Source organism: Amphiura filiformis, chromosome 5, assembly GCF_039555335.1.
Source record: "Amphiura filiformis chromosome 5, Afil_fr2py, whole genome shotgun sequence".
NCBI classification, from domain to species: domain Eukaryota; kingdom Metazoa; phylum Echinodermata; class Ophiuroidea; order Amphilepidida; family Amphiuridae; genus Amphiura; species Amphiura filiformis.
In genome coordinates, this window is record NC_092632.1 from 72374051 (window position 1) to 72446139 (window position 72089).

Sequence of the window (72089 nt, forward strand, 5' to 3'; positions counted from 1 at the left end):
CGACCACTACATTTGCTCTAGCACTTACATGCTTGTACCGATTTTGACCTAACTTGGTCACAACCATCATTGACCATGCCCCTACATGTCATATGAAACTCGTGGGGTCAAAGGTCAAGCAGGGGTCATAGGGTCAAAAACGTGATTTCAACTCAAAATGCTTCTTCTCTCACAGATTACGTAGGAGAGTGACACCACTTGCACACATGCATTGTTATTATCCAGTGTCTATGGGGTCCTCACAGATTTGGGGTCAAAGGTCATTAAGGGGTCACTTCCGGTATAAAACGAAAAACCTTCAAAATTTTTTATTTGCTAAGAAAAACATAGGACAGTAACGGTATGTTCACAAATAAATTGTAGTTACTCTGTGTATATGTGGTATTTTTTAATTTAGGGTCAAAGGTCATTAAGGGGCTACTTCCGGTATAAAACGAAATTCCTTTAAAATGCTTCTTCTCCCACAAATTACGTATGACAGTGACTCCACTTGCACACATGCATTGTTATTACCCAGTGTCTATGGGGTCCTCACAAATTTGGAATCAAAGGTCATTAAGGGGTCACTTCCGGTATAAAACGAAAAACCTTCAAAATGTTTTATTTGCTAAGAAAAACATTGGACAGTAACGGTATGTTCACAAATAAATTGTAGTTACTCTGTGCATATGTGGTATTTTTTAATTTAGGGTCAAAGGTCATTAAGGGCTACTTCCGGTATAAAACGAAATTCCTTTAAAATGCTTCTTCTCCCACAAATTACGTATGACAGTGACGCCACTTGCACACATGCATTGTTATTACCCAGTGTCTATGGGGTCCTCACAAATTTGGAATCAAAGGTCATTAAGGGGTCACTTCCGGTATAAAACGAAAAACCTTCAAAATTTTTTATTTGCTAAGAAAAACATTGGAGGGTGATGGCATATTCACACGTGAATTGTGTTTACCTATTGTACATGTGGTATTTTTTCATTTGGGATCAAAGGTCATTAAGGGGTCACTTCCGGTCTGAGACGAAAAACCTTCAAAATGCCCCCTTTCTGCCACAAATAACATAGCAAAGTGGTGCCACTTGCACCCATACATTGACATTAGCCAATGTCTATGGGCGTTTTATATATTTTGAGGTCAAAGGTCATTAAGGCGTCAAAACACGGCTGTGTTCGTGGTCTTAGACCACAGCTAATTCTTCTTTCTTCTTCTTCTTCTTCTTCTGGCAACAAATTTCAAAATGCTTCTTCTCCTACATGTTACATCCTACAATGACGTCACTTGCACATATGCATCGGCTATATCCAGTGTCTATATGATGTTCACAAATTTGGGGTCAAAGGTCATTAAGGGGTCATTTCCGGTATAAAACCAAATATCTTCAAAATGCTTCTTCTGCCACAAATTACATAGTACGATGATGTCACTTACACATATGCATCGGCTATATCCAGTGCCTAATAATTGTTCACAGAATTTGGGTCAAAGGTCATTAAGATGGTCATTTCCGGTCTGAAAGCTAAAATATTCAAAAATCACTGTTTTACAAATTACATAGCAGAGTGTTGTCATTAGCACACATGTATTGTTACCAACCAGGGTCTTTGGGGTGTCTACAGTTTTGGGGTCAAAAGGTCATTAAGGGTCGCTTCCGGTCAAAAACCAAAAATCATCAAATATGTTCATTTTTTAAATCTCAAAACGTAACCAGACCAGAGTGACATAAACTTCATATATGCATTAGTAATACCCGATGTATGCACGGTATTTTTATTTTTTGGTCAAAGGTCATTTAGACGTCATTTCCGGTTTTAAGCTAAATAACTTCAAGAATTTTTATCTGCATAACTAAGCATAGTAGATTTTTTTAATTTAAACTGTAACAATGCATTTTCTGGGTGTATATGCGGTTTTTTTTATATTGGGGTCAAAGGTCATTAAGGAGGTCAAAACGTCAAATTTGCAAAAAAATGTTTAAAATTATGGAAAAGTAGCTGTATCTCAGCCTATGGGAGACGGATAAAGCCCTTATTCTCTAATTCGCGAGCTTAACCGCGAATAAATCATTTTCTATCCTGCCATCCTGAAGAAGCTGAAACAAAAACATGCAATAAATGAGAACACTAATACCTGAGAGGGGCCGTACTGCACTGCGAGGCAACAACGCTACGAAGATCAAGGCGTAGAAACTTTGGAGCTGGATTGAAACAAGGAAACGCATTTCTTACCTTCTGCCGTCCTGTGAACTTATATTTTCGTGACAAGCCGTTATACCTGAGACTATGTCTCGGGCTATACTCACGTCACGTTTTGACACATAATAAAGTTTCACCTGACTCCTTTATCGCCTTTTGTCGCCTTGAACCAATTCTTTCCGAACCAAATTCATCTTTGCGAACTGTCTACTCCTGTTTCTCCGTATCTTATGTCCGCTCCTGTAGAAATCCTTCACAAGCGATTTCCAATCTCCAAACCATTCCACATGTTGCACACATTGATTTAGGAATTGGTGATACTTGTGTGATTCCTGCATCGTTATCGATCTGAAATTAACTCTCAAAAAGTTTTATCCACTTAAACTTGTCGTGTTGCCGCGTCGAGTGCAAACAGCTCAGTGTTCGCTCTAGCGAACCTCCCGCCTATGGATCTATTTAATCCATCCATGTATTACCTAATATTACGACACCTTCTTCTTCTGACAATGTATAGAAAATTTATTTATTCTCTAATTCGCGAGCTTAACCGCGAATAAATCATTTTCTATCCTGCCATCCTGAAGAAGCTGAAACAAAAACATGCAATAAATGAGAACACTAATACCTGAGAGGGGCCGTACTGCACTGCGAGGCAACAACGCCTCCTCTCCTATCAGACAATAAAGAACGGGCACCGAAGAAGTGATATTGAATTATTTACCAATTACTAGCTATTTATTCATCTATACTATTTGTAAACAAAATTATTTAAATCCAAAGCAAGTTTATTGCCATATTGAGCAGCTAATCCGAAGCAAACAACAAAACAGTATACAACTACTGCATAGGCCTACTTAAATTAATGACTGGATAATCGCTGCGCTATAATTATTACAATTTTTATAATTTAAATGCCTAACCTCTGCGATACCGAAAGTCTGCTTTCTATAGAGTCATCAACATAGCCGTCTTTGGCCGTTTCGGATCGCCATCTGCCGTGACGTTTGAACAATCTATCGCTCACACCCGCATTCGCTGCTGACGTCGCGCCTCCCGCTCTAAGACTGTGTAATCCATAGGGCTTTGGATCAACCTTTATCTCCTTCAATGCCGCTTCAAAAATCTCTCTACACCTAGTGTAAGATAGACTCAATTTACCGTGATTACGCAGTCTATGAATTCCCTTCTTTGAATAAAATTGCAATGGAGAGATTAAGAAAGCCTGATCTGTTGTATCATGCAACCCTGCTAACGTAAGGTATCTTACCAGCATAGCCATAGGACAGGTGGGTGTACCTGTTGCTGAAATGATCACCCATTGACCTTGTCTATAAACATCGGTTTTACTCTCTGTGACTAGAATTTTAAAATAAGTAGAATCACAAAACACGATGTCGCGTCTCCTGATGTTTACCAACTCAGCATGCCTAAAAAACCCTGCATACGATAATAAAAACATCACGCACACCCTTAGATCCTGTAACCCAGCATCAGGTCCCCCAAAACGGGCAACTATCGAGCAAAGAATGCCCGGCGAGATCGGAAGCTTTTTCAACACCGGTTTGGCCAAACGCCGTTTTAGGCCTTGCAAGATTAAGTGAATGAACTTAGAGTCACAGGGATTACTGATATTGGGCTGACGATCATGAAACCAGTTAATACCGTAAAAATTGACTCAATTTGAGAATACGGGACTCCGCTCTGATATAATTGTGAAAAGAAACGCGCAATGTCAATAGCTGAGCCAGGTAAAGGATTAACCTTATTGTTGTGACACCATTCCGACCATTTTCTGAACCCTGCACTGTATTTGTCTGCTGTAGATTTAGCTCTCGAATCTTGTAAAATGCCTTGAATCAAGTCGTCTTCCTGTAGGCCTATATCGAGAACATCATGATCATATTGGGTTCTGTAATAAATAATTGATAGGATATTTGTGAATAATTTTATAATTAAATTATTCTGTATATCTCATACTGGAGAATCGCATTAAGGCCTTACTCATTAAATCCTGTCTTCCAACCGTCATATGGTTGACGAAGCAAGTGCTCCAAACATCATTTTTGTGTGTCTTATAACTGAGCCAGTGCTCATGCCTTTATACTCCACCTCGAGCTCAGTCAGTGCTCCATACACCGATATATCTAACAACTTTCCTCCCGAAACCATATGAGAAATACTAAGCCAGTGCTCGTATTACTCGAATTTAAACAACCAAGCCAGTGCTCGATTATTCCATTATTTCTACTCATCGTTTGCTTTATTGCAACAAACATGAAACTAATCCAGCGGCCCCCAAGAATTATAAGCCGTGACTGACGGGAGAATATTGAGCCAGCGCTCCTTAACCTACTCGATCAACCTTGCAGTCTAATACACATGACTTTACTAGTGAAAACTTCGAACCAAACGTGGAATTCATATTTCTTCCTTGCACAAAAATGTTCGAAGTATCTGTAAACTGTATGCAAAATTTAACCAAGTCTTTGAAATCACTCTGCTGTGAAAACAACAACGGCCAAAAGGGGGAAGAAGGCCACATTGGAACAACTAATGTTCCTTGTGCTTTGCACACTTTGATATGCCTAAGAACTGCAGGAATGGCGCTGATGGGTGGCACTAGCCAGTTGTTATCTGAGCTCCAATCTAACGAGAAAGCGTCCACTTGTGCTGTGCCTGGACACCAGAATTTAGAGTTGAATTTACCCATTTTGGCATTGATGTGATCCGCAAATCTATCGACTGAATATGGCCCCATAGACTATTCATAAAATCAAAGAAAGGTCGGGAAACGCCCCAGTCATCAAAATCTATATGAGTCTACTCAAAGAATCTGCTTCCTGATTCTCTGTTCTAGGAATCCATTGAACTTCTAGAGAAATGGAGAACATCTTGCACACATTGAATATATCTACGGCTATGTTCTGTAACTCCAAATTCATACTACCTTTCGCTGATATCGCAACTACTCCCTGATTATCTGTGTGTAATTTCACCGTTTTGCCTTTGATAACTGGCGCGAAAGACAACAAAGCTGTGTGTACTGCCTTTAATTCTCTCCAAGTGGAGCTTTTTAACTTCTCACCTTCATTCCATGAATGAACGCATGATTTTGTACTTGAATTACCATCTGAAGCAATAATTGCCCCCAAGCCAGTGCTGCTCGCATCAGTGAATACCAATACCTGTGGAATTGATAAAACAGGAAGCGTACGAATGTTAAGCCTGTCTACATTGTTTTTCCAGAAAAACACTTCTTCAATAGCTAATTGAAATTTTCTCATGTCCAACTTCGCATCCCAGTGGTTCTCGACAAAATAGCGGTATGCATGAATCTCGTTTTTAAGAGTGCAATATTACCTACTACTGGTTTGATGGAAATAATTTTACCAGTGAGCGACGCCAGCATCCTGGCAGATATACTTGGCAACGCATAAATAAATGCATCTATAGATGAATGAATATCGCTAATCCGCTTGTTGGTGATAGCAAGGGACCCTGAACACCCATCCCATTGCATACCTAACCACTCAATTAACTGAGATGGACTCCATTTGGACTTTTCCACATTTGGAACAAATCCTGCTAATAATAGATCACTCTTTACCTTCTCAGCCTGAGCTGCGCAAACTGCTTCTGACTGCGAAACACACCATCCGTCATCTAGGAAAACGACAATAAACATACCTAGCTCTCGCCATCTTCTGACTAAAGGTCTGAGACATTTCGTAAAAATGAATCCTGACGAGGTTAACCTGAAGGGCAAAACGAGGAAACAATAATACTTAGTTTCCCTTTTTCTGTCCAAGAGAAAATCCTAGAAACTTACAGTGATCTTCAAACATCTCCACGTGATGATAACCCGACTTTAAGTCGAAGGAAAACATAAAGGAGTCATTCTTGAAATAATTAAGAGCTACCTTCCAATCGTCAAACTTGACGCTTTGTTTCCAAACATGGTCATTAACATGGCGCAAATCTAAAATTAGCCTCTTTTTGCCGGAGTTTTGAACGGAAACTGAAAGAGGGTTTACGATATATGGTTGAGAATTACATTGAACAATGAGACCTTTATTAAAAAGTTCTTGAATTGCTTCTGACACAAAGGAACTGTTCTCAAGTGCAGATTTATTGTACTTGAGATAAATCGGAGGTGGTGTAGAAACGAAGGGAATTTTGTACCCATGCTCGACCGTATCCACTATGAAACTACTAGCCCCAATTTCTCTCCAAAAAGAAACGGATGCTTTGAGCCTCCCTTTAACATTAGGTTCTGCGCTACCCTGCTCGTACTCAAAATAGTTCTGAATCAAATCGCAATCGTACCGAGTATCATTGTTATCTGTCTCTCGCAAATCTTCGTTTCCCGCATAGAAAGTGTCTTTATTCGTATCTCCGTCTGTCTTCCAATCCGATTCCACTGACTCTGTATTGACTAAAAATACAAAACATGTCTCATATTAACGTGGAGCTAGTGCGGATGAATGACCTCCTCATACCTGTTACACGCAAGACCCGCTGATTCAATTAATAGAACCATTATCGTTTTATTAATCGAATTCAATAAATTGATCCGAATCATTCAAAATCATTCATGCATTCAATTGAATAATCTCGGGGCTACAACCTCGGAATTTAAAAAATATATATATTACCGCATTATGTCTAGCGACCCTCAAAACCTATCAACCGTATCGGACTATGAACTCATCACAAAATATCCTTGAAAAAAGGCGAGGCGCCCATTATATTTTGTGTGATGCACTGCTAATTCACAATAATGTTATAAACCGTATTGGTTTACGAACTCTTGCACAAAAGTTATTTATAAAAAAGGAAATAAGGCGCCCATTGAATTTCGTGTGATACGCTACTGGGTAACAAAAAGAATCTTTAAATACATAGCCGAATCGCTCGCTAACACTTCTTATTTATTTTTATTTCATTCATTCGTATCAATAACACTATCTGCCTTTATAATAATTCTGCTCACCTGCTTTAAAAGAAGCATGTACCGCCTGAACATTATAATGTTCCCTGTTTAGTGCTGATCTCTCTGAGATACCCCGGTCTGGCTGTGGATGGACAATTTCTGCGCCAGTGCCCCGGTTTGCCACACGCGAAACATATGTCGCCTGGCTTGAAGGAATTGGCCGTGTTGGCATATTGAGAGAATCGGTAGCTGTTACGAGGGCCTCGAAAAAACTGATTGTGACCAGAATAAGAACTATCCGGATTAGGATAGGTTGCCACAGCCCTGCCTGTGCCTCTTTTGTTAAACTTCTTGGGTTGCTGCTTGGTCGCTTTACGTTTGCGTAAGGCGCGAAGTGACGCTGCCCGCATTTTCTTTTCGTCATCGCTGTCATCAGCGAGATCATCCGATTCATATTCATCTACGGCACCCCAACCGGCCGCCGACTTGTCGGCGAACCGAATCAGCTTATTACGGTGATTAATCTTGTCTACTACCTCCCCTAACAGCTTGTCACTATCACTAGGAAGCTCGGAGATCTCTCTAGCTTCTACAACTTTTCCAAGATTTCGCTATTAAAGCTGTATTGAAGCTTGTTACCTCTATAGTTAAAGTTCAGGTCTGCCCCTCGTTTTAGCTTATTCACCTCTTGACTGGTCTTGGCAAACTTACTCACGGTATCTTCTTTGAACTGGAGGATAGTCTTATCAAAGTATTTTTGGAAGTCCCCCAAAGCTTTAACGAATGTTGCCGGTGTAGAACTGGCGCCGCCGGACCCGACTGAAGGATTGGGCGTAGCCCTTTGTCCGTCAGCTCTCGAATTTCCCGGGTTTGTTCGGCTCCGCTGTACTCACCCCGTACACTACCCGTATTTGCCTCTTCTGCCTGAAAACTCTCCTGCTCTGACATATTATTCCTCTAGAGATGATATCTTATTTTGAAAACAGCAAATGATTTAACGGTAAAATATTGAAGCCTAAGAAAAAATTCCGGGAGATTTAAACTTGTCGTGTTGCCGCGTCGAGTGCAAACAGCTCAGTGTTCGCTCTAGCGAACCTCCCGCCTATGGATCTATTTAATCCATCCATGTATTACCTAATATTACGACACCTTCTTCTTCTGACAATGTATAGAAAATTTATCTACATGCTACAGTGATGCACCATTGTGATTGTACCTTTCTGTCTCAAGTTATATGTAAATAGGATCAAAGGTCAAAGATTAGCATTTCCGGCCCAAAACGCCCGGCTAGGTTCAGATCTGTTCCCAGATCTAGTTCTTTCTTCTTTCTGGCAACACGTCCAATGCTCCTTTATGCTGAGGCCGATTTTGACCAAACTTTGTCACAAGAACCACTGTCCAAGATGTAACATGATATGTGACCAGATCCGGGTCAAAGGTCACGCAAGGGTCACAGGGGTCAAAAAGGTGATTTCAGCTTAAAATGCTACTCTTTCCACAAATTTCATGGCTCAGAGTTGGGACTTGCACACATGCATTGACCTTCGATGGTACACAAAAGTTGCTCTCCAATTTGGGATCAAAGGTCATTTAGGGGTCACTTCCGGTCATTTCTGAAATACCTTCAAAATGCTACTTCTCGCACAAATTAAGTAGTACAGAGTTGGTACTTACACACATGTATTGACCTTAACAGGTACACAAAATTTATTCTCCGATTTTGGGTCAAAGGTCATTAAGGGGTCATTTCCGGTTAAAATCTAAAAATCTTCAAAAATTCATATCTGCTACATGTAACATAGTATGCTGATGCCACTTGCACAGAAATTATCCTTATGACATCCTGAACATATTACAAATATTTCTGACCCCAAAGGTCAAAGTTGAAGGGTCAAAGGTCAAATTTTAAAATTAGTCCAATCGAGCTCAAATTTAACATGTATGGTCCTTACGACATTCCTAACATGTTAATAATATTTATGACCCCAAAGGTTAACGTTTAGGGGTCAACGGTCAAATGTTAAAATTGGTCTGATCGAGCTCAAATTCAACAGGAATGATCCTTACAACATTCTAAGCATGTTAAAAATATTTATGACCCTAAAGGCCAAAGTTTAGAGGTCATTTCGTCAAAGGTCATTTAGGGGTCAATGCTGCTTAACGGCTACGGCTAGGTTTAGATCTATGCCTAGATCTAGTTTTCATTTTGTTTTCATTACTGGAGTAGAGAGAGCAGGAAGCAAGACACGAATGCCTTGTATTTCATCATAACAAAGAAAATGGCCATGTTTTAGTTTGGCGAATTGATCCACAACATTGGAATAATACATCGGATATTGCTTCTGAAAACTGCATCAAAATCGGCATTTCCCTGCTCTAGTTATGCACTTTATATGCTAAAATGTCACTTAAACTTAAAAGATTACACGCAACAAATTGAACAATTATATACATTTATTTGGTAGCGAAATGGTATATATTATGGGAAGGCGATCATCAACAGCTATTTAACTGCGCATTTCACCCAACATATCATATTATTTGAAGATACGAGTTGACACCATCATTGATCATGCTTTCGAGTCAAGCTCTGTCTGCCTACACATTGACGCCCTCTAGCAAGATCATGGGTTAATTTTGATAACAATACGCTATTCAAATAACAATTGGGCACATGCTCATTTCCCAGTACCACGTCCGTTTTATCGTCCTTGCTTCAAACGTTGATTAAATTTCAAAGAATATGCAAAAAGACGTGGATCATAATTATATGGAAATTTCACATTAAGTCAATGTACGTTTCATTCTCACCTGTCCGATTAGTGTCTTCGAAAAGAGCACTATTGTACTCTTGTATTCAATCTCACGGTTGTTTGATGTGACAATTTATTAGTTTTTCAAACAAAACATCATGTACAACCCAATTTTAGGAGCTTTTAGGCTTAAACAGCTTAAAGCGGTATCATGCTAATGTATACAGATGCTTTTGAGTCATTTTCAACTTCAATTTCCCCTTATTTACAACATTACTCATTTTCACGGCATTTTGAAAGCTTTTTCGGGTATAAAATGTATCTATTTATGACAAAATTGATGGCGCTATTTAGATACTTGAAATTACTCTTTCGGCCTTTTAATACAAATAATTCCTTTTATTTGTTGATGAAATATGTTTATAAAATTTCGTTGTTGCTTGTTTCACCTATTCCACCTATTTTGATGGCAGTATTGATTATTTACCCTTGCAAATTAAGAAACATGATTTATGATAAATAGCGGCACCTATAGTTTGCATTTACTTAATAATGAAGCCAATTCTATATACATCAAACAACCGTGATATCTACGATTGTACACATACACACACATGACAGGTGATGAGGGTAGCCTACTAATAGTGCAGGGCAATACATTCCAAAACTGTTTTCACCTATCGCTATTGTAATTAATCTTGTTACATCACTACTTCTACCGCGAATTGATCAATTCTGTATTGATTTGATAAATCTGGCTTCTGAGGTGCTAGTGTTTTTTACTCAAGATATTAAAGTTTGGCATTACATTTTTTGAACTATTATATTTAGATATGTTTGTGCAAACAATTAAATTTTGTTCACCATGTATGTAAGATAAACGGTTCAAACCAGACCATCACCAGAAATAATGGGAGTGTTGTTCAGGACTGGCTCAATATTAGTTGGATTGAGGTCGGAACCTCAAACCAACTAACGTCTCACCAGTCCTGAACGCCCCTTATCGTCTGATAATCCCTTTATCTAATACAGAAAAGTGATCATGAATGACAATGGCAGTGACCGTTACTCAATATACTTAAAAATATCGTTTATCTGTCAGAGAATTCTCGTGTTTCACAATACGATGCGCCTCCAGCGGTCATTGGGTCGAGGCCAAAATACGCAGTGCATCATGGGAAAAGGAGTCGACATCCAAAGCCCGCGTAATACGAATACAATACAGGAGCATGCATAATTGTGGGTTTGAATGTCATTATAATGATGTTACATGCAAATGCACACTAAAACAACAATTTACAACTATAGTAGATCCATTTTGTATCTATTGATCAAAGGGAATCCTTCGTGGAGCTGTTTTCAACATATTTATTATTGCACTCGCGTGAAAATTCAATAGCAGCTAGTACGGCGATGTCGACTCTGGAGTCAAAAATTTGATTGCCAAAAGCAACCGCTGGCGGCGCATCGTATTGTGAAACGTGAGAATTGATTTCCTGGATATGTACTACCAACGTTAAATACCAAACAAGAGGATACCAGATTTAGTCGCGCTTAGTGACTCTCAGTTTGTACGGTTCTGGACGTAGGGCCATCCCATCGATTGGTTTCAAGGTAGGCATCGGTGTGTTCTCAGATGTTTTCTCAAATTTGAACTGATGTAGAAGATGGGTAAAGAAGATGAAGAGTTCTTGTCTCGCGAGAGCTTCACCAAGACAAACACGGTGCCCTACAACAGAAAGGATAAAAAGATGATGCCGCAATGAGCATGTTTCAAAGAAAGCGAGAAAGCGCTTTCAAGGATCAAATAACCTATTTTGTTACCTTTATTTTGAATTGATTAATTGAATATTATGACGAGGTATTTAAATGCACATGTCATAATAGGCATATCCATGTGTGGCATTTGAACGCAGGAAAATAAAATGGCGACCATTCTTTTTAAACGGTCAAACTACAATGAATAAATTTCACAGAAGGCGGAAAAGCGCATCTTCCTCAAATTAAGTCGTATTTAATTATGATGAGACAATGCGCATACAATTTTTCATACGTGTCATTTTCTTTGATATCTTAATTTTAATTTCTTCGCGATATTACCTCTTAGAGGTTTCGATCGACATTTTTTTCCACATTGTCATACCCGGTCCCTGCACTCCGTGTATCCGCGGGTAATCATGCTTGTTGGCAAAGTTTAAAAAGTTAGATATCACCACGCTAGATATCACCACGCTATTCGTCGGGAAGGTGTAGCAACGGAAAGTTGTCTTGGCCGCTGCTACATGAAATACCGACAGCGGTACCCCACTCCGTGTATCCGCGGGTAATCATGCTTGTGGGCAAAGTTTAAAAACACCCCGTTTTGCATCTATTAATTTCGCAAACTTTTTAGAGGAAAACACGCCTTTTTAGCAATATCGCGAACTTGTTGCCCTTCAATAATACCTCTTTTTCGGTTAAAATGCAAACGATATTTCAAAGATGCCCTTTTTTGACAGAAACTCATACAACAAATCCCGAAATTTAGTTTGCGTTAAGGTACACCTTTTATAAATTTCGCAAATGTGTGTTGATTAATTCAACCTTTTTTGTGTTTCGCAAATCGCATTTCTTCAGCAGAAATCATCCCATATTTCTCAAAATTTCCAACAGCACGATTACCCCGTGGATACATGAAGTTCGGGGACCGGATGGTCACAAGGGATTGAACATTTTAAATGCTTTAATAAAGTTCAGAAATATCTTCATCTAGTTCTTCGTCTAGTCCCAAGGAATATAAAAGTAAATGTTCAGAATATTTTATTTCTAAAATTCTATTAACATGATTAATGAGGTATGTCAAAATATGTCAAAGGGTAAAAACAAAATTGTACAAAAAATAATGTTCAAAACATCCTAGAGCGACCTTAACGCTTATACTGAGTTTTCAAAGGTATTTTAAGTGTATTACGTACAAGATCTAAATGCATGGCTTTTCTTGGCATTGGTCTGGTTAGTTACATACCTATTCCAAATGGAATCACTTCGCTCGGCTCATGAAAATTACCGTCATCGTCCAAAAAGCGTTCCGGTCTAAACTCTTCTGGTTCTCCCCACAACTCAGGGCTGTGCATCACTGCGTACAAGTTGGAAATCACCACGCTATTCTTCGGGATGGTGTAGGAACGGAAAGTTGTTTTGGCTGCTGCTACATGAAACACAGACAGCGGTGCCAGTGAAACGATTCGATGAAGCTCCGTGATAAAGGCTTGTGTATAAGGAAGTTTCGGTTTATCGGCCAACTTTGGTAACCGGTTACGACCGACTACCGTATCGATTTCGTGATGTATGCGATCCTGCACCTTGGGGTATCGGACAAGGTATTGACTGCCCCATCGAAGTGTATTTGATGTCGTGTCTGTCCCCGCTTGGAAAAGAGCTAATATTTGTCCGGTCATATTATCTGGATTTCGGAAAGAACTAGGCTCGTCGGATTTGTGAAGTCGTATCTCATTTAACCACAAATCGATCACGTCATTCAAGTTATTGTGGTCAAAGTTTTTACGATGACTTTCAATCATGCCGTTTATGAATTCATGCAGCTCATCAACATTTTTGTTCATTTCTTGCTTCGCTTTACTTGGGATGTTGATCGGGATAAACATTTCCAAGCCACCTGCCCCCGACAATTCCCCCTGACGATTCAAAAGATTCGTAAGCCGATGAATGCGCTCATCAGAAAGTTCAAATCGAGTTCCAAAAACGACTTTACAGATAATGTTTGATACCGAATTATTGAAATGCCAACTAAGATCGACAGATTGGCCTTGAAGGTTAGACAACTCCTCGATCAGATACGTGCTTTCTTTACTGATAGGCTCCTCAAAACGAGATGTACCGATTCCAAATTGACGGAAGCAGGCTAGGGCAAAAATGCGGTATGGTGCCATGTCATCCAATTTGTTATCTATAAGAAAATTATAAAACATAGAACGAATTAAATGAATTATTATAATTCACATCTCTATTTTTCAGTTTGTGTGAATAATAAAACATTAATTAGAGCCACTTAACCATGGCGAATAATAATGATGACGAGAATAACGATGTCGACGACGACATTACGTTGATGTCGAACAATGTTGAAGAGATGGTGAAGTAGATGTTGATAATGATGATGACGATATTGATAACAACAATAATCACAATGTCCATGGATGTGGTGGTTGTGGTGGTGGTAGTGACGGTGGTTGTAGTTGTGGTGGTGCTGAAGATGCAGATGGTGGGGTGGTGTTAGTGATTGTTGGCGCCGTCGTCGTACTGCTGGAACTGCTATATTTGCTATTTGTGATACAATGGGTAATAAATTTCACATTTTACATTATTCATGTTCATTACTTACAAGATCTGCTGAATACCCTGGCTTGCATTTCATTTTCTCCTCTATCATTGAGTTTAGTATCTTGAAAAGCCTCACGTATTGCTTTGTATTCATTAAGAACAACGATAGGCATCCCGAGTGCTGTGAACGAAAATACTTGTCCATATTTGTTACCAAGCTGCATAAGAAACATGTAAAGAGGTTCGCCTTTGTAAAGAGCGTAGGCGATGTTGGGAGCATATCCGATGTAAGGAATTAGAGTCCAAGGACCTGGCGGTAAGTTGTTCTTTTTGGAAAAAAAGAAAACCACAGACACAAGTAAAACGCACAGAAGTAAAATGTTAGTAAAAGATAATCCGAAAATCATTGATAGAAACCCTGAAATTGCTGCCATTTTGGATTCGAACAGTCTGACGATATAACCAGCAATATATCTGTGTGAACATGCTACTTTGAATACAATGTAAATTCAACATAATCATGATGACGTGGCACAAAGTGTAGTGAACCTATGCTCTAAGGGACTGTGCAAGAATTATGAGCCTCCCATACAATTTCCAACTGGCCCGCCAAAAATTGCTTGACCCTCCCCCCCCTAAATTTTACAAACCTTAAGGGGCTGTACAATAATTATGAGCTCCGGGGTAAAATTTATAAAAACGGCTAACCAAAAATCACTTGCCTTCCGCCGCCCCCTCGGCCTGCCAAAAATTCTTTGCCTCCCCCCTTGCGCATGTCAAATTTTTGGGATCCCAATTTACAAACTTTAAATTGTCTAGATACATGTTGCGAGCGCATCGAGCAAAAAAATTGCATATTTAAGCGTTTCCATACTGTTTTCCTAAGCTTTTAAGAGCGTTTTATTTCAAGGCTACCCGGAATGTGTGCTAAAAATCGCTTGCCCCCACCCCTTGGCTCACCAAAAGTGTCTTGCCCCCAATTGTACCCTCCCCATGCCTCCTAATTATTGCGCAGCCCCTAAATGGTCTAATTATAATGTTGCTAGCGCAGCAAGCAGGACTAATTTGCATATAATGTTTAATTCCGTACTGATTTCATAAGCCTTTTTAGAGCATTTTATTTAACGAGCGCCCCATGAATGTGTGCCAAAATTGCTTGCACCCCCCCCCTTTTTTTACTCGCCAAAAATGTCTACACCCCCCCCCCATTTTACCCTCCCACCAGGGATCATAATTATTGCATTGGACAGCCCCTAACCAAGGCCACTGGGTCATACCATTCAAGCTCATTCATGCATGTTGATTGCTGTGCTTTGCAGAACATGATAGCACTTGTAGATTTGCATTTTTATTCATACCATGCATACCCTGCTTATAAATTGAGTCAAAACATATCGCAAATCACTCAATGCACATATTTTCTCCCAGAAATAGGTCTTGGGGGCATATTAAGTTGGAGAAAACAACTTTTTAAAGGACCACTTAAAGTTTACTTTTTTGTGCTGGGTTGTCATTTGTGCCGGGATATCACAGCAACCCAGCACAGTATTACTTGGTTTCATTTTGTTGTTGTTTCTATTAGTAATTTATGAACAAAATGGAAACTTGTAAAAATATTGCCAAACAATGATTAAATGGTCATGAAAAATAGAGATACGTGTTGATTTTGCATGTTAAAGTAAAATAAAATAAAACGAACGAAGACGGGAAACAGTTGTACATTAGCAGCAAATTTTCGGTACTGACCGTACCTTCTTCAGGCTTTATTATAAAATTATAAAATGACACAAGAAAACAATCTAAAAACAAGCAAGAAAATTAATGCGTAACGCGTAATAAAAAACCAGGCATGAAAAAATCGCGACTTAAAGATGTTGCTGTGTGAAGGCGCACCTAAAAACGCGCGCGTGAAAAAAAGTGTGTGGGGGGCGAAAAACCTATTCAATAAGATTAAGGCCTTCGGGTTGAAGGGAATTAAGCTTGTTGATCTAGAATTTCTCTCGCTGCTGGCGTCTAAATTTAGATTGGCGACCAAGGGATTCAATAACCGTGACTTTGACATCATCGATGCTGTGATCTGGAAGAGAGAAGTGCACGGCAACTGGCTTGTCTACGTGTTTGGCGTGGTACATGGTACATCTGTGGTTACGCATTCTTTCTCTTATATTATTACCAGTTTCACCCACATACTGAATGTTGCATTTGGCGCATTCAATAAGATAGACAACATTATCAGTACTGCAAGTAACTTCTTGTCTTACGGTATACCGATTTTTGTTACTGAAAGTGCTAGTGACTTGCATAAAGGCGCAGTTTTTGCATCGCGGTTTCTGACAAGGTTTGCAACCATTATCAGTCTTGGGATCTATATTGGAATTATTGTGAACTTTGGCCTTAACAAGGTGTTTTCTCAGGTTGGGTGGTCTCTTGTATGAAATGAAGGGAACTTCAAGAAGGGCTTTGTGTAAGCGATGGTTAGTCTCGATCATGTGCCAGTGTTTTCGGATGATCTCGGACAAATGTGGAAGTTTGGGGTGATAAACCACGAGGGGGACACGTTTGGATTTGGATTTGGTTTTGTATTTAAGTGAATTCTCGCGCGTGGTTGAAGCTGCTTTATTGATTTGGTTAGAAATGTTATCTTCCTGGTAACCACGATTTATAAGCTGTTGTTAAAGGGTTTCAGCTTGGTGCTGGAAAGAACTTTTATCTGAGCAAATGCGACGTAGCCGTAGAGCAAGACTGTAAGGGATATTACGAGTGCAGTGCCTAGGATGACAGCTTGTGGGTAGCAGATAGGTATGTTTGTCTGTGGGTTTGCTGTATATATCAGTGTGGATCTGTCCCTCTGATAATTTAACAACAACATCCAGAAAATTGACTTGAGAAGGTGAATAATCACTGGTGAACTTGATTGATGGGTGGATTTGGTTGGCATGATTAATAAATTGCTCAAGTTCGTCTTTGCAATGAGTCCATATCATGAATATGTCACCGATATAGCGATACCAAACAAGAGGTTTAAGCGCAGACGTGTTGAGAACAGTTCCTTCATGCCATCCCATGAAAATGTTCATCGTTGAATACAAAGTTGTTAGATTTTAGAGTAAGTTCAAGTAGGTTTATAAGATCATCTGTGGACGGTGTCTTGTCGGTACGCTTATCCAGAGCTTCTTTACATGCCGTTATACCGTCATCATGAGGGATGTTGGTGTATAGGCCTTTAACATCAAGTGAAACCAAAATACTATCATTAGGAATGTCCTTCAAGCTGTTAAGTTTATTGAGGAAGTCGGTGGTGTCCTTGACATAAGAAGGTAATCCTTGGGCAAGAGGTTGTAGGTGAAAATCTAAAAATTCAGAGCACTTTTCAGTAGGATGGTTGTTGGTGGAAACCACTGGCAAGGGGGTGACACTAAATTCACGGTTGTTCTATTAGCAACGCAAAACCTATGAAAAATTCCGCTGGTTTACTAACTAGAAAGTGAGGCCAGTTATCGATCCGTTATGAATAATTCATGTTCGACCCTTGGATCATGTTAATTGATATTGGCAAATAACAACGTTGTTAGTTTTGCGAACTTTGTCTGTTCAATGAGAGTATAGCGCGCCCCCAATACATCTGGGCGCAAACCTGGCGAAAACGATCCAGTTTAATGAAATGGCGGACGGATATTCCCATCAGGCACCAGTGATATGTTTTTCCAAAGAAAGTCTACTAATTTGATATGAAATGACATTTTGCAATAGCAAAGTCAACATTAGGACTTGAGATCAATAATATGAAGGAAAAACGTGACAGAGGCAAGGTGTGAAACACAAGTAGTATTTGAAGTTAAAATAACCTTTGATACCCGACCTGACCTTCCATAGCTTTCCATCATGGCGCCTTATTCGTCTTTATGTATTTCTATATGCTCTCAAGTAAAATAAAATATCCAAACTGCACTAGGCAGACAGAATGTTACTTGGCTCCCAGCATGAATTATTGATTTTATACGGAGGTAAAGAAATACACAGTTGTCTGCAAGCCGTGCACCATACTCCAAATACTTCGGTAAATCTGAATAATGGTCACATGGTGACATATCATGTGTTCGGGAAATCACGTGGCAACATTTTAAGATTTCAGACTTGTTTGCTAGTTAAATTGTCATTTGTACTATTGATTATTTATCTTTGTTAATTAATATATCTTTTAAATGCTGATAAATCGTGGTTGGCTGCCCATATTACATGTTAAATTTAATGTTTTATGAATATAATTCTACCACGCAGAGGGGGTCACACAGCATAATTTCACACTACACGATTTAGCTAGATTTGGAGCTCTGCACTTCAAATTCACGTCAATTTCAAAGTTTATACACTTACTGTATTTAAAATAATACTTATTTTTTTGTTATAACAAACTGGAACACGAAATAAACTAGCTTATTACCTATACAGAAAGGGAATTTATACACATTCACTCAGCAATTTGACATGCCTGGCGCATCAAGACATTCTCTGTCTGGATAACATGCCTGTCGCCCTCAATACGTCTGGGCGCAAATGCGGCTTCATGCTAATTTCTAGCGCCGCTTCCAGGCCTATTCCGTGCCACTGGTCTTATAGGATTACCCGGCTTGTGGATTTTAGGAAGGGTATAGTATCTACCAACAGTCGGATTTAAGTATTCATAGGTGTCGTCATCTATACAACTATTTTCCGAGAGACTATGAATGGTGTCGGTTACCTTTTCAGTAATTTCTGATGTTGGGTCATGATCAAGTTTGGTGTAGAAATTTGTATCAGAGAGCGTGTTTATAGTGGGAGCAGATGTGCGGTACATTGCGGTACAATTTCTACCCGGTTAGAGATTATCCGGATACTTGCCCACTATAAACACTAGCAGTATAGGTATGTACGGTACATCGATATCCTTCTCAACCGAAGGATATTGTGGCGAGATATTCCCACTATAAACACACCAGTATAAATTATGTGCGGTATTACCGGAAGTAGGAGCTTCTTCATGATGCGTAGGATGCGCGCAGGACATTCGGAACGATTATCACCCCAAGAGTTATCAAAACAGAAGCTACATGTTCACCGCCATGATCATATTGTTGAATGGGCTGTTTATAGCTCGCGCCACAATATTTACACATTCCCCGTGTGACCTCGGGGTCATTGCAAATGTACGATAATGTTAGTTGGTATATAATTTATGCGGTAACTGTGTCCCACTATAAACAGCAAGAGTATCGGTACATTATACAAGGATTATCGTGTACGGTATACTCAAAATGCGGTATATTCACTATAAACACGCTCAGAGAGATGTTCCATGGCTTTATCAATGTAGTCTGATTTGTTCATGACTACCACTGCCGAACCCTTGTCAGCTTCTTTGATGATAATGTCTTCCCTTTTCTGCAATGATTCGAGTGCTAAGCGTTCATGTTTGGAAAGATTGTCACGAACGTCGTGAGGTTCTTTGAATGTTTCAATTTCATTGTCAACAGCCTTGATGAAACATTCTAAAGTAGGATCACGAGACTTAGGCTGCCAAGAAGAATTCTTCTTGAATTTGTGAGAAGGAAGAGGGTCTGACTCATTGTCAGATGTATCACTAGCATTCGAATCATCGAAGAAATGTTTGCGTAGTCTTAAACGCCTATAAAAATAATCTATGTCTTCAAGAAGCTGCATTTATAATAAAGCCTGAAGAAGGTACGCTCAGTACCGAAAATTTGCTGCTACATGTACAACTGTTTCCCGTCTTCGTTTGTTAAAATCTGTCTACAAATAACAATAGTTACACATTTTAGGAAAACATAATGTTTTGCTGATTCTCTTAACTAGAGTCGCTTCCGGTATAAAACCAAATTCCTTTAAAAAGTTTTATTAGCTAAGAAAAACATAGGAGAGTGACGGTATGTGCACACATGAATTATGTTTACCTAATGTATATGTGGTATTTTTCTGTTTGAGGTCAAAGGTCATTAAGGGGTCACTTCCGGTATAAAATTAAATTCCTTCAACAAATTGTATTAGGTAAGAAAAACAGGAGAGTGACGGTATGTGCACATATGAATTATGTTTACCTAATGTATATGTGGTATTTTTTTATTTGGGGTCAAAGGTCATTAAGGATCACTTCCGGTCCAAGACAAAAACATTCAAAATGTCCCTTCTGTCACAAATAACATGGCAGAGTGATACTATGTGCACACATGCATTGACATAAGGCAATGCCTGGGAGGTATGCGTAGATTTTGGGGTCAAAGGACATTAAGAGGTCACAACACGGCTGTGTTCGTGGTCTTAGACCACAGCTAAGTCTAGTTCATTTTGGTTTCGCCAATCCAAAGATCTGCTTCACTAAACACAAATGTATAAAAACCCTTTTGTGCCATTTTTTTAGAAAATTTACCTGTACATACAGTTATTAAATGAACGTTCATTTGTAGGATTAGAAATGATTATGTAATTTTGATTTTACAACAGAGTGTGCAATATTGATTTGTCTTTTAACATGTCTTGAGTGAAAAGAGAACAGTATTTACCATGATAAAATCATTGACATGTACATGTATTTAATGTTACAGCAGAATGTGAAATACTTGACGTTGATGTAAGCATCATGTCACACCAGTATTTTCTAATTGCCAAAGAGGGCGTTTTTTATTTGCACAATTTTTTGAGACAGGCTGTACACTATCGATAGCGCCATATTCGCTGCAATGAATAAGTAATATGAAGCAAGCATGTATCCTATAAATCGTGTCCAATCACTAGCACTGCCAGCAAAACGTGATAAGCAAACACATCGGGCGAAATATTTCCGATGAGTAGCAATGCATTAGCCAACTTATATCCCAGTGGTTGCTGTATATAAACTGCAACATTAATATTAGGATAAGTCGGAAAAGCAGTGTTTGCACTTTCAATATGACAGCAATAATTACTTTAAATGTATTGCTACACATTTTAGTGATTTTGTGTGATTTTTCTACATCAAGTAATATCAGCACTGCAAGAAATGTCGATAAAGCTACAACCTCAGCTCCTGGATTGGAATACGAAGTTACGCCATCAAACCTAACCAATGCAAATGGGACTAAGATTCCACTTTTCCTTGGTGGATATTTCAGCTTGGGTGGTCTCTGGTATGGCAGTGATGTTCTTATAGCTGTAGAGATGGCTTTGGACCACATCAATGAAAATACTGGTGTTCTTGACGGCTACGAATTAAAAATGATTTGGAATGACACACAGGTGGGCATTCTTTGTTGTTGTAGTTGTTTTTATTCTTTGTTTGTAATAATCTTCCTGTAGGAACTCGACAAAATTCCAAAGAGGAGGAGGTTCGGCTCGCACTACCCCCATCCCCAAGCTGACACAATTAAGGCCAATTTATAGAAACATTTACGTCTATCATCAGGAAATGCATAAGATTTTCGTCTTGAACATCCCTTTGGACGGTAATATTTGCTCTAGCCTTTTGGGTAAAGTACTACCTGATTCCATTCTTTAACGCCACTAAAGCTTTATTTTTTTGTTGTGGTTGTTGTTATTGTTTTCCACGCACCAATCCATGGTCCATACCTAAGCAAAATGCACAAGCCAACAAATAAAAACATACTGTTCTTCGTTGTTTCTGTCTTGTTCTCGCGTTATGAATATTGGAACATTTTCATAGTGAAAATCTTTAGAAGAAAATGTTTCATCAAATGATATTTCTATTTCTTTAATCAATACACACATGTGCATTGTATTAACCTTAGTGATTCACATTATAAACATTAACATAAAGCACAATCGGAGACAGATTTCTTACTAATATAGTACATTGACTTTTCTCAATGGGTTGATCTTGATGCATAAATAAACAAAACCGATGGAACAAACCATGCATTGCATGAATGCCATTTGTTTTAATATAAATGGAAAACCTTACTAATCAGAATAAATAATTACCAATAAAAGATGATTTTGATAAGATAGTTTTAATTAAAGCCGGTTTAAATATTAAAGTTGATACACTTTTCATAAATAATCTCATAAAGAGATCGCAAATCGGAGGTCAAATTTCTGTCTATTAAGAAATATTTGTGATATTAATACTCTGCGTGCTAGGCATAGGCTTCAACATAAAAAGTTCAGGTTTTGAGATATTTTCTCAATATCTATCTCAAGAACCACCGAACCAATACTAGGCTTGTTTGTACTCATTTTGATGCATTTTTCATGCTGATTCCAAATATGGTCATGAAAATTTACAATTTTGAAATTTTTGAATTTTTTTAAAAAGTTTGAAACTTGTCGTCTGCAGTCGACACCCGCGTGGAGAGAGTTAAACAGGAATATAATTAATGTGAGGAAGTCAACATCACTCCACCTGGTTTGTTTGTTTTAGTATTGAAATCATTCATTGACTCAAAAGACACGTCTTCATTATACAAAGAAGATATAATTATGAAAAACATTGATCCAATCTTTAAATTACGACGTCTTGCCACATTACGAGGGACGGTCGATAAGTTCGCAAAACAAGGTACTTAAAAGAGTAGTCAAATGTTTTCTATCTCACTTTTGAACATGCTCACTACATACCTTAATGCACCCGTCGCAATTTTTCTTGAAACCTTCTATGTCTTCCGATTGCTCCATGAGCCACTCTTCAGTGAAGGCCCACCAGCTTTGATCACTATCAAACCTGATATTATAAAGGTAGGAAATAAAATTCTGAACTAGGATTCATTATAAACTGGGAGGCAATGCATGGACCACAATATGGTTACATTAGTTATCTGACCCCTCTGTCGTGAATGGCAGTTTGCCAAACTGAGAATAGGGTACAGGACACAATCCGAGAACAATCTCGTTCCTACCACCAACCTTCTTCACTTGATGGCTTGCCTTAATTTTTCTATCAAAATTCTATGATATGTGCCTGTGATTGCGCTTTCGTTTCGCAAATGATCTGTCATCAAGATTCTCCCTGAATCTCAAAAAACAGAGATGAAGACTTTCCACTATGGTGACCGAGTGATGATAGATTACACGTGTCTCGATCCCACGGTTGTTTGATGGGATCATTTATTAGTTTTTCAAACAAAACATCATGTACAAACATATTTTAGGCTTAAACAGCTAAAAGTGATATCATGCTAATAAATGCTTTTGAGTCATTCTTAACTTACATTTTCCTTCTTTTACAAAATTATTCACTTTTATAGTATTTTTTAATGCTTTTTCGGATAAAAAATTATTTATTAATGACAAAATTGGTGGCGCTATTTAATTACTGGAAATTACCTTTTAATGCAAATTTTATTGTTTGATAAAATATGTTTATAAAATTTCCTTGTTGATTGTTTCATCTATTCCAACTGTTTTAATGGCAGTATTAATCACCAAACCCTTGCAAATAAAGAAATATGATTTAGTATAAATAGCGCCATCTATAGTTTGCATTCAGTTAATAATGAAGCCAATTCTATATACATCAAAAAACCGTGATCCTCATTCTAAATGTATAGGTGTGGACCTGATTATGTCAACTGGTATCAATTTTGTGCATACAGATTCTGGAACCCCCATCTAAAATACACCCTTACACAAAATGTTAATGGATTTATGTTGCGAACACTTTCGTCAGAGTTGTCATATTTTTGGCTATCTTTCTTGTTTGGTTCTTTATTCATTAACAATCGGTCATTTCAAATATTGAGTTTTAGTTTTGGTTTTGGTCACGTGGTTTCCTATTATCCTGCCCAAGCGCTTGAGTGACGTCACTCGATAGCTATCGATATCTTTGTCTGAACCCTTTGTTAGAAACTTAAAATTTGTAGCAAGCCGTTTCGGTTTTTAATTCAGTTTGTTATGTAATCGGAAATCAGGTTTAAAGTTACCTTGATAAAATTATACAAAAGAAGTTTTTTAATTTCGCAGAGTCGCATTCACATTTGAAAGCGTGTATTTAGTTTTGGAAATAGCCGTGAAAAAATATAGTCAAAAATTTTGCGCGCTTGCGCATTTCAGCACAAAATCAATTGAAAGAACATTTTAAGACAGTATTCAACTTCTAGTAACCAAAATGAATTAGTGGCAGGTCTTATTTGTGGGGTAGGGCGCCAATTTTGTTTCTTGCCCCGGGCGCTACCAACCCTAGTTACGCCACTGGATTGCAGGCAAGATCTGCTCTACTTTTTAATCACTTGATTTTTGGTTTCTGAACAAAAGAGAAAACAAAACTTGAATAATTTGAAATGAGGGAATGCCACTGTACCAGTACGAATATCAATAATTGTGACGTCAGGAAATCTTTTGGACCTTGGATGATCTTCGCTTCTACTTCGTTAAGTAGTGGACATAAGCCCACTGTTTCACTGTTCGTTAAGTAGTGGACATAAGCCCACTGTTTCACTGTAGATTATTTATTATGCTGGTGGGTTTATATGTCAAATGTTGTGTCAAAATAATTCATGGAATTTTCTCTGTGCAACGATACTTTATCTTTTTTTGTTATGTACGTTTAAAATGATATCGAAACTTTTTGGACACCCTGTATGTGTAAACTTTGATATTTTGATGTAATTTCAACAATAAGTCAAAGAACGGTATGATGTATAAAAAAAGTTAATTTGTTACATGTTTCTATTGTGAAAAGCAAATAAAAAGAATTATGGAAAAGGAACAATAATTTAGTCCTTGTCGTTTTATCCGTAAATATGTCCACTATTTAACCTTAGTAGTAAGTAATTTCAAAACGTTTTGGATCTTTCAAAAGTAGCCTGAAACCAAACGTAGCCTGAAAATCTTTTAAACCATTTTTGGTGAAATTTGTTGTGCATGCTTTTAGATTTTGTAGTTTTTAGTACAGTCATGGACAAAAGTTTGGAATATTTTTATTTTTGTATCAAATGCAGTTTTCAATCATATTAGGAACAGATTTATTGTTCTGGAGTAGTGCTCAGTTGAATTTAATCGAAAGTTATGAATGTCATTTGATGTTTACATCACACAGTTTGTCAAGTAAACAAAGAATTACCTGAGGAAGCGCATTACAATGGAAGGATCACACAATCGCAACACTTTTTGGCGGTCTCTTTGTATCACAAAATGAAATTAAAGACACTAGAAAACTTTATTGTTTAAACAAAAACTTAAACTCTCACTGTGATTTGTTCTTGTAAGTCTCTTGCTTGAGAAAACACATCTCATTATTTGGTGTGTCCACCCCTTATCAGCTCAAGGTCATTTAGGCAACGTGACATTCCCTCGTCCAGGTTTGGCAAGGTCCCTTGTGGAATATCTCGCCAGCAAGCAATGAGGGCGGGTCTATGTTCCTGCAGGGTGATTGGTTAGTTGTCCATGCTGGGATACTTCTGCCCATAAGTTCTCTATTGGACTCATATCCGGGCTCAAAGCCGAGCAGTCCAGATGTTCTACATTCTCATTTTCAAGGAATTCCCTCACGCGTAGGGTTCTGTGCGCCGTGGTGTTGTCATCTTGGATCACGAAATTGTTCCCGAAGTCTCTTCTTGCAAACGGAAGCATAACTGTATCAAGAACATACAGGTATTGGTTCTGGTTCACGTGTCCTTCTAGCATGTAGAGTTGTGATTTCGACCTACTGGGAAATTTTCTCCATACTGTGATGCCACCACCATCTCCCTGGACTCTAGGAAGGAGACAATCCGCAAGCAAGGCTTGACCAACCTGTCTTCGGACCTTGAATCGGTCATCTTGTCTGTAAAGGAGGAACCGGGCCTCTTCACTGAAGATCACATTACGTCAGTGGCCTACTGTCAAATCCCTATGTCTCTGTGACCAAAGCAAGCGCGCATGCCGATGTCTTTGCAGAAGTATCGGCTTTCTTATTGGTCGTTTTGCGCGAAAACCTGCACTAACCAGTCTATTGTTCACAAGTTTCCTGGTAACAGAAGCTTTTATGGACCTCAGCCATTCTGTTCGTAGCCGAGTGGCAGACTCCGTGCGGCCATTGTGGCAAAGTATCAGGAGAGATCGGTCTTCCCTGACGGTTGTCTTTCGGGGCCGACCTGACCTTGGTCTAGGTGTAGTAGTTCCGGTCTCCCGACGTCTCTTCAAAATTTTAGAGACTGCATCTTATGTAATTCCTAAAGCGACACCTATATCCTTCTGTTTGTAGCCGCGATTACGTAAGTCGATGACTTTGGCGCATAAATCTGCGCTCAACTCGTACCCTATGCTCAGAAATATCGTATGCAACAGACATATGCAACAAAATAAAGCTGGTTTCTTCACACCGTAATGCAAAAGCCAATGTAACCTAATGAATCATAGCGCTAAAATAACTGCAAAAACGATGCCCGATGGTTCAGTGGTCAGGCATAAGAAGCCTTTGTCCTACACTAGGTATTGTGTGATATGGAATGGTACCTAAGACCTTGGCAGACACCCGTGATCCATTTTGCATGTCTTACGGGTCATTGATGGTAAGAAATCTGCACTTAAAAACAGGGTTATGCAAAAAAATAAAAATATTCCAAACTTTTGGTGAAAGTTGTTGTGCATGCTTTTTGATTTTGTAGTTTATAGTAGTAGCTTAAATCGCGCTTTATAAAAGCCGTTGTATCTATGTATATTTCAGTGCACTTCCGGATCTGGTACACGTATATTTATGGACCAACTCTTCAACAAGCCTACTAAGTTACTGTTAATAGGACCGCCGTGCTCTATTAATGCTGAGCCTGTTGCAGAGATTGCGCATTATTGGAATCTAATAACGGTAACTATGAATAAGTAAAATGCGTACGTTTTTGCATTCACTTTCATCTTTATATGAAATGAGCTGATTTTGACATTTTAGTTTGGATAAATTCCCAAATAAGTCTTTTTTCCTGTACAGTAACCTACATAATTGGGACTCTATATTATAGGTACCTAATTGTATACCCGATTTATTATTTGATGGAAGATATAGGCCTACCAATACTTTATAATGCACGGGATCGCAGTGCATTATATACCCTTCTAGTATACCAGTATTTTGTACAATCTTGTGTACTCTGGTACGCTAGTGCAAAACTGTTACAGTTCCCCCATTTTTTTATACAAGATTCTGTGTTTTACGTCAAAATTGCCCCTCGGTTTACGAATCAATAAATCAATAAATAATTGAATCGTCATACTTATATCTAAGTTAACTGTGATGGTATGATTCATCTTTTTCAACTTTCTTGTATCATTCATGGTTTATTAAAAGACACGGTAGCAGCTAAAAGCTGAATTGATGTGAAATTTGTATGTTACAATAGGTCTGTTATGGCGCCGGGTCCACTGCTCTTTCAAATAGAGATAGATACCCTTACTTTTACCGGACTGATCCCTCCACCCTGGCTCATCAACCACCGATTATTAGTGTGATGCAACGATTTGGTTGGAAAAGGATCGCTACTATTAATGAGAACAGTGAATCGTATAGAACTACCCCGGTACGTTATTTTGATTTGGTGTTCTTGCGGAATACTTAAAATGGCACCAACGTTTTCAGGTATATTTAAGACAAGAATAGATAAGACCAGATATTATATGGTCCTGTGTCACAACATGGGGTACCTTTGTGTTACATAGTAAAAAAATGAAATGTTTCAAACATTTTACCTATAAGTATCATTTGAAGTGGTTCATCCTCCTGAGCATTTGACACCTTTTTTTTTATGGAAATCGGTTAAAAATGAGAGAGTGCGGGCAAAAACAATCACAAAGTAGGTGGGATTTAACCCCACATCTTTTTTCCACATTTACAATCATTCTGAGCAAGTATTAGTCTTTTAAACATTAATTTAAATGACCTTCTGTATTTGTTTACTTGGTTTAGATGTCTGGGAGTACATTTAGACATTTTTTTACTAGATTAAAAATTTAATGGGGATTTTAGATCAAATTTACGATACGAATCCCTCCTCCTAATCCTCCTCCTCCTAATCCTCAACCACCCTTGGCATATTTCATGCCAAACGTCATAAGAAAATAATTGAAAATTATTTCAAAACAGGATGAAAACATGAGTAATATAGAATAAATTATCCTCAATTTAAGACCTGATTGAATCTTCTAAGTGAAGGAATACTCAAGCGACACTGTTTTGAAAATGTAACAAAACCACCTTTTTGGGTACCCCAGTATATGACACAATTAGTGTCATATACTAGTAATTATTGTGTTCACAATATTTTAACATAGAAAGCAGGATGATTTATTTACGCGCATTTTGATACCCCATTTGTCCAATTTCATTCAATATTAACAACACAGCAGTGTTTTTAAAGAAAAATACCCGAGTTTAAAAGTATTTGTATTGATTTGAAGTCAGCCCGAAGATAAATGGAGGGTTTTACGTGCCACAATGCTTTAATAAACCATTGATCGCTGTAAACTGCAACTTTTAAATTCGGGTATTTTTCTTTAAAAGCACTACTGCGCTGTTAATATTGAACGACATTTGACAAATGAGGTATCAAAATGCGCGTAAACAAACCATCCTTCTCTCTATGTAGAAACATTTTGGACACAATTATTAGTTCTGAAGCTATGGGCGTATTTATAACAGCTGCGTTACTTTTTGTGCAGACTTTACATTATTACAACACCCTCGCCCGATCCCACTTCCCCACACACCACATCTATAAGTCATGATTATAAATAAATTAATTTATTGCAAATTGCATTTATTTTTAAGGAATTGGAGCATTTCATATCGCTCGCTGAAGCCTCCGATTTGACAATAGTTGCATCAGAACCGATTTTTAAAGATTCTCGCGTACCAGTGACGGAGGTCAAGGTAATTTAAATATACAAATATTAATATATAACTTCGGAGGCTTTACCTGCACCTCTAACACTGAAATTTAACTATATAAAGTACGGGAATATGTTAAACTATCATTGTGTCTGTCTGTGCTTCTGTGCTTCTATTGTCAATATGGTATCTTTCTACCATCAATTACATGAATTGAAAAAAGTATCGGGGAGAAACTCGTGTAAGTAATGTGCATTGCTTTTATGTCATTTTGTTTATCTTTCAGCAAAATGATGCAAAGATAATTTTTCTATTGACGCAGAAACGTATGGCGAGAAAAATATTCTGTGAGGTAAGAAATGAGCCTAACTTATATGATCCTGAAACGTGTTTAAGCATCCGGCAGTCTTTGTCTATCAAAGGGATGAAATTTGAAGATTTATTATAGTGTAAATGCCAACCCACACACCTGCACACTTTTGAGTGGATGACGCGTACTCGAAAGAAAGCAATGGAACAATGATGAACAATAAATCCATTCCAAAGCTCTCAAGTGAGCGAATTTTACGCTTTGAGTAAAAGGTTTAAACTTCTTCTCACTCAAAATCATGAACCTGTTTTGGTTTGTTTTATTGGTTCAGTTTATTTTTTCAATCTTATTTGCTTTTCTACAACTTTAATAGGCATATATACAGGACATGACAGGTCCAGGGTATGTATGGATCATATACGGTTGGTACGATAACCTCTGGTGGCTAGAAAAAGACAATACAATTGGCTGCACAGTGATGGAAATGGATATGGCTATATCTTCTGCTACAATCCTCACAATTGGTGTGGTTACTCTTAGTTCTGAAGAAGGACCCACTATTTCAGGATTGGTGAGTCTCTAATTTTGATAGCAATCATTATTTGATTTACCTATATGAATCTTACCTCACCTCACCTATCGGGTACGGGCCATTAGGCTGCAAGACCACTTTTGCTGTAAATGTATTTAGCTTTGTTACCTCAGCGTATATGTGATAAATGTTAGATGATACAAGAGCTTTGTAAAATCCAAATTCCTCTGATTTAGTCATACAGTTCCATCAGATTCCATTTGAACTCACTTCTTAATAAAGACAAAGTGGCATTTGCAGCATAAACGAAGACCTTGAAAGAGGCTTATTATTTTTAAGTGGAGGACTGACCTTTAACGGTTTATGTAATCCACGACAGGGATTGTCTCCGGAACCAGGGAAGTGCCGGAACTAAGTTGAACAAAATTTACAATATTTTGCTGCACAGTAGTCTAGTCTCATGTTGTTCGGCCTTTGCATTCAAATGCAAGACCACCCGCTATGTAGAAGGTCACTTCGAGACTTACTGTCTACAAGCTGTTGTAGCAGCGCGGAGGTGGTCACGTGCGTATTTATAAAAACGCATTTGTAAATTATAGTCGAAGCATACTGTTAGCCAAGATATTACTGATATTACTGCATACCGTAAAACCTCGTATACAGGCATATAGAGTGCTTTTGATGAAAGCTAAATATACAAACAAATACTATTGTAAGACCAATCTATTGTATTGGCATATTTACGGCTGTCTCGTATTAATTAAGTTTTCATCAAAAACACTCTATATGCTTGTAGACGAGGTTTTACTGTATTACATTTACATTTACAGAGAGCATCTGTACTGAGAACTGCGATCTTGGACAGGAGGATATGGAAAGCTGTTGTGTTCGTGGAAAGTAAGCAAGCTATATATTTAATGTATTGTAATGTATTTCACTTTTACTTAAAACAGACGCCACAAGAGTTACAATCTCAGTTTGAAGACCGGCTGGCATGGCCAATTAATGGTGGTTTTACCAGGACTCCAGAAACGACTTACAGTGCTTACGGATACGACACGGCTTGGGCTATTGCATTAGTATTGAACAAATCTATAGAGGTGCTGAAAGAAAAAGTATTTTCTAATGGTAAGAAACGCCGGCTGGAGAATTTTACTTACAAGGACGGGGAGATGGCTCAGATGTTTCTTTATCTTATGAAGGAAATAGAGTTTGATGGAGCGTCGGTAAGTCATAGATTTCTCACAATTTATTTTTGATTCTGAGGTTAATGGTGCTGCCCATGGTGTATCGGGCGACAGTTTAAAATAAATGATCAATTGAGAATAGTTTCTCATGTGTTTCTTATATATTCATTCTGTGGTACTTTATAAGTTCACAATACCTCCATTTTTAGTAATATTTATTTGTTTTGCTTATTCTTTTCTTTTAGGGGTACGTTGCTTTTAAGAACGGAGACCGTTTAGGAGATCTTGTAATTTCCCAAATGCAAGGTTTGACGTTTTTTCATCCAAATATCTTTTTTCTGAATCATTGATGTGTATTACACATTGTGTAATGCAATAACAGGATCTCATCTCAAACTACAAAATATTTCAACATTATTTTTACAACGAAATAGAGTGGATGGATTCCGATTTAAAACTGGTACTTTTTCTTGTTTTCAATATATATCAGGGAATTTAACGCGACACATTGCACTATATTCAACTCAGAACGAGCGCCTGAAGTGGATCAACAACATTACATGGAATGGTAAGATTTCTCCGAGAATTATGTTTTGGTCATTAATTTATTCTATTTTATAGGACTAAAAGTCTTTCGTACATTCTATATGTTTTTAGATTATTGTATTAATATGGGATTGTAGAAATAGGGTAAGCCTATATCATTATTATCGTATTATTAGTCTAGCCGAGCGGCGGCTAGACTCTTGAATCCCAGTAGTTTCTTTCTTCTTCTTCTTCTTAGTCTAGCCGAGCGGCGGCTAGACTCTTGAATCCCAGTAGTTTCTTTCTTCTTACCTAGCCGGGACACCGGCTAGGTCTTGTGATGCTATCGGATCTTTCTTTCTGCTTCTTTCTTCTGGCAACAAATATCAAAATGCTTCTTCTCCTACATGTTACATCCTACAATGACGTCACTTGCACATATGCATCGGCTATATCCAGTGTCTATAGGATATTCACAAATTTGGGGTCAAAGGTCATTAAGGGGTCATTTCCGGTATAAAACCAAATATCTTCAAAATGCTTCTTCTCCTACATGTTACATCCTACAATAATGTCACTTGCACATATGCATCTGCTATATCCAGTGCCTATAAATTATTCACAGAATTTGGGTCAAAAGGTCATTAAGGGGTCATTTCCGGTCTGAAAGCTAAAAATATTCAAAAATCACTGTTTTTACAAATTACATAGCAGAGTGTTGTCATTAGCACACATGCATTGCCACCAACCAGGATCGTTGGGGTGTCTACAGTTTTGGGGTCAAAGGTCATTAAGGGGTCGCTTCCGGTCAAAACCAAAATCATCAAATATGTTCATTTTTTTTATCTCAAAACGTAACCAGACCAGAGTTGCATAAACTTCATATATGCATTAGTGCTACCCGATGTGTGCACGGTATTTTTATTTTTTGGTCAAAGGTCATTTAGACGTCATTTCCGGTTTTAAGCTAAATAAGTTCAAGAATTTTATCTCCATAACTAAGCATAGTAGATTTTTTTATTTAAACTGTAACAATGCATTTTTGTGGTGTATATGAGGTTTTTTTTGTATTGGGGTCAAAGGTCATTAAGGAGGTCAAAACGTCAAATTTGCAATTTTTTTTTTAAAATTACGGAAAAGTAGCTGTATCTCAGCATATGGACGACGGATAAAGCCCCTACATGCTACAGTGATGCACCATTAATGGTATGAGATGTCCATAAACTTTAAGACTGGCATTTCCGGCTCCGGCTAGGTCCAGATCTGTAACCAGATCTAGTTCTTCTTCTTCTTCTTCTTCTTCTTTCTGTCAACATTTGATATAATTTGCTCTAGCTCCTTCATTATTTGACCGATTATGACCAAACTTGCACAAGCTCAACTACCCCAGCCTTTACATATGACATGACCCATTTGGGGTCAAACGTCACGCATGAGTAATTTTGGCTAAAATTGTGATTTTTACCAAAAATGCTTCTTCTCCTACAGATTACATGGTAGAGTATCGAGATTTGGACATTTACCTTGGCTATAGCCGGGGCCTATGGGGTCCTCACAGATTTGGGGTCAAAAGGTCATTAAGGGGTATTTCCGGCACATAACCAAATACCTTCAAAATGCTTCTTTTCCTACAGATTCTATGGTACAGAGATGCGACTGACACATATGCATTGACATTAGTTGGTGTCTATGGGGTCCTCACAGATTTTGAGTTCAAGGTCAAACAGGGGACAAAATGGTTGATTACTGAAAATCACTTTAAAATTCAATATTTTCTGCATATTACGTGCTGTGATCATCAGAATAATGCCAAAAGGGTTCTAGCATTATGTTCATGTACGATTGTAATCAGATTTGGCTTAAACATGGAGGAGGGGTCTGTTTTGGGGTCAAAAGGGGTAAAATTCTAAAGTTTGTCCAATTTAAATGAAAATTAGTCTATGTGATCTTGATATGATTCAAAATATATTTGAGGTCATTTCAAGGTCACCAGAGGTCAACGAAAGGTCAAAAGGGGTCAAATTCTAATATTTGTCCAATTTAGATGAAAATTAGTATATGTGATCTTGATATGATTCAAAATATATTGGAGGTCATTTCAAGGTCACCAGAGGTCAACTAAAGGTCAAAGGGTCAAATTACAAAGTTTATTCAATTTGAATGAAAATTAGTATATGTTATGTGGATATGATGCAAAATGTGGTGAAGGTCATTTCAAGGTCATCAGATGTCATTTCAAGGTCACGGCTAGACTTCGCAGCCTTACTAAGGATGCAATATATCTAGTTCTTCTTCTTAGTCTAGCCGAGCGGCGGCTAGACTCCTGTTTCTGGGCGATTTCTTTCTTCTTCTTCTTCTTCTTCTTCTTCTTCTTCTTAGTCTAGCCGAGCGGCGGCTAGACTCCTGTTTCTGGGCGATTTCTTTCTTCTTCTTCTTCTTCTTCTTCTTCTTCTTCTTCTTCTTAGTCTAGCCGAGCGGCGGCTGAGACTCCTGTTTCAGTAGTTTCTTAGTCTAGCCGAGCGGCGGCTAGACTCCTGTTTCCCAGTAGTTTCTTTCTTCTTCTTCTTCTTCTTCTTCTTCTTCTTCTTCTTTCTGTCAACATTTAACATAATTTGCTCTAGCTCCTTCATTATTTGACCGATTATGACCAAACTTGCGCACAAGCTCAACTACCCCAGCCTTTACATATGACATGACCCATTTGGGGTCAAACGTCACGCATGAGTAATTTTGGCTAAAAATGTGATTTTTACCAAAAATGCTTCTTCTCCTACAGATTACATGGTAGAGTATCGAGATTTGGACATTTACCTTGGCTATAGCCGGGGCCTATGGGGTCCTCACAGATTTGGGGTCAAAGGTCATTAAGGGGGTATTTCCGGCACATAACCAAATACCTTCAAAATGCTTCTTTTCCTACAGATTCTATTGTACAGAGATGCGACTGACACATATGCATTGACATTAGTTGGTGTCTATGGGGTCCTCACAGATTTTGAGTTCAAGGTCAAACAGGGGACAAAAATGGTTGATTACTGAAAATCACTTTAAAATTCAATATTTTCTGCATATTACGTGCTGTGATCATCAGAATAATGCCAAAAGGGCTCTAGCATTATGTTCATATACGATTGTAATCAGATTTGGCTTAAACATGGAGGAGGGGTCTGTTTGGGGGTCAAAAGGGGTAAAATTCTAAAGTTTGTCCAATTTAAATGAAAATTAGTATATGTGATCTTGATATGATTCAAAATATATTGGAGGTTATTTCAAGGTCACCAGAGGTCAACGAAAGGTCAAAAGGGGTCAAATTCTAATATTTGTCCAATTTAGATGAAAATTAGTATATGTGATCTTGATATGATTCCAAAAATTTTGGAGGTCATTTCAAGGTCACCAGAGGTCAACTAAAGGTCAAAAGGGGTCAAATTACAAAGTTTATTCAATTTGAATGAAAATTAGTATATGTTATGTGGATATGATGCAAAATGTGGTGAAGGTCATTTCAAGGTCATCAGATGTCATTTCAAGGTCACGGCTAGACTTCGCAGCCTTACTAAGGATGCAATATATCTAGTTTCTTCTTCTTCTTCTTCTTCTTCTTCTTCTTCTTCTTCTTCTTCTTCTTCTTCTTCTTCTGTCAACATTTAACATAATTTGCTCTAGCTCCTTTATTATTTGACCGATTATGACCAAACTTGGGCGCAAGCTCCACTACCCCAGCCTTTACATTTGACATGACCCATTTGGGGTCAAACGTCATGCATGAGTAATTTTGGCTAAAAATGTGATTTTTACCAAAAATGCTTCTTCTTCTACAGATTACATGGTACAGTAATGAGATTTATACATTGACCTTGGCTATAGCCGGGGCCTATGGGGTCCTCACAGATTTGGGGTCAAAAGGTCATTAAGGGGTATTTCCGGCACATAACCAAATACCTTCAAAATGCTTCTTTTCCTACAGATTCTATGGTACAGAGATGCGACTGACACATATGCATTGACATTAGTTGGTGTCTATGGGGTCCTCACAGATTTTGAGTTCAAGGTCAAACAGGGGACAAAAATGGTTGATTACTGAAAATCACTTTAAAATTCAATATTTTCTGCATATTACGTGCTGTGATCATCAGAATAATGCCAAAAGGGCTCTAGCATTATGTTCATATACGATTGTAATCAGATTTGGCTTAAACATGGAGGAGGGGTCTGTTTTGGGGTCAAAAAGGGTAAAATTCTAAAGTTTGTCCAATTTAAATGAAAATTAGTATATGTGATCTTGATATGATTCAAAATATATTGGAGGTCATTTCAAGGTCACCAGAGGTCAACGAAAGGTCAAAAGGGGTCAAATTCTAATATTTGTCCAATTTAGATGAAAATTAGTATATGTGATCTTGATATGATTCAAAATATATTGGAGGTCATTTCAAGGTCACCAGAAGTCAACTAAAGGTCAAAAGGGTCAAATTACAAAGTTTATTCAATTTGAATGAAAATTAGTATATGTTATGTGGATATGATGCAAAATGTGGTGAAGGTCATTTCAAGGTCATCAGATGTCATTTCAAGGTCACGGCTAGACTTCGCAGCCTTACTAAGGATGCAATATATCTAGTTCTTCTTCTTCTGTCAACATTTAACATAATTTGCTCTAGCTCCTTTATTATTTGACCGATTATGACCAAACTTGGGCACAAGCTCCACTACCCCAGCCTTTACATTTGACATGACCCATTTGGGGTCAAACGTCATGCATGAGTAATTTTGGCTAAAAATGTGATTTTTACCAAAAATGCTTCTTCTCCTACAGATTACATGGTACAGTAATGAGATTTATACATTGACCTTGGCTATAGCCGGGGCCTATGGGGTCCTCACAGATTTGGGGTCAAAGGTCATTAAGGTGGTATTTCCGGCACATAACCAAATACCTTCAAAATGCTTCTTTTCCTACAGATTCTATGGTACAGAGATGCGACTGACACATATGCATTGACATTATTTGGTGTCTATGGGGTCCTCACAGATTTTGAGTTCAAGGTCAAACAGGGGACAAAAATGGTTGATTACTGAAAATCACTTTAAAATTCAATATTTTCTGCATATTACGTGCTGTGATCATCCGAATAATGCCAAAAGGGCTCTAGCATTATGTTCATGTACGATTGTAATCAGATTTGGCTTAAACATGGAGGAGGGTCTGTTTTGGGGTCAAAAGGGTAAAATTCTAAAGTTTGTCCAATTTAAATGAAAATTAGTATATGTGATCTTGATATGATTCAAAATATATTGGAGGTCATTTCAAGGTCACCAGAGGTCAACGAAAGGTCAAAAGGGTCAAATTCTAATATTTGTCCAATTTAGATGAAAATTAGTATATGTGATCTTGATATGATTCAAAATATATTGGATGTCATTTCAAGGTCACCAGAGGTCAACTAAAGGTCAAAAGAGGTCAAATTACAAAGTTTATTCAATTTGAATGAAAATTAGTATATGTTATGTGGATATGATGCAAAATGTGGTGAAGGTCATTTCAAGGTCATCAGATGTCATTTCAAGGTCACGGCTAGACTTCGCAGCCTTACTAAGGATGCAATATATCTAGTTCTTCTTCTTTCTGTCAACATTTGATATAATTTGCTATAGCTCCTTCAATATTTGACCGATTATGACCAAACTTGCGCACAAGCTCAACTACCCCAGCCTTTACATATGACATGACCCATTTGGGGTCAAACGTCACGCATGAGTAATTTTGGCTAAAAATGTGATTTTTACCAAAAATGCTTCTTCTCCTACAGATTACATGGTAGAGTATCGAGATTTGGACATTTACCTTGGCTATAGCCGGGGCCTATGGGGTCCTCACAGATTTGGGGTCAAAGGTCATTAAAGGGGTATTTCCGGCACATAACCAAATACCTTCAAAATGCTTCTTTTCCTACAGATTCTATGGTACAGAGATGCGACTGACACATATGCATTGACATTAGTTGGTGTCTATGGGGTCCTCACAGATTTTGAGTTCAAGGTCATACAGGAGACAAAAATGGTTGATTACTGAAAATCACTTTAAAATTCAATATTTTCTGCATATTACGTGCTGTGATCATCAGAATAATGCCAAAAGGGCTCTAGCATTATGTTCATATACGATTGTAATCAGATTTGGCTTAAACATGGAGGAGGGGTCTGTTTTGGGGTCAAAAGGGTAAAATTCTAAAGTTTGTCCAATTTAAATGAAAATTAGTATATGTGATCTTGATATGATTCAAAATATATTGGAGGTCATTTCAAGGTCACCAGAGGTCAACAAAAGGTCAAAAGGGGTCAAATTCTAATATTTGTCCAATTTAGATGAAAATTAGTATATGTGATCTTGATATGATTCAAAATATATTGGAGGTCATTTCAAGGTCACCAGAGGTCAACTAAAGGTCAAAAGGGTCAAATTACAAAGTTTATTCAATTTGAATGAAAATTAGTATATGTTATGTGGATATGATGCAAAATGTGGTGAAGGTCATTTCAAGGTCATCAGATGTCATTTCAAGGTCACGGCTAGACTTCGCAGCCTTACTAAGGATGCAATATATCTAGTATTGTTTTGTGTTCAAACCTTTTCAGACGAAGGACATTGTTTGTCTTTTTATTAGTCTAGCCGAGCGGCGGCTAGACTCCTGTTTCCCAGTAGTTTCTTTCTTCTTCTTCTTCTTCTTCTTCTTCTTCTTCTTCTTCTTCTTCTTCTTCTTCTTCTTCTTTCTGTCAACATTTAACATAATTTGCTCTAGCTCCTTCATTATTTGACCGATTATGACCAAACTTGCGCACAAGCTCAACTACCCCAGCCTTTGCATATGACATGACCCATTTGGGGTCAAACGTCACGCATGAGTAATTTTGGCTAAAAATGTGATTTTTACCAAAAATGCTTCTTCTCCTACAGATTACATGGTAGAGTATCGAGATTTGGACATTTACCTTGGCTATAGCCGGGGCCTATGGGGTCCTCACAGATTTGGGGTCAAAGGTCATTAAGGGGGTATTTTTGGCACATAACCAAATACCTTCAAAATGCTTCTTTTCCTACAGGTTCTATGGTACAGAGATGCGACTGACACATATGCATTGACATTAGTTGGTGTCTATGGGGTCCTCACAGATTTTGAGTTCAAGGTCAAACAGGGACAAAATGGTTGATTACTGAAAATCACTTTAAAATTCAATATTTTCTGCATATTACGTGCTGTGATCATCAGAATAATGCCAAAAGGGCTCTAGCATTATGTTCATATACGATTGTAATCAGATTTGGCTTAAACATGGAGGAGGGGTCTGTTTGGGGGTCAAAAGGGTAAAATTCTAAAGTTTGTCCAATTTAAATGAAAATTAGTATATGTGATCTTGATATGATTCAAAATATATTGGAGGTCATTTCAAGGTCACCAGAGGTCAACGAAAGGTCAAAAGGGGTCTAATTCTAATATTTGTCCAATTTAGATGAAAATTAGTATATGTGATCTTGATGATTCAAAATATTTTGGAGGTCATTTCAAGGTCATCAGAGGTCAACTAAAGGTCAAAAGGGGTCAAATTACAAAGTTTATTCAATTTGAATGAAAATTAGTATATGTTATGTGGATATGATGCAAAATGTGGTGAAGGTCATTTCAAGGTCATCAGATGTCATTTCAAGGTCACGGCTAGACTTCGCAGCCTTACTAAGGATGCAATATATCTAGTTGTAATTTCATCTTCACAATTTGATACAATAAATGCTACTTTCATTCTATATCAGGTGGGTTCATTCCTTCTGACCACACAGAGATTATTAAATTACGTCATGGAATCGGTTGGCGTTTGTACACAATAATGGGTGCTTTGGCGGGAATTGGTTTCATGTTAGCTTGTTTCTTTGGGGGCTTTAACGTCAAATATAGGAAACACAGGTATGTACTACTATCTATTGAAAATAACAATCCAATTCACTTAGGAAAAAATATGGGTAAAAAAATTGCGATAAACCTCTGAATAAAGGCGAAATCGCCGTGCGCGCTGAAGGACCTTACTACGCGGTAACTCAAGGGACCGCAAATGAGGAGCTTAAGGTTATTAATTATTTTAAACTGTTGTGATTTGGTAGTTCACAGCATCTTACGAATGGTAGTGAGCTTAGGCAAAAACTGTATTGCTCAATTCATAGCGAGTGTGTAGAAGAATTAAAATATCACAGATATACTTTTATAGGTGCTGCGGTTCTTGAGTTACGTTGTAAAGAGGGCTGAAACAACAACACTTTTGTAAAACGTACATAACTCATTGACAACAATAAATTAAGCAAGTTTGCAAAGTATATGATTTGCAGAATGAACTTTTGCAAAACATCAAGGTGTTATTTTTCAATAATATATTGATCTAGATAATAAAAATCGATTTTTAGGTTGGTTGCTAGGACCAACAATACCTCGTCTACCCTTAAACGGGTCTATCAAAAGACAATAACATTGCTATTGTTCCTGCAACATTGCTTTTTTCCCTGCGAGTAAGGGGGGGGGGGGTGCGCCATGGTACTTAACAAATACTAACCAATCTATTGGATATAATCCCACAAACGGCTTTAGAAAGAAAGTTACTGATTAGCCATATTTAACGGTAACTTGCTATCGATGGTATATAGCTAAAGTTATTGGGGCTTTAGTAGGACAATCGTCCCACCACCTGAAAACATCCAGAAGTTTGTTGATAAATTCAAGAATTATCTACCCTGTACCATGTATCCTGTACCATGCTGACGCACCAACCTACGAGGGAGAAGTTCGCAGAACAAGGTACTTGAAAGAGTATTAGCCAACTTCTTTCTATCTCACTCTTAAACATTTCACCCTCAGTGACAACGAGGTGTTAAAAGCCGGGAAACTCAAGCGCATCCAAAAATCGTTTAGCATCTGAGATTACCCGAACTCTGCCTTCCAGAAAGCAAAGATAAATACACACAAGATATCATACAAATAATAAGCTCGACGCACGTCATCAAGACTCTTAGTCCTTTGACATTAACTCATCTTTTAAGCCCAATAACACCATTCGCTTGCAAATTGGATAAAGTCCAAGACAAGTTTCCAAAGGACAAACGCAGTAACGCTGTTTATGTCTTCTCCTGTGCGTAAAAAGACTAAAGGCTCATATATGAGAAACCAAACAATCTCTTAGAGCCAGGATTAGCCAGCCAACATCGGATAAGAAGCTCTGCAAAGCAGCCCAGAATTCGGCTGTTTTTACCCACAATCAAACCACGGGACATTCATGTACTTGTAATACAAAAGATTATTAGATTGTCATCGTATTTCACAAAGACGAACGTTGGTTTGAAAGAGGTGTGCGCGGAACCATCTGGGAGAGAGTCGAAAGCCGTCTCTCACGTGACCAATCAACCTGCTTATGTCCAATGGTATCGGATAGCCACAACGTAGTGTCAACTAAATATGTAAGTTCCAGAATTTGATTAAATATTTGCATATTTCCTTTCAGTATTGTTAAGATGTCGAGTCCTAATCTAAACAGCATCATTATTATTGGGAGCACTTTTGGCTACCTCAGCGTGATCGTAAGAGGTCTTGACGGCACCGTTCTTTTTCTGGAAACCGCCATAACATCATGCCAGGTTAGTTCTCTATCTATTCATTACTTCCTTTTCATCTACGGTCAAATGGTATTTAAAAACCCTGTGAGAAATTGTCTTTAATAAGTGATTTACAAGTGAATAAGAGTAAAACAACACTCACCAATTGATACTTGATATTGAATAATGCCTTTATTTTACTCTTTGTTAGGGATATGCATGGTTGCTTTCAACAGGTTTTGTACTGATGTTTGGATCCATGTTCAGCAAAACATGGCGAGTATATCGCTTGGCAGGTTTTAAAATACAAAGGAACGTGGTAAGTCATGTTTTCATGAATGTGGTAAGTCATGTTGTCACTTAAAGCGTAGAACATGTAGAATATTGCAATTTTGCTTATAACGGATATTGACATGTAACATGTATTCTCCACAGCAAATATGAAGTTCATACTTAAATTACTTAGTTATAGCAATTGTAATATTGACATTTTTGGTAAACAGTGGTCAAAAACCTTAAATTTTAAAGTATGTAAAAAATTCACAACATTAGAAGCTTTGTGCGAACCTGTTGAACGAAAAACTCAAACCACTATGTGGCCTCTCTACTAAGAGCGATTAATTGATTTTTAATTTATAAGATAACTAACTAAAATAGTAAGCTCGGACGTCTAGTCCGAGCATGACTCTTTCATGTCTTTAGTAAAAATAAAATTTTGATTCATGAACTAATGAGACTATTGAATTTTATAATAATCGTATAATAAGGCGTCCATACTTCGTTACCATTAGCGAATACTTAAAGGCCCATTCAGTGATTTGCTCATCCGGACGATCGTAAAAATCATCAAAATTCAGATGTTGGTACCTTTGTAATTGGCATAGATGTTCTAACATAGCCTGCTAGTGGTTCGGTCGAAAGCCGTGTATTTTAGACAAAATAAAGCATTTGCATGATTCTGGACTTTTGATACTGACAGTACAAAAAGTCCGACTCGAGATCGAAAGAAGCTCACTCTCCACGTACCAACACGCGTTGCGTATTGTTTCTACTACTTATTACATCAGTAGCTACTATTTTAAACAAAATACACAATTTTAACTGTTTTTCATATTTGAATTGACCGTTAGTTTGCCTCGGTGACCTTTAACATGTTTAATTGCTTATTTTGTTTTCTTCTGCAAAAATTAAGCGTCTGTTTTAAATCACTTTAGGCTCTCCTTCCCCCGTGTTAGTAACACTGGACTAGGAAGTTTTTCCAGTCGATTGGTGGCGCACTGTACGAAAATCTCGATTTTCTCGAGTCGATCTGAGTTGAAGTAGAAAACCTTTCTAAAACTTCTGTTTTTGACTAATTTGTCGATGTATTCAGGGAAAAGTGGTTTAATGAAATTCTGTAGACTTATTCTTCATTTCTAAGCAACTCTGACAAATTTCCATTTTTTAAATGTTCCTGTGAAATCACTGAAAGGGCCTTTAATTAATAGCTTATAGGGTAACTATAATAGTTGATTATTAGTAACGCTCAGTATCAGTCAGTGAGCATGGCTAGTATGTGCAGGTACCGATAGCTACCGATTTAAGACCTACCTAACTATCCTTGTTTTTGTAAAGCCCACCGGCCTGTACTTTCTTATATTAATATTAGTACGTGTCCTCTATATATTTTCTTTCCAGGCTTTGACAGACAAGCATCTGATTCTAATGGTGTTTGCATTTTTTGGTATCGACGTTGTTGTCTTGATTTTGTGGCAGATACTAGACCCAATGTATGTGAAAGAAACTGAAATCTATGATGATCATGTGAGTTCACAAAAGCCATGGTATTTTATTGATGTTGTCATTCCAATTATTGTAAGCTGAAAGTAAAACATTTGTAATAACTTCTTTCATCTCTTTCATATCTTTACTACTGCTATCGTATACCTGTTCGTATATATATTTATAATCAAACAAAGCTCAATCTTAATCATTCATTAAGTACTAACTGGAGATAAAAGAAAAAGTTCACTATTTTACTAATTTCTTGAAAAAGAGCCAAAACATGCATTTTCAGCACGTTTTCTGATAATTGAGCGAAAATCGAAGGCTTGGAACAAGTCTACTCATTCAAAATCTCGAGTATATACTGTCATTTTGCTCTTATTGAACTTTTTAGTATGTTACTTTAATTAAATGATTAGTTATAAGAATGAGTCATGTCCTTCCCAACAACTTGAATGGATAAATTAAAATTAGACTTCGTACAAGGCTTTAGTCTAAAGTTTAGACTTGATTGTCCCAGCCTGTAAAAACACTTTGCAAATGTACGTATTTGGCCCTTAATTCATAAATTTTATTGCCAAGTAGACAAATAATTATGATTGAGCTGTGTTTCATTTGGCAGAACTTGATATTTGTTTAATTTCAAACAATTAGTGCATTATTTTTTAGGAGTGGGGAGTAAGTGTTTTGTCATATTTATGTCAGATTTTTAGACACCTTGTATTTGTTTTACTTCCAGATACACGAAACAAAAGTAAGTGAACTCATACAATCATACATAGATGAGTGTACATCCAATCACTTCACCTACTGGATCATATCACTTTACGTGTATAAAGGACTATTGCTTATATTCGGAACATTTCTAGCATGGGAAACAAGGAAGGTTAGCAAATTATGAAATAAGTTTGCCTTTATTTATAAATGTATGACGTCTCCTCTTTTTTGCTACAAAACAAGAGCAATGGAATCAAATTCAATAGTGAATGCAGTGTGACACACTGGCCTTTACTGTGGTGGTACAGGAGGTCCAGTGTTCAGTCTGGAGGGGGACATATTAACTATAAATAATTTAGCTTTACCCATTACTGCATTTCAGCCTATACAAAGATGATCTCTTCTACAGTCTGAAGGTTCTGTACGAAGAATTTATATAGAACCCCACACCTCTTTTCAGTTCGAGTATGAATTTTCAAAAGTGCCCACTTTTTGGGTTAATGTTGGTAATAATCATTTCATATGTTCAGCTTAGACTCACTTTTGCACTTTTGTAACAAAGTAGTAGACTAAATGTGATTATGTGAATAAACGAGGCATTTTCGTTACTCGATTGCCCCAAAGCACCATTATTTGTAGCGCTAAGCGTGGTTTTAAAGCTCGTTTTGTAACTTTACTTTAAAGGTGACCATTCCAGCCCTCAACGACAGCAAGATGATAGGCATTTGTGTTTACAACACGGTGGTGTTGTGTATTCTTGGGGTTTCCGTGAGTTACCAGATAACCAACGATCCACAGACACTATTCATTTTTACATCAAGCATCATTATCTTATGTGTAACAGCTCCACTGTTATTGTTATTCGTTCCAAAGGTATGAAACCCAAGCTTTTACTTCAATCCAGGTTCTTACGCTAAGCTGAAATTCCTAATTTTCCTTTTCATGATAATTCTTACAATAAACAGGAAAACTTCTTAATTCTCAGATCTCTACTTATTCTGGATAAAAAATTTATGTGAAAACAGTGGACATAAAATATGGTTTATCTTGACAGGTAATTGTGGTATACAACTACCCACACGGAGTACCTTCTAATGGCGTGAAAAGGTGCGAAGATCTTGGAATAAGAAGCGAAAGACGGCCGAATGATGTCAACACGAGTGATATATAATCACAGACTGCCAAAGGTAAACATATACAGCTTAAAACAAAAGGGCGTAATTAACTCAAACCACCGTTCGTCCATGTGTTCAATAATGGTAATGCTAGTATCTTTGGATAGGATACATTTATTTTTATTATTATTTTTATTGTTTCACAGTTAAATCAAATGTTCGAAGTCATTTTCGCGAAACGCCACTATCATTTTTGCTAATTTTGATTCGAAGAGAAAAAGCCGTGGTCATGGTGGTGCTCAAAAACATATGATTTGCTGAGATATTATGTAACTGTTATTGTCCCTTGGGTTATTGTACAGAATCTAGAAAGCCACCGTTGGCACGGAAAAGAATTTGGTCACCTTTTATAGCTAACACGTAATGTCCAAGGTCATGAAGGTGTTCGGCAGAGGTTTATCTTACCTACTCGAATATCCATACCTTTTTAACAACTATGCTGACTAGAGTCTATAACTATTTTAAATCAATCGAAAAATATTTTACGAAATGTGAAAGTGAGCATTATCACTCAATGCCATGCGCAAATAGTAGGGGAACAGAGGACGGTGGAATTTACTGCTTAAAGGACATGTCCTTAATATCGATTCTGTGTGTGGTGAGACGCTTTATTTATTTTATTTATAACATTCGGCCGAAGCCAGGCTAATCCCAATAGTGCTCAGAGGCTACTAAATTTAAGGGACGCCATCCGGATATGACGAGACAGGGATATGGGAAGAAGTCCGATTTTAGATGCAGGAGGAAAACCGGAGCACCCGGAGAAAAACCTGCGAGGACGAGCATGGATCGGCAACCAAACTCACATGTGGCGCCGCGGGGAATTGAACCCGGGCCACAGTGGTGAGAAGCGAGTGAGAAGACCACTACACTAACCCGCCCTTTAAATTTCATTGACGCAGGCCTGCAATTATAATGGTAACCAATGACCTACAAAGTTCCATAACCTTACGGTTTCACATGTACACTTACTACGTAGCTTGCTGACGTTGAAGCGGGCGTTTTCTATTGTTGTTTTATAGGTACTAGGTATTAGCCTGGATCCCTTCAGAAGACTCGACCTCAGCTACTCAATCAGACCCAAAAACTCCAGCTAGTGTGCCATGCGGTGTGGAAATGTTGCATGTGGGTGCTTTAAAATAGTTTCACCATCAGATGATGTTGGCAATTGAAATCAGCCAGCAGACGCTAATATTGCACCGACAAGTTCTGTACCGTTATGTGTTTTGTGATTGGATCTTTGGTGCTAAAGAATATTGACGGTTTTGTTAATCTAAATAGTTTTGTTAATCTAAATAGTTTTTGTTTCTTTTAATTATGAAACAAAAACCAATATTTACAGTAGTGTTCCTGGTCTATGCTAGCAATACGTAAACCTTCCTCGGGATACCGACTACTAATGTAGACTATACCATTTTTTTCGATCAACCCATACTACGCGTGCGTAGCGGTTGGCATAATAGCAATTCCTGGTCTGTAGGGGGTCTGTAGCTTATAAATAGGGTGCAATAACAGAATTTTGAATCTATTTTATGTGACATAATTCTAAGGTTAGGCGTATTATCTTAGGTGTAATTAGAAGGCATCCGTTAAAGATGACTGTGGGTTGCATTGGTTTTCTCACCTATTCACGTGATGGTCGGCATTAATTGCACCATAATAAAATGGAAAGTAACGAAAAAGTCGGAAGGAAACACGGGGATATCGAAATGAATGCAGAGAGTGATATTGGCGAAATTATTTAACAATCCGCCGAATGAGTGGCCATCAAACTTTGCAAATATGCCAAAAACAAATATTTATAGCATATAGGACCTACTTATACTGACTTTTTTTTATGTTTTCACATTCACATATATTTGTTTGTTAGCAGTTGAAGAAGCACCAGAACCATAGACACAGATAAAAGAGAGAGAAAGTATAAGAGGGAGAAGAAGAGGGATGTAAAATTTATAGCCGTTGTAAATTTTTTAGCATATAGGACCAACATATACTGACTTTTTTTTATGTTTTCACATTCACATTTATTTGTTTGTTAGCAGTTGAAGAAGCACCAGAACCATAGGGACAGATAAAAGAGAGAGAAAGTATATGAGGGAGAAGAGTAGAGGGATGTATGAAGTTGATTAAAATGAATTATATGAAACGACCAATCAATCGTGAAGGGATGTAGCTACAGGAATAAAGACCAAACAAACATATTCTTGTTTATGCCGTAATATTGTAGTCTTTCAACCCTTTCACAACTTCAACTGTGTAACTTACAAAAATTTCCGCTAAAAAGAGGTTCTTTTAATTTTAGAAAATACATTAAAAATCGCATTGGACTTTTCGTACTGATCGTACTATAAATGACCACACTATAGACTGGGATTACATGTGACGTCATTGCCAGGCAATTTGTCTCTATTGTTCCTTGCCCGGAAATATGCCCATGCACGCATCATGTTGTGCTCAGGGACGGTCCTTTTAAAACGCCCGCCAGATCACAATAAGGCCATTGAACTGTGTAGTGGTCATACGTATTCGCTGAAGCATAACAATAGGCACGGTCCCTTAGCGACTCATTAATAATGTATGGAAACAGGTCAGGGACGGCAATATGATAATTTCAATCCTTTCTTTGGGGTCAATAGATAAAATAAAGACCTTCAATCGCACAGGTGGTGGTTGTAGATAATATTTTATCATCAAAGCTGCTGGCATAGGAAACTTTATGGAGGCGGCGCTAATATCCTTTCTTGTAAACACAATCTAATGTGGTACCCACTACGTGTAGAAGGCCGGGTCTGCAAATGTTCAGTACATGAAGCTAGAGATATAGCTTGTTCAGTGTAATCAATTAAAATACTATAGCTGGATATCAAAAAAAATCGTGAGGCATTCCTTCTTGTTATGGACGACAAGTATTAATTTTGATATTATTATGACAAAATCCATTCCCTTCTTAATTGATTAGACTCCATGATTAGGCTTTCTTTTCGAAAATTAAATCATAGGGCCTAGAGGTGATGATATAGGCCTAACCTAAACCCATATACGGTATGCAGAAACCTTCACAGTCCGGGCGGCGCTTGCACTCGCATTAAACAGGCAAAGTTCGCTAAACTGACACCTGCTTCAATTGCCAACCTTTATCGAGGGGCAAGTTTGAGGTTTAATAGTCATATATTACCTATGTCATTTTTCACCCCGATGTGGAAGTGACGTCAACGAGTTGAAGCAGCTGTTTCGCTCTCGCATCTATGCGGCGCGTGCGTATGTATACTAGCGCTTTGACCGAACGCTAGCGAGTGAGGCTGCGCCTAATGAAATTCGCACAGCACTGACGTGACGTCACTGCCACATCGGGGTGAAAATGGTATTGAACATCGCAAACCAGCCAAATTTGTCATAGGTTTGAATAGCTAGTAGAAAAACCGTGAATATCGTGTCAGAAAGTCTCACACATCTTAGCATAGCCTTGTCGTTAATGTGACACCGAATGCAGCGCCATTTTTGGAATATATTCGGACATGGTGTGGGCAATTATTTGGTCAAATGTAGGCTAAGTAGGCCTAAATCATGAAAATCGCTTAATCGGAATAATACCAACCAGCAACGAACATCGAGACAACACTACGTGAGAAGTTTGGGGTAAGTAAAACTTTTCCTTGTTATAAAAAAAAAAAAGAAGGAAAAGCAGTCCTTTTATCACAACGCGATATATTAAAAAAAGTACATTTTGAGAGGGCCTACGCTGGTTCTTTTGATTCTAGTTTAAAATCTGTTCATCACCTGCAGTCCGATTTGGTATCTATGGTTTCATCAAAGTCTTGGGAACTAATGTGGATGATATTTTGGTTAACAAAAACGATACTGTTAAAAATATAGGTATTTATGCAAGCGACATTTCTAGTGAAATGCATTGAAAATTGTCGGCTAAAGAATGCATAAAATAAAATCGCGAAGAGTAATAGCAACAATAACTATCTACATTCCAAGCGGAAATGCTTTTCAAAAACATACCACCTTTTTTCGGGCAATCGCTGAAACCGAAATATGAAATTTCAGACCATCTGTAAAAAAGTGCATGAGCAGAAATGACCATGAACTTGGGTCACCGAAACAAATGTTTATATTGGTGTCAGGCCTTTCATAGTGATACAACAATTAGCCCCCAATAATGGCTTTCATTTGAACCATTTATTTTGTTAATCTGCCATTTTTACTTTTTGAGAAATTACTGAACGTATCAAAAAACGCAAATCGATTTAAAATTGCCCAACCCGTTAACAATAAGGGTTGGTAAGATTGTTCGCTATTAAACTCGGAGGGTGGTGATGTATTTTGCAAATTGCATTTATTTACGAACCGCGATAGACGGGTGACCGCTAGTTCCTCTAATTGCTAGCATTTATACCAATATGATAAGGACTGCTGTGGTCCCGGGCTGTGGTAGAATCAAACCCTATGTTTTTTCCATTGTCGTACTCACACAAATTGGGTCACACTGTCAAACCCATCAGTGCACCTTAAAATGATTTACAGTGTTCATGTTCATGTCATTGAGTATAATTTAATTCAGATGATATATGGTATAATATATCGTGTGCTCAAGAAGAATAATTAGGCTTGTTCAGACGATCGCTTGTAAAGTCGCTTGTAACTACATTCAAATGTAAACTTGTATGTAGTGCCCGTCTAAACGCACTCGCATGTAGCTACATGCAAGTTACAAGTGACAATTTTACATGTAAGATATCTTACATGTAGCGAGCAACATTCAAATGTAAGGCCAGTGTGAACAAGACTTGCATGTTAGCTCGCTTGTAAGCATGACCTTGATGACCCAATCCTATTCTGATTGTGCACAATCATGGCATGATTTACCAGTGAAGGTCACTCTTACAAGTGAGTTGGCTTACTTGTAAGTCCTGTGTGGACACACACTAGCTTGTAGCATAATTTAATTGCTGGCTCGCTTGTAAGTAACATTCAAAAGTAGGCTACCGTCTAAACACACCTTATGTTGCATGTTAATTATGGTGAGTCGGATAGCAGGAGCTATATTTTCCTGTTTCAGCCATTTAACTAGAAAACTACAAATTAATACATTAGTCTTATAATACGAATTGAAGGAAGAAAATAATTGTATTTTCATGGGTCTTGGGTTCATAAGGTTTTAACTTTAGGCCAATAATATATAAAAACATAAACAAAAAACAGATTTCCCTCCCGAGAAAAATCATATACATGTGGATCAAAAAGAAGTAAATTCAATGTTTCTGGCACTTTTGAATCCGCTGTAAATGAAAATACCATTGAAAAGAGCAGATTTTGAACGTGTAAATGAAAAAAGAAACGTTGTATTTGCTTACACTAAACCCGAGTTGTATTAATTTGAATTAAACCACCCATTTTTGTAGCTGCACACGGTTCACTTCCTGAGCATGTAGGGGTGATCATGGTAGTGTGTTGACTGGTATAGCGTGATATTCAAATACACACAAAAAAGTTGTGTGGCATTAGTGGTCTTGAGAAAGAAGCTTGCGTCTTGAACTCAAAAACTGACAAAAATATTCTGATTTTATATGTGCCGAACTATAGCGCAGCGTAGGCTAGCTGCACTCACTCGTGGATGCAGTCTAAAAGCAGATGACCATTGACCTCATCATGACGTATACATGCTCACTCACACACAGAGAGGTCAATTACCAGGCTATTGTCAGTAGCCTTAGTCGGATGTCCCTCGGCTCATTATGCGTCTCAAAAGTCGGAACAAAATGGCCATGCGTGGCTGTGGATTCAACCTACCATGGCGATTTCTGCCATGAACATGATGAAGATATCGGGGCGATGACACTGTATTACATGTCTTCTGGAAATTGAATCTATCAAAACGACGCTGTATTAATAATAATAAAATCCATATTATTAATCAATGGGCTGAATGAACATCTATATCTACGCATGAACTAGTCAACTATTTTATAATTCCTGCATTAAAAGGCATATTGATGAATAAATAATAACAGCATAGCAACGCAGTTATACTGAAATGGTAATACCGTTCATCAAATCAATTGGTGCATGAGTGTTTTTACAGCGCAAAAGCATCATAACACATGGATCCTTTATCACCATCGTCCAGCCGCACTGTGCATAATATATTGGAGAAATCCTACATTCTTTAATAGGAAATACACCAAATTTGGCATAGATGTAGAACTTACAACGCTGAATAATTCTTGATATGACATTAAGTGAAATATTTCAATATGACTTCAGATATTTAGGTTGAAAACAGACATTTTAACTGATTTTTACCACAACTTTCACCAACAAATATCATTATCACAGAGGATATAATTTCCTCAAGGATCCTCCGCAGTCAATTTTAATCTTCTTCGTTACGTAGCTGTGGGTTTTGCCAATATACAGTGGACATGCATGTTGTGAAACTAAGGACGAACCTTCTCTAAACTTTTATGAAAAATCCACCTCTGCCGACATTTCAAATGATGAAACTCACACACCGCCAATAATACACGTGTGACATGTCGTCTTGAAATAATTCTATCAAAACGACGCTATATGGAAAGTTTGTAAGAAACTCCGTATGGACTGAATGAACATATATCTACGCATGACCTAGTCAACTATTTAATGATAAATAAGTGTATGTTATCGCACGAGTTGGGCGCAGCCCAACGAGTGCGATAACTCACTTATACATTGGTTACAAACGTATATCAACTTGTACCCTCTCATTATCACTACAGTGGTTTGACAGTTCTGTGTGTTCCTGTATAATTGATGTTATGTCTCGGAAATCATAACATTATTCACAGGTGGTCTGACAGTTCTGTGTGTTCCCTGTCGCTGAACGAGTGTGATAACACACTTATACATTGGTTACAAACATCTATCAACTTGTACCCCTCATGTCTGGAAAATCATAACAATATTCTCAGGTGGTCTGACAGTTCTGTGTGTTCCCTGTTGTCTGCTCCCAAGGATTATCATTGCTGGAGTGGATTGTGTGTGTACCTGAAACATTATCATGTATCATCTCATATGTCAGAGTGGAAATAAAAACAAGATGACATTCCATAATGGTGTTTACTATTTGGACTAGTCTTGACTTGAGCAGGGTTAGGGATTAGGAGAATGAGGCCATGGGCAACAATTGGTAGTAGCCATATATATGCCATCTGAAAGTGTAAAATAAAAGTTTTTTAACTCAGTAATCAATGAAGGAAGGAGGCTTGACTACATCATTACACGTTATAATAATTTATATTTAAACACAAGAATATACATGGAGGCTTGACTACATCATTACACGTTATAATAATTTATATTTAAACACAAGAATATACATGCACTATATACATTATTAACAAGAACTTAGGACTCTAAATATCACCATTAAAAGATACCATTTGTTGCCAGAAGTGTTACGTTTTGTTCATATTGACCAGAACATATTGCTTTTTGTAGTAATTCCTGAACACAAAGTGACGCAATTGTTTTAAAATGACAAGTATTGATGGGCAGCTCAGGGATGTTTGCTCCTTTCAAATAAGTCCTCAATCTTTACTGTGTTATTGTGAACTTTAAATAGTTTTAATAACATGATCAACAAACCATGTGAACCCCAGGACATGTAGACAATAAAGTACTAAATGTAGGCCTACATGTATCTTTTAATACAACCAAAATTTGTCTGCTCTTGCCAATTTGAACTTTCAATATAATTAGAAATAAACTGGTTTACACAACAATACAGACTTTAGCCCAAACACTTGCAGACTATTAGTTCTCTAGCCCCAGCTGTGGTAAATCACAGGATCTGTGGGTAGATGTATGTTTTGGTTATTTAAAAAAACAAACTTTTGCTGCAAGGCAATAAATGATGGCAAAGGACATTGCCTTCCTTGTATTTTTTCTATCCATTCTATAGACTGTGATTTTATTCTGAGCTGTTACCAGAAGATGTTCAGTGTTTTACTGCAATGGAATGACTTGGATTTGTACTTGAGTTAACTTGGTTCCATATAATGGTATTGCAATAGAATGGAAAATAAATCCATAGTACCAAAACATATACTGTTACATGTGCTATTGTGCTGTACAACCACTCATTTCAAATGAATAATTTAAAGTTGCTTCATGCTTTTGTTTTATGCTGCTAATTAGCATGTTAATGAAGATAACAAACATGATGATTATTATTTACACTTTTCCCATAATAACAACATTGTATCAATATTCACTCCTTTTCAACTTTGGAATAGTCTCATCTTCCATATTTTGATATTGATCTGTTTGTAGGCCTATAAGTTATGTGGTTCCTTCTTTATATGGACATGGAGTGTCATCAACCTGTACTCTTAAGGTGATGTGTTGTGCTCCTCCAATTGTCTCCTCGACAATGAAACTAATACCAGTTACATCCCCAATTGTCCCATTCTCATCTTTTGGAAGTAGATCAAATATGTTTACATGAAAGACTGGACTATTCCACTCGTTGAAATTTGATAATGGTTCTTCTTTTTTTTTCGGGGTGATACACCTCAATGGCAGTGGTGTTTTGTTTAGATGGTGATCAATATGGTTAGCGCTCAACCTTGTCGCAATTGCATGTTTCCCCTCGCGCATTGCGGGCCTGCAGTTGAAGTTCATGTCAATGATACAATTGTTTTGGGGAATTTTTTTCACATACCGCTTCTTGTTATACTGCGGTCTTGTTAAAAATCTTGCTGTTAATTTGGGTACTTTGGTATGGGGTGCAACGTTGATACTAGTGTCTGTGTCTAATTCAGTTGCTTGTGATGCCAACATAGTAGTGTCTGAGGGAGTGGCTGATGAAATTGCTTGCGATTCTAACATACTAGTGTCCGAATGTGAGTCTACTGTCATAGTTTGCGATTCCGACATAGTGCCTGAGGGGGTGTCACATTTTGTTGCTTGTGGTTCCACTGCTGCATCGTGGGAAGTGGGAAAAGGACTTGGTTGTTCAAAGTCTCCGTCCAGAATGGAAGCGGCGAAGTCAAAAAGCGGAATCTCTGGCGAATCTGGGGGAGAATCTTCTGGCGAATTGTCAGTACCATAGGCAGCTATTTTTTTAGCTAGTTTCATTATTTCCGAGATTTCTTCCTCTTCAACATTTGATCTGTTTGAAGGGGTAGGGGCTGCAAAAATCATCTTCCTTTTTTTCAATGGAAGGGCTATACTTGGTGACTTTGTAAGTGCACACCTTTTCAGAGAGGGTATGCTAGGTTCATCCTGTAACTTACTGTTATTATTTGGCGTGTCTGCATTTTGTTGTTGCTGTCCCTGATCACTATACATGTTGCTGCTACTGTGTGTTGGAGGGTCCCATTTCTTTGACAGTTCATGCTCCATTTTTGTTGGCACCTGCTCATATTGTGCCTCCTTCTGATCACTATAAGACATGTTGCTGCTTCTTTGTATAGGAGGGTCCAATATCTGTGGCAGTTCCTGCTCCATTTTTGCTGGCACCTGCTCATATTGTAAATAACTTTGATCACTAGAATACATGTCGCTGCTCATGCTCTTTGGAGGATCCAATTTCTTTGAAAGTGCATGCTCCATTTTGGCCGACACTCGCTCATATTGCCGCACGGAAGTCACAGAGCGATGGCCTGTGCGATGTTGAATCAAACGCTCAGGGGTTTCTTGTTCCATCAATTGCGTACCACAAGACACTTTGATCGAATGTCCTGTGTAATATCCTTGTTCACCAATAGATGACATCATCTTAGCTACAGATGTGCGCAACTTATTTATTCCAAGAACTTGTGTGCCATATCTGATAGGTTGTGCTGGAGATGAAGGCAATGGTTTCCTGTAAAATGGTCCTTCCCTGGGAATAAACGCGCAGTATTTACTAATGATGTTATATGCACAATTGCTATTTGCCACATCTTGGTACTGACGATTCTGTTTCCCTTGAACATACCTATGGTTATGTCCTCCGTGAAAGTTTTTTCGGACCTACCAATGTATTGAACATATTTCCCTAATGTGTCTTCCTTAAATTCAAACTGTTCACGCTCCAATTTCCTGTGTTCATCAGCAGCGCGAAAACCGAAGCACTTAGCTACGTAGAAGTATGTTGTTTTTTGCAATGTAACAGCATCCTCTGTCCCCATTTCACCTGCTTCCCATAATTTGGCTTCCTGCTCTGCTGATATAGGTTGTGCCTGCTTTTTGGTTACACCCACACCTATCTGCGTCAGTTCACGACATCTAGCTTCCAAAGCTTTTTGCATTGTTGGGAAGTTCCTGTTATTCCTTTCCATAAGATTTATTTCAGTCCTGCCCAAGTCTTCTCTAAGATATCGTTGCAAACCAGCAACCAAATCCCGCAATGTGTCAGGTACATATGGTCTACCATCTTCACGGCACGTCTCTTGTACAAAATATGCCATGTGCTGGTCTAGAGTTCCAAAAGTTAGTGTTCCCAAGTTTTCAACCATGGGAATATTTTCCCCAGGAAGGTTGCCTTCTCGAATGGCCTCATTCCGGGCAGTTGCCCACTTGTTCCATGTTTTGGTGGCCCATCTCGTTGCTCTGTTTGTATTTTGTGGAATTCTGTCATTTATTTTCACATGCAGCTGCTCTTTATTCAGAAAAGTAAACCGCTGCTTTTTTTTCTCATCCATGATAGAATATAGGTCTAGTATAGAATATAGTGCTCTAGTACTCTCAAACACCTCGAACAGAATGATAATGACCTAAGCAAACCAATACCAAAAAGCTTTCTTACATGCAGATACTTTGCTGTAAAGAAACCTTTCTTCATGACTCAAATTCTATCATTACATCCTCATATACAGGTCATATTTGTTATCTGCACAGGGGACATTAAACCATAGGATCTCCACCTGAAATTGCACCCTTATGTTTTGTAAATGTATCACTCCCATGTTTCACTCCAGACATAAGGAGTCACATGGGAGATCACTTGCCCCACCCTTTCATACATAAGTTTCAAAATAAACAGATTCACCCAGACAGTGGTCCTACAGAACATGTCCACATAACCATGACCTGTGTTCCCTGTCCTGTGATGACCTCAGTATGTTTGTAAACATAGATTGACAACATAAAGCAACAGGTGTTGGTCAGACAGTGGTCTGGACAGTCATTAGAAAAACAAGCTTTAATAGTAATAGCTGTATCATGTCTGTTGACCTTTGCTTCCTTTATCAAGTATTTAATATTACATTGTAATTGAAAATCCAACACAGGGCAGCTATTACTTGTTAAAATAAATGGATGTAGAGTAATATGAGTTCAGTAGGTTGTCAACAACAAGAATGTAGTATAATAAATAACAGGTTGTGTCACCAAGAATGTAGTATAATAAATCACAGGTTGGCTAAAGTTTTGTCCTTGTAGAGTGACGATATCAGATATATTCCCTCCACTTTCAGCACACTCTTTGAGTGGATTTCCTCCGTTCATATCACAGAACACCACATACCAATGTATAAATAACAACATCAACGCAATTATACTGAGTGAAATGGTAACTAGCATTAATCAGATCAATTGTCTTTTTGCCGTATTCTATAGCAACTCTTATTATACGATAGATAGATATTTACCTACATTCCTATCTGAAGGGAACAGTAATGGTGAAACACCAAATATGGAAGTATTATCGTCCATTGATCATTAGCCAATCACAGCGCGTGTTAGAATCTCGAGTTGATCAACGTTCCTTGACATTGTTGAGTTTGTCACGTCATAGATAGTGAAGGTCACATGTATGGTACGGCGGGGGCCCAATCAGCCATGATGCAGTCATGTCTACAGTAGAATTCACCACGACCTTTGCAGGACTTAAACCCCATTAAAAGCTATTAAACCAAGATAACACTCATTGAAAACAGCTCAACTATGTTAAATCAGATCTTCTCTGGTTAAATCCACACTACACGTGTTTCTGTTTTACCTGTGCAATGAGCAATGAGCTGGTATTATAGTTGCAATTGGGTGAACGATTATAAAGCAAACGCAAGGTAACAATACTGTTACGAAATGAGACAATAGTATGCATATTGTTAACCAGCATTCTTGAAAATGAGAAACATAATGGTTGCAGACTTAACACGGTTTGGAAATAATTTCTTCATATTTTTTGGTGTTATCTGTCGTTTACATATCCTTCCTAAAACACCAAAGTGCGAATATTTCCAAACACCTAAATTAGCTAAAAATTTAGGACATGTAACAAAACTATATTTTCTAGAATTTCAGAGATAACTTTAAGTACCAATCAGCTTATTTCAATAGAGGTGATTGCCTGTGTCAATATTAAAAGGCTGGAGATAACAGATGCCTGACCGGTGTTTTAATGGTCTAGCGCCCTCTCGTGTTTGACATTGATAAATTGATTCACATTATTATCATGATTATGACAAAATGACAATCCGAATGAAAAGGTCCACCTTTTTCTGTAAAAACGTTGAAAGTCACGGGTCCGCTTATGAGCATGTCGCACCTCAATGCACATGTGCAGGGCCAAAGTGTCGCCCTTCCCTCGTGTCAATGTCTACACCACATTTCGCCATAATATATTCTAGAAACGCTTGCTGTTAGAATAAGAAAATTTTAATTGTAATTATTGCACAGGTCACGGCGACCCTGTGAAAAAACAAGAAAAAGCCGAGTGGCAGGTTTTTCAAATAAATATTTTCTGTGTAAAAACTGTACCATCAGATAGGTAATGGAATATATGAATATTAACTGTACATCTATCACAACAATTTTTGATAACAACTTGCGTCACAATTGATCTAGTATAGAAGGTAGATAATTTATTTCAATCTTATATACGCCATTTTTTTTGGAATTAAGTGAAAATTAATTCTGTAAAACTGCATTTTTTAATGTAATTTTCACATTAGACCCGACAAAAGATTACCGTTTTGTTGTTATGATAATCTAATCTTTTGATTTTGTAAATAAAATTAGGGGTCTAATGTGGATTTAGGATGCAAACTGGAACAATCAAATGCCTTGTCAAAATCATTTGCTTCAAAATGGAGTTCGGATGCACTTCGTAATACAACTTCCGCCACTGCGGGAAACCACATGCACAGCAGAGCACATGGCCGATATCAAAATCGATTTTATGTATTGTGTATGTAGGCCTATTCATAGGACCCTCGTATTAATTGTCTCTATGCGCTTGAGAATTCAACAATATAAATAATGGTAGCTTTACACATTAATGTTTTAAGCAGATAAAATTCCAAAATATGACGCAGTAATGAAGTTGCGATTTATTAATATTATATGTATAAATTTACACGATGACACTATCAAGTTCTTCGTGGTCGAGCGGTCTAACGCGCTGGACGTATGGTATACGTGATACTAGCCAAAGCGGTGAGCCGTGAGTTCGAACCCCGCCTCTGCCAAACTTTAAAAGAATTAAAATTAAAATTTTACTTTTTAAAAATTTCATATTGGGGAAATGTGACTGGGAGAATTTATGTATGGCGTGGAGTGGTGTGGTCAATGTCTATCTCCCTATTTTGCTTCATCATCCCCCCTCCGAATGATCAGTCTCCCCACTCTCTCCCCGGTCCCTTCTCTCTCCTCTCAAGTTCTTCTCTTTCTAGTCTTTCCGTCTCTCCCTCTCCTCTCTTTCTTCCTCACCCCCTCGTACTCTCACTTGTTCAGTCTCAAGTATCCCCTCTCCCTCCCTCCCCCTCTTTTGCGAAATGTATCAGTATGATCCATGCCTGAAAATAAGCTCTGCAAAAATGAACATTTAAAAAAAACCCGAGTCTTGCATAGGCCCAACCAATTATCAGATTAGCTTCCTGTTGGTACGAATGAATAGAATACATTATCTTTGCTCCAATGCAATTCTTTTGTATTGCATTTTAATAGAAAACATGATTACCACATCACCACTTGTATGCGCCTCATTGGGAGATATTTGACTATTTCAGACGCTCGTTTCATCGCCAATATGAAAGACTTTTGCTTACAACTTGGCAACATGGTTAGTATATATTTCAATGCAAGACTATATTTACGAGCCACTTACGTCTAGGCGTAAGTGCATATACACCAAACACAAGTCAATTGAAGCCGTACAATTTACCGCGAATTCAGGATCGTAAAATTTAGACTCTTCTTTTGTTTAGATTAGCACCCAACCGCACATCTCAAGGTTTTATGTCAAAAATCAATATAACTTACCAAAACGAAAACTGAAATTCACGAGCTTCAAATTTTCCGTAACTAACAAAAGGCTAGAATAAAAGATTGGTCACACCTGGGAGACTACCACTTCAGAATAAAAATGACTTACAAAAACGGATACGGTTACGGAAACAGAAACTGAAAAGATAAAACGACGGTATGTATATGAAAATGGACAGTAACTGCAGTATGCATGATCAGTTGATTAGGGGCGCACCATTTGATTCTGGGGGTGGGAGTTTGGGTCAGGCGGAATTTTTTTTCGCTGCCGAGAGCGGCGGATTTTTTGTTTTCGCTGCGGCAGCGAATTTTTTCTTCAATTTTAATATATACCTTTCTACAGTTTGTGTCATGGCTGGTGATATCCTTGCATTTCTTTGTACGCTCTATAGCGGCATAGACGCCCTCTGTTGGTGTACATAGGTTGGCTCGAAATAACTGCCAGGCTGCAATCCTCTGGTCCGTATGCACAAAAGAGTTAGACCGGGTCTAAAGTTAGACCTGGTCTAAGTGGATTCTAGTTCCATCAGGAATGGTCCTTTACTCCTATTTCCTTCCTAAAGTAGCTAGCAAATTCTAAAGATTTAAATGCAGAGTTCAAAAATAATACAAAATATCTTAAGCAAATGTAAAGGAAAAAAACTCTTTTGTGCATACGGACCTCTGGGTTTACCAAGATGAAACGTATACCTAACCCTAACACCGATATCATATGAGGTGATGTTTGTAAGGAGCACTGTCCACTGTTTTGGAGACATGTCGCAAAATAAGACCATAAGACCTATGAATATTAACCCATAAATAACACAAGATACCACAACGATAACTACTGCGCATGCATGGATCCCACGTGATGCCATGACGCAATCACCCTAAGTCCTATATGCCCACAGAATCGCTGGCCGCGCCAGCGAAACCCACGCGGCTACCGGTAGGTGATCGTGTGCTTGGCGGTAAAACTGGCTTCTTTGTTCATCTTCTGTTGTTTTTAGTTTTTGTTTTGTTTCTTCTTTCACTTCCGATAGCAAAAAAAAACAATGTTCAAAGTCAACAAAAATATATAAATCCAGTGATGCTGAGGTCGATCTCCATCAGTGCTCAGGCCCAGTACTAAGTAGAAATAAAATATCGGTAGAGCCATATTCGCTGCAATAAATAAGTTATACGAAGGTCGTATCCAATCACTGCTAGCCAACATTAGGAAACGAATTTGGAGAAAACCTTCTGTTAATAAAATACTATGCTGAACCACCAGCCTGGGTGGCTCACGCTCCAGTAATTTCAGATGATTGAGCTCAGTAATACATCAAAGAATGTCTTCCAATTCATGAAAACAAATAGATAATCAGCTTATCGGATTAAAAGCTTAGAGGAAAGTCTTGCTGCTCAGCGAGTGTTTGTAATTATCAGAAGGTTTTCTCCAAATTCATTCTCTAATGAAAGCCAAAGGAGATAAGCAAATACGAAAAAATTCCCGTTGAGTAGCAATGCATTATATTGATCAACTTGTGTTGCAGTGATTGCTATATAACTGCATTGAGCATAAGGCATAATTCGAAATAGTAACTGGATACGTAAATTGTCTGCACTTAAGTCATGATAACAATAATTACTTTAAATGTATTGGTACATGTTTGCTCGTTATCTGCCACAAGTAAAATCAGCATTGTCGGAAATGTCGATAAAGTTACAAAATCTGCTACAGGATTGGAATACGAAGTTACACCATCAAACCTAACCAATGCAAATGGGACCAAGATTCCACTTTACCTTGGGTGATATTTCAGCTTGGGTGGTCTCTGGGATGCCACTGGTGTAATATTGCTGTAGAGATGGATTTAGTCCACATCAATGAAAAAACTGATATTCTTGACGGCTACGAATTAAATATGATTTGGAATGACACACAGGTTGGTATTCTTTGTTTTGTTATTATATTATTATTAATATTGTTGTTGTTGTTGTTGTTGTTGTTGTTGTTGTTGTTGTTGTTGTTGTTGTTGTTGTTGTTGTTGTTGTTGTTGGTGGTGGTGGTGGTATTGTTCTTGTTGTTTTAAAGTATTGAAATGGTGCAGCGAATGATGAAATGATAGGCACCCTTTAGTAACATTTAGCTTTAGCTTTAGAAGAAAACGTTTAGCTTTAGAAGAAAAGTTTTCTTCAAATAAAAACGTCAAGTTCTATTTCTATCAATCACACAGCAGATATTTTTAATGCTACAGGTGTATTTTTTATATTCATTTATTTATAATAGTGCTAAGAGTAAGAACCCAGCAAACACAAAACGTTTTCGACATCATTCGCAAAAGGTTATAAAAGGTTGTCAGAAAACGTTTAAATGTCGGGTTATATAAAGGGTACATTAATGGTATAAAACGATTTCATAACATTAAATAACATTTATTGGTAATATACTGCACAGCAAACACAAATGTTTTACAAAAACATTTAAATGTCGGGTTATATAAAGGGTATAAAAACGTTTTAATAACATTCCAAAAACATTTTGAAAACTTGGTACAAATCATTCTAAACAGAATGTTATTTTGGGGTTGAAAAATATTTTGCAAAAATGTTTGCCCAAAATATTTACAATAACGTTTTTAAAATGTTTTCACGATCTTTATATAACCCGACATTTAAATGTTATTAAAACGTTTTGTAAAAAACATTTTAAGAACATTTCTGTGTTTGGTGGGTGCAAATATATTAATATAATGTTATTTAAGTGTTGAAAAAATATTTAGCCAAAAATGTTTGCAAAAAATAGTTTACAATGACATTTCGAAAACATTTTAAAAATATTGTTGTAGTGTGTTTTCATACAAAACGTTTTAAAACGATTCCATGACCTCTATATAACCCGACATTTTAATGTTATTAAAACGTTTTTACCTAAACCAAAACCCAAAATATAACTTATTTAAAACGTTTTAAAAACGTTTTTGTGTTTGCTGGGAAGCTACTAAATTCAAGGGATGCCAACCGGACTTTACTGTAGAAGAAAGAGGTCGGATTTAGATCAGGGCCGGATTTACCAAAGGGCCAGATGAGCCCGGGCCCAGGGCCCCCAAATTTTGGGGACCCCCAAATTGTTATGTGCATGTTCCTTTCAGCCCGTAATCACCATATTTTGGACCAAAATATGATAAAATAGCTAAATTTTGCGCGCATCTCGCACACTGGCCCTTATACAGCAAAATTCAGAACTTTGTAATCAACAAGAAGAAGACTCCCGGATAAGCAGTAATTATTAGTGTGATCTAGAGTATGCTTTTTATGATATGTATGCACAGAATCATTAATTGTTAATCATAAAATACTTTTCCTTTAAGATTCATATATTGTTAACTTAATCAAACAGTGTGTTATTGTTATGCATAATCGTGTGAGAACTGGGAAAAGTGATTTTGGCCTTGAATCATTACGACTCGTAACAATACCTAGTTTATTTGTAGTTTTGTCAGAATTTCCGTTTTGATTTCATCATTTTTCACTTTAGCTATGATGTCAGATACTAGTAATAATGTATAAATTATTCGCATTAGTTCAAAATCAATATATAAAATATAGATATGAATTACATCGTCGTGAACTTTGTATAGTTGTATAGTGATGAATAGATATTCGCATGCGTCTTGAATTAGTGAACAGGGGTCAGACGCCACCGTTAACTAACCATGTATACCGCCCTCTGTAACTTACATTATCATGCTGAATACATGCCACTGTTTAATGATATTTTGAGCAGCAAAAATGTAATACAACATCCAGTGCGGGTAAAACAAATAAATACACAAACTTAAAAAAAATGATGATAATTGATTCAATAATATGCGATTTGCATAAAAAAATTAATTTTTATTTAGCCTAAATGTTAATTTTTAGTTTTCACATTATCCCTAATTAATTCCGAGCCAAACATAATGAGGTAAAACGAAGAAAATCGCTATTTCATCTCAGCGCTTTGTATTGAGCGGAGCACAGTGTCGACGCCCTATACGATAAATATAAATTTAATACTCCGTTGGTGAGCGACGGGCGAGTGGTAGTGAGCGACAGGCGAGTGGTATTTCACTGAACGCAAGAAACTGAAGGAGTTCTATCTGATTGGCTAGCAATCGATCGCTTAGGTCGCTCAGTAGTCAACTACAAACTCAAAATGGAGCAAGGTATTCAATTCGATTGAAATCGATTATTCTATTATTGACGTAGATAAAGAGAGTGATAGTGTGTCAATAATGTACATTGTATTGCACCTGGTTTTACATGCGTTCCTTTATATAACTATTTTCTCAAAGAGTTGAATATTATCACATTTTTTACAGCGGATTTCAAATGTTTTACATCAAAATTGCAGTTAAACATATCCACAGCAAAATACCGGTCCTCACTAATTAGTTAATTTAATTTCCAGGTAGTTAATTTAAACGAAACCTGTGATTTACGTGACAACAAATAAAATTTTCTTGCAATAGAAATATCATATGGGATACTGATATGGTAGGCCGCAACCGCCACAACGTGGAGCTGCTACGCGTAGCTGATTTTTTGCTCCGTGGAGCCAAATTGACCAATCATGATCATGTTAGAGTTTTTCATTACTCGGAGGTAAAACTGACCAATTAAGTACGACTTACTCATTACGTGAAGCGAATTTATTCATTAAGAATTTGCCAGACGAGCGTCACGTAGTTGCAAGATATCCTCGGTCACGAAAGTTATGATTCAAAAAGTAGTTTATGAAAAGTACGAACTGACTTATTATTAAGATGGACATGCACTCATAAGAAACTATGCACAGTTCTGCGATCTGCAGTGTATCGCCGGGAGCTAATTTGTGTAACTTGCGCGGTGTCCCTGCGGAATTCGACCTTCAGCAAACTGCAAACCAGTTCGGATTTACTTTATATACTAGTAGTAGGCCATACATACTGTAGTTACTGTCCGTTTTCCTATACACAATACTCAGTGCGCTCACCATTGACGCGTGACCTCTACAAATAGTGTATGTTAGTAGTCAAATAGGCCATTGCCTAGTTGACGTCACTGTGTAAAAAAATAACCGGCCAATATTTAAAGTATTCTCTGAAATTCTAGAAAATATAGTTTTGTAACATGTCCTAAATTTTTAGCTAATTTAGGTGTTTGGAAATATTGGTACTTTAGTGTTTTAGGAAGGATATGTAAACGACAGATAACACCAAAAAATATGAAGAAATTATTTCTAAACCGTGTTAAGTCATTAAGCTTCTCATTTTCAAGAACGCTGGTTAACAATAAGCATACTATTGTCTCATTTCGTAAACAAAAGCCCACAGTATTGTTACCTTGCGTTCGCTTTATAATCGTTCACCCAACTGAAACTATAATACCAGCTCATTGCTCATTGCACAGGTAAAACAGACACAAGTGCAGTGTGTATTTAACCAGAGAAGATCTGATGTAACATAGTTGAGATGTTTTCATTGAGTGTTATCTTGGTTTAATAGCTTTTAATGGGGTTTAAGTCCTTCATAGGTCGTGGTGAATTCTACTGTAGACATGACTGCATCATGATTATTTTAAAGTCAACAACATTCAACAATATGATCACCGTGATAGTATGACAGTATCAGTACCGTGGGTGTCAGTGATCCTGGCCTGACAAACAAACAAACAAACACGCCACACACATGACACATGCATGCAAGGTAACATTGACTATACACTAATCAAACAATGGTATTGATCCTGTACAAATGGTCGTGGTTTATTTACAATCGATTCATTTAAAATCCCCATAGTAAACATTAATTTTGGCAAGAGTTTTCTCTCTCTGAAACGAGGATGCATCCACTGGCTCCGCGTAATGAAAAGATCTAACATGATTGGTCAATTTAGCTCCGCGAAGCGAAAAGTAAGCTACGCGTAGCAGCTCCACGTTGTGGCGGTTACGGCCAGCCATATACTGATCATGCGAAAATCGTAAAACATAGAATAGAAACAGTGTGGCAGGCTCTCAAAATCTCAAATTGTATGCTTAGCCTAAGTCGCTCGGCCTATCTCGAATAAAATCACCATGCGTAGCTGTTGAAAAACGTGAGGATTCATCGTACTATCACGGCAATTTTTAACACGAAGATATAGGGTTGATGACGGTGTGCGCGGAGCTCACGCAGCTGGGACATGTAAATAAGAAGTACGACGAATAGCGATATGCAGACAGTTTATACGTAACTGATTCAATGATACACATGAGTTCACACGCACGAGACGTGTTGGCCGTCACTCGATCGGTGAACTCCGGATTTAATATAAAAAATTTACTATAATTAAAGCATTTCAGACATTACAATCATGCAAAAAGTAGAAATTCGAGGAAAAATTGAGGGCGTCGCTGCGGAGCAAATGATATACCGTATTATGGCTTTAAGTAATTGTTATTTAACGATACATGTAGTTAAACAACTGCTACGCTGTCCTTTGTATCTCTATCCCTTAATATATTTTTTTTAAATAATCTATTGTGCAATAATTTTATGTGCTGTATTTTCAATGTTTTTATCTGGCAAATGAAAATAAATGACAATTATATAATTTATTGTGCAATAATTTTTGTGCTGTATTTGTAATGTTTTAATCTGGCAAATGAAATTAAAGGATGACTCCGGCAATCACAACATTATGCCTTATATGTTGGAAAAATAATTATCAAGCACAAATCACATGGTTTTATTTAAAACAAACTCATATTGACCATAAAAATGAATAAAAACAGCCGGCTCTCAACACGTGATATTCAAAATTCCCGCCCCGAAATTGTCCAGTGCAATGACGTCGTGGTTATTTGTGCTCTATTGTTGTCAGCCTTCATTGTATTACTGGGACTCGACAATCTCGGCGCCCGTGAATTTTTAATATCGCGTATTGAGAGACGGCTGTTTTAATTCGTTTTTATGGCCAATATGAGTTTGTTTAAAATAAAATCATGTGATTCATGCTTGATAATTCATTTCTAACATATAAGGCATAATGTTGTGATTGCCGGAGTCATCCTTGAAATGAAATGAAATGAAATGAAATGAAATGAAATGAAATGAAATGAAATGAAATGTTACTCAAATTATGGTCTTAATTCAACGTTACAATTGTTAATGTACTATATATTTACCAGCAGTCTTGTTATTGTTGCTCATTTAAGTTCCAGACGACTCTCTATAGCGCTCTCTGAAACAGTGTCCAGTTCTATATTTATGTCTGGTAAAGTCCTCTGTAGACTTGACAACTGCTTCAACACTATTTGCCGTAGAAGTGACGTAATAATCGGATTAACTACCATAGCAATAGAGGAATACAATACAAAGTAGATCGCCCTGCACTACGAGCAGATTGCACGAATCACCTGTGTATGTTAGCAAACATATATAGATTGAATACAATACCGCTCTTTTCAAAGATACTAATCTTACAGGTGCGAGTGAACAGCCCCAATGAGTGATCAGTGTCCCAAAAATGCTCAACGAAAACCGGTAATTACAAATGCCGACGGGGGTGACAAATGGGAGGAGTCTCCTAAAGGGATGGAGAAAGGGTGGAATATATTTTGCTTTATATTATCTAAAATAATGTCCAGCTCGGAGCACATCTCATGACACAGATATCTACTAATCAAATTTTAATTTATTGTCATAACAGACCATAGTAAAAGCTTTTATAGAGTTGAATCCTTCTTTTGTGAAAAGCAAGTTTTTCTACAAGAAACTATATTATCTGAAATTATATCCAGTTCAGAGAACATCTTACGACGTATGAATATAGCTGCAAAAATTAAATATAAATTTGGTTATTGTTGCCCTACAGATAAAAGCTTTTTAAAAAGCTTTGTTCCTTCTCTGGTAAACAAGTATTCCTGAAAAAAATTGGTGTCAGTTCCAATTTACAATGTAACTATTATTTTAATTTAATGTTAAAGAGAAGTTTTGCACTGCAGCACTGACAAGAACATTTAGTGGTAGTTCATTTTATCATTAAATAGGCCTAATTATACACTTACATAGGCCTGCGTGTTTTGGCGCAACGTCAGCCTTCTATTGTTCAATTTTTTTCACAGGAGGAAGATGGCGAATTTCATCATTCGATATCAGCAAAGTATCAGGCCCTTGCAACTCCTATACCAGCGCAATACAAAAGATTTTTGTTTAATTAACACTGGACATGCTGGATGTTTTTATAAAAATATTGTATGTGATGAAGAAGGGGCTGGTGGTTTATTTGTGTAAAGGTCAAAATAGGATTCGTATTTTGTCATCTTCCTTCTGTGGGTCTTTGAACCTGCTCATTGTCTGGTGTTTTTTTTTGTTTTGTTTTTTTTTTGTAATTTTGATTTTGAAATGGATCCTTCATCTTTGGTTCGAGTTGTATTTTTTCCTGAATGTATTTTAATGCTTTCTCTCCCCCACCAGCTCCAAGTACTGATAAAATACAAAAAACTGAAAAAGAAAGAAAGAAAAAAAGAAAAAAAGATGTGGACACCGTCAGTTCCCCCCGTGTATTACCCGCCGGCGCCATTATCACGTGACTGTAGAAAAATGCTGCTGCCACCAGATATAGGCTAAGTAAAACAGCGTATTACTATCAAGACTTATGTTTGAAAGCTGTCCTCTGACGTCATCTGTCAAAGTATGATGACTTGCAAAACCCGGCGGTAAACCTGTCTTATTTTAAGCTTATTGTTAATTTTTCACCTTCAAACATACAAACCATCTCAAAAGTTAGGTCTTTATAATAGGAAACTTTTTTGGGCGAAGGCACCATGTCAACAATGCCTAGAAAAGTTGCTTTTTGCCTTGTAAAAGTACGTAATTTTTCGGCACTTCCTGGTATGAGCATGGAAGCAAATCGATTCGGCCAAACCAATTCGTCCACAGTTGACTTGGCCATATGCCAATTCATGCATTTGGCCCCAAGTTAAGTCAGCCACAAACCAATTCGATATTGACCAAAAGGGATAACCGATTTAATATGTTAATGAATATATGTGACCGTCCATCACGAAACAGCTGTAAAGTCGGCTCGCGGTCAATTTTGTTTTATTTCGTGTTTAGAAAATATATCATAAGCTTTAAAATGAAAAATCATTTGACTCCAAACGATATCCAGAAGTAAAAAAAAGAGGGTTAAGTGCACAACGTACAAAAAAGTGACTATATCTCATTAACCGATGATCCTACAGATATGCGACCACTGACTTTTTTTCCCTTATGACCAGAGGAAAAATTCGACATATGGCACGACTCGAGGATATTTGGTTAAAAAGATAGAGGTTAAGTGCACAAAATTAAAAAAGAGTGACTATATCTCATTAACCAATGATCCTACAGATATGCGACCACTGACTTTTCTGTTCCTATGACCAGAGGAAAAATTTGACATATGGCACGACTCTCTAGGTATTTGGTTACAAATATAAAAAAAAGTGACTATATCTTATTAACCAATGATCCTACAGATATGTGACCACTGACTTTTTTGTTCCTTAAGACCAACGACTCTGTAGGAAATGATGTACATCATCATCATCATACATCATCATTTTATTTTCATATAATCAACATACAAAATATAAAAGACACAACATTTGAATAGGGAGATGCTCAAAAGGCCCAAAGGCCTGAAGCGAGCACCCCCTTACACTGCCTTAAGTTACAACATACAATTACACAAAGTTAACAAATAAAAGAAAAAAGAAAGAGGAGAAGGAGGAAGCCCCTGAAGCGAGCACCCCCTTACACTGCCTTAAGTTTGATACATGTAGACCGCCCCTTGTCTACTGATATGGGTGGGGGGATGGGTGAGGTCATTAAATAATGCCTAAATATTAGATGTAATTTTTTATTAGACTTTTCTTTACTGATTTTGCCATCTTTATATATTTATCAGTAATATATTCCATTTCCTAGGACCGGAAGCCCGTGTTGTGAGGGCCACAAACTGCGGCTACGTACAGATACGCGAACGCTGACTTGTTTTGTTCTTTATGACCCTGAGAGGAAAAGTTTGACATATCACACGACTCTTTAGGATATTTGGTTGAAAAGATAGAGGGTTATTGCACAAAGTACAACGAATTGGTTTGTGACCGAATGCAAGACATCAATTCATCTAAATATACAGATTTGGTGTAAAAACAACGGTTATGGAGAAAATCACGAAATAGTTAAATTTGGCCAACTTTTTTGTACATTAATATACAGGGTTCGAATTGGCATGTGGGCGATTTGGTTTGGGGCTGAATTGACGAATAGTATCGATATCGATATTGATATTTTTACAGAGCACGTGATATTTCGATATGATGATTCGAATTGTCACGTGATCGTCAAACCTGTACTAAAGGTGTCAGTTCTGCAGGAACTGACACAAAAACATGCCAAACATTGTCATATGCGAGTGACAATTAAACACGTACGGTATCCGCACACAGCGGCAGCCATGTGAAGTTTTCAACTATCCTATCTTATGCAATATAGTTATAATTATCCATTGCACTCACGCGTAGCTAATATGGCAACACTAAAAACGCGAGCGTAATTTCACAGTTTAAATCATTTCATTGCGGAACTGTCACAGTTTCTTATTTTTCTCCAACTTTTATAATATATACTAATTTGGAACTTTCATTCTGACAACAACTCTACTTATAGACATTATTACTTAAGAACATGCGCATTTCTGAACACTATCTTGATGTATTTAATGATAATCGATTCATAACTGCCGTGGCAAGATTACGATGTTCTAGTCATTGCCTTCGAGTCGAGACAGGACGGAGAGAAAATTTGCCTTATGATGAACGTGTTTGTTTTTATGCGACGAAGAAGAAGTTGAAGATGAATTGCACTTTCTCCTAAAATGCAGCTTCTTCGATGATCTTAGAGCAAAATATTTCCCCTCCTGTTTGGACTCGAGGCCAACAATGGCAAATTTCATTCGTTTTATGACTTCATCAAATGAACACACTTTAAAAGAACTTGCTTCATACTGCCATTATGCACTGCTTACCAGATACATTATTGAAAAAAATGACTGACTTTGTTTGTATGTGTTTCTATAATTGGTAAATATTGTAATCATTGATTTTATAGATGTGAAAAGGGCCGGTGGCCTATATTTACAATGTAATAAAACTCTCCTTTTGGGGAGGCTGAAACTGAAAACTGAAACATTATTACCATATTTGTTACATCCATTTTCAGTTCCTTCTAATGCATTTTTTCACATTAAGGCAATGAAGAAATTAAATCGTGGCAAAGCAATGGACAAATTAGGTCTGGAGCGAGAAAAAAAACCGCCTAGACGTTGATCCCAAGCCTCAGCACACTTTACAGATTGTCGCTGACCACTACGGCCCCACATCATTCCATAAACCATTTAACAACAACACAGAGACTTTACAGCTTCAAGAGGGCACACCCTAGACATTCCACGTATGACCATCACAACCAGGATCAACTCCCGGAGTTTCGTACGGGTTACAACGAGACAATTAGCAGTAAGTTCCTTGTCCAGGGGAATTTCAAGCTAACTCAATTTTTCCACGAGAGTGTACTAAACCACCTCTAGGGTTCGAACCCACAACCTCTCGCACCATAGTTGTATTCCAGAGGGAGGGTGTCTGTAAGAGATGTATTCCAGAGGGAGGGTGTCTGTAAGAGATGTATTCCAGAGGGAGGGTGTCTGTAAGAGATGTATTCCAGAGGGAGGATGTCTGTAAGAGATGTATTCCAGAGGAGGGTATCTGTAAGAGATGTATTCCAGAGGAGGGTGTCTGTAAGAGATGTATTCCAGAGGGAGGTGTCTGTAAGAGATGTATTCCAGAGGAGGATGTCTGTAAGAGATGTATTCCAGAGGGAGGGTGTCTGTAAGAGATGTATTCCAGAGGGAGGGTGTCTGTAAGAGATGTATTCCAGAGGGAGGGTGTATGTAAGAGATGTATTCCAGAGGGAGGGTGTCTGTAAGAGATGTATTCCAGAGGGAGGGTGTCTGTAAGAGATGTATTCCAGAGGGAGGGTGTCTGTAAGAGATGTATTCCAGAGGGAGGTGTCTGTAAGAGATGTATTCCAGAGGGAGGTGTCTGTAAGAGATGTATTCCAGCGGGAGGATGTCTGTAAGAGATGTATTCCAGAGGGAGGGTGTCTGTAAGAGATGTATTCCAGAGGGAGGGTGTCTGTAAGAGATGTATTCCAGAGGGAGGGTGTCTGTAAGAGATGTATTCCAGAGGGAGGGTGTCTGTAAGAGATGTATTCCAGAGGGAGGATGTCTGTAAGAGATGTATTCCAGAGGGAGGGTGTCTGTAAGAGATGTATTCCAGAGGGAGGGTGTCTGTAAGAGATGTATTCCAGAGGGAGGGTGTCTGTAAGAGATGTATTCCAGAGGGAGGGTGTCTGTAAGAGATGTATTCCAGAGGGAGGGTGTCTGTAAGAGATGGAGGGTGTCTGTAAGAGATGTATTCCAGAGGGAGGGTGTCTGTAAGAGATGTATTCCAGAGGAGGGTGTCTGTAAGAGATGTATTCCAGAGGGAGGGTGTCTGTAAGAGATGTATTCCAGAGGAGGGTGTCTGTAAGAGATGTATTCCAGAGGGAGGGTGTCTGTAAGAGATGTATTCCCAGAGGGAGGATGTCTGTAAGAGATGTATTCCAGAGGGAGGGTGTCTGTAAGAGATGTATTCCAGAGGGAGGGTGTATGGGTGTATGTAAGAGATGTATTCCAGAGGGAGGGTGTCTGTAAGAGATGTATTCCAGAGGGAGGGTGTCTGTAAGAGATGTATTCCAGAGGGAGGGTGTATGTAAGAGATGTATTCCAGAGGGAGGATGTCTGTAAGAGATGTATTCCAGAGGGAGGGTGTCTGTAAGAGATGTATTCCAGAGGGAGGGTGTCTGTAAGAGATGCATTCCAGAGGGAGGATGTCTGTAAGAGATGTATTCCAGAGGGAGGATGTCTGTAAGAGATGTATTCCAGAGGGAGGGTGTATGTAAGAGATGTATTCCAGAGGGAG

The 72089-nt window shown here is 37.7% G+C and overlaps 3 protein-coding genes across 3 annotated transcripts; 2 read left to right on the top strand and 1 right to left on the bottom strand.

Moving 5' to 3' along the window:
- Positions 1–9271: 9271 nt before the first annotated feature.
- On the bottom strand, positions 9272–14673 carry LOC140153666 (cytochrome P450 2J4-like). Its single transcript, XM_072176471.1, has 3 exons — positions 14257–14673; positions 12880–13821; positions 9272–11604 (listed from the first exon to the last, which is right to left on the bottom strand). Exons 1-3 carry the CDS (start codon positions 14627–14629, stop codon positions 11420–11422), a joined length of 1500 nt encoding a protein of 499 aa, XP_072032572.1. The 5' UTR covers positions 14630–14673; the 3' UTR covers positions 9272–11419.
- A 14591-nt stretch (positions 14674–29264) lies between these two features.
- Positions 29265–41404, top strand: LOC140152381 (gamma-aminobutyric acid type B receptor subunit 2-like). The gene is made up of 8 exons (XM_072174687.1): positions 29265–29326; positions 29658–29855; positions 30770–31042; positions 31249–31309; positions 31494–31571; positions 39336–39486; positions 41066–41198; positions 41393–41404. Exons 1-8 carry the CDS (start codon positions 29303–29305, stop codon positions 41402–41404), a joined length of 930 nt encoding a protein of 309 aa, XP_072030788.1. The 5' UTR covers positions 29265–29302.
- LOC140151965 (gamma-aminobutyric acid type B receptor subunit 2-like) lies at positions 41368–46281 on the top strand. The gene is made up of 6 exons (XM_072174266.1): positions 41368–41475; positions 42834–42959; positions 43660–43806; positions 44322–44510; positions 44692–44824; positions 45835–46281. Exons 1-5 carry the CDS (start codon positions 41404–41406, stop codon positions 44806–44808), a joined length of 651 nt encoding a protein of 216 aa, XP_072030367.1. The 5' UTR covers positions 41368–41403; the 3' UTR covers positions 44809–44824; positions 45835–46281.
- Positions 46282–72089: the final 25808 nt, after the last annotated feature.

What these genes read in the sequence shown, in the direction of transcription:
- LOC140152381 (XM_072174687.1), top strand. Translation starts at nt 29,303, where the DNA reads ATGGCGAGAAAAATATTCTGTGAG. An exon ending in TGTAATTTCCCAAATGCAAG is followed by an intron (nt 31,310 to 31,493) that starts GTTTGACGTTTT and finishes AATATATATCAG; the next exon opens with GGAATTTAACGCGACACATT. An exon ending in GTCAAATATAGGAAACACAG is followed by an intron (nt 39,487 to 41,065) that starts GTATGTACTACT and finishes ATTTCCTTTCAG; the next exon opens with TATTGTTAAGATGTCGAGTC.
- LOC140151965 (XM_072174266.1), top strand. Translation starts at nt 41,404, where the DNA reads ATGTTTGGATCCATGTTCAGCAAAACATGGCGAGTATATCGCTTGGCA. An exon ending in TTAAAATACAAAGGAACGTG is followed by an intron (nt 41,476 to 42,833) that starts GTAAGTCATGTT and finishes TTTTCTTTCCAG; the next exon opens with GCTTTGACAGACAAGCATCT. An exon ending in CTGAAATCTATGATGATCAT is followed by an intron (nt 42,960 to 43,659) that starts GTGAGTTCACAA and finishes TTTTACTTCCAG; the next exon opens with ATACACGAAACAAAAGTAAG.
- LOC140153666 (XM_072176471.1), bottom strand. Translation starts at nt 14,629, where the DNA reads ATGGCAGCAATTTCAGGGTTTCTATCAATGATTTTCGGATTATCTTTT. An exon ending in CAGGGTATTCAGCAGATCTT is followed by an intron (nt 13,822 to 14,256) that starts GTAAGTAATGAA and finishes ATTTTCTTATAG; the next exon opens with ATAACAAATTGGATGACATG. An exon ending in AGTGATTCCATTTGGAATAG is followed by an intron (nt 11,605 to 12,879) that starts GTATGTAACTAA and finishes TTTCTGTTGTAG; the next exon opens with GGCACCGTGTTTGTCTTGGT.